This window comes from Mytilus trossulus, chromosome 12 (genome assembly GCF_036588685.1).
Source record: "Mytilus trossulus isolate FHL-02 chromosome 12, PNRI_Mtr1.1.1.hap1, whole genome shotgun sequence".
NCBI classification, from domain to species: domain Eukaryota; kingdom Metazoa; phylum Mollusca; class Bivalvia; order Mytilida; family Mytilidae; genus Mytilus; species Mytilus trossulus.
This window is the reverse complement of record NC_086384.1, coordinates 4,708,523-4,780,611: the sequence shown is the minus strand read 5'-3', so window position 1 is coordinate 4,780,611 and position 72,089 is coordinate 4,708,523. Positions and strand designations below refer to the sequence as shown.

The following is a 72,089-nucleotide window of genomic DNA, read 5'->3' as shown; positions in this document are numbered from 1 at the left end:
GTTTTATTATTATAACGGATATATTGACACTCGATTAATTCGTGTTTATGTTTGTTGGCGTTTTAATTGACTAGTTTCCATGTTCATGTTTATAGTTTGTTTACTCTTGTACATGTTGTTGATGTATTTCCCTTGAATTTAGTTCGTAACCCGGATGTGTTTTCTCTCAATTGATTCATGATATATGAACACCGGTATACTTCTGTTGCCTTTATTTATATACTGACAAAAGAAAAACAGGATTGAAATAATTTTTGTCAATCTTAAAATAAAAATATTAATTCAGATAGATAAAAAGAAAGACAATTGATTTTTTTTACAAGTGTGTAGAATAACCATCATAACTATATCTATGGATAAAGCTATGTATATCTGTTCTAGATATCCACCAGGAAATGTTTATATTCAAGTTTTATAAGTAAATACACTTGAAGGCTTTTAATTTGTAATAATTGATGCATCAGTGTTTTACTCGCTAGGTTTTATACTTGAATGAAAATATTAAAATTATTATATCTATATATATATATAAATTTCTTTAATCTAATATAAATAACCAAATGGAATACTGCCAATCCCATTCTAATAAAAAAAAAAATTTAACCAAATTTAGAATAAGCGATTATGGTCTTTTTTATGAAACTGGACGAAAAACATGTACAAAAATACCACGAAACGAAAGAAAATGTAAAATATGCAATTTCTTAGATGATGAAGTCGATTTTTTGTTTAACTGTAAAATTGATACAAATAAAAAAGATTTTTTTTAAAATATTATATACAAAAATATGTCAATTTTAAACTCGTGATTATATTAAATCCATCAACACCAAATGATGTAAAAACAGTTTTTTATTTCATTAAAGAGTCATTATAACTGAGGAAAGAAGACCAAACACTGTTTTTAACATGTAAATTATTATTTTCGAGTATTCATTATGTTTGTTTTGTCTATGTATTTGCCATGGCCAAAATTGTTTTTAATTGTTTTGCAAAAACAAAATTCAATAAATAATACTTTTACAGGCTAAACATTATATAAAGATACGAAGCAAATAAGGCATAAATGTTAGACTTTCGGAGCTCTAATGCGAGTTGGACCAGATTTTTTATTTTGATGCATGTGGTTTTTAAATTTATAATGCTGCTAATAATTTATAACCTTTTACTTATACACTACACGATTTGTTTAATTTATCGTGGTAAATATATCATTATTTTTTTCCTGAAGTCTTTTTTTATTTAAGATGTATTGGTATGTTTGGGTTGGTCACCCAGTTGTATCAATATAATACAAATCATAGAAGTAGCAGTTTAGCTAGGCATAAAACTTGGGTGAACACACCGTGTTCTTTTTTTTAGGAAAATGAAAGGTCCATGTCAGGAATTTGTCATTGATTGTTTTTGTCAGGTTTGATGTACTCCTCCGTTTTGTAAAGTATCTTTGAAATCGCAATTTTGTCTATACATTTTACAGAATACTAAAAAAACTTTAGTTATTAAATTATCATTGTTTTGATACAAGTTAGAGTTTTAAATTTTACATTGTTTGAGGAATTATTACACATGCAAAAATATATAGGTAAACAAAAGTGACAGTTAAATTGCCTCATTATTCATATATGTATCTTAGTTGTCACATCAACAATCGAATCCTCCTTAATGATGCAATTTGTTCGTTTAAGGTGGTACCCAACACTTTCACTAAAATTAATTTGGCTCGTTTAATTTTCATAAAATTTTGTCAAAGCATTTACTTTGACCCTTTGACAAAAATATAAGAATTTCAAAAATATTGAACCAAGCGTTTTATCAGAAAAATTACACTGGTTATATAGCAGTTTGACAAACACCAATTTTGATCACAGAGAAGCTTAATACTCCCTTTACAACACAATGTAATTAAAACGTTTTGCTGACTTTACAGAGTTATCTCCCTGTAGTGTTAGGTACCACCTTAAGTGGTATTTATGAAAGTTTTAGTTTATGCTTTATACAGATATTAAAAATATAAATGAATATTGTGTATAAAGTAAAAATCATACAAAAATGAAGATGCATTAAAAAAGTAACAAAATACTGTATTTATAATACAAATTTAGTTTTTAAAAACATAATTTAAGGAATTACAGGAAAAGCAAATAACTTAAACTAATTGAATGGATCGATAGATAAAAGATATAGCTGTTCTAAATAATTCTATAGGGAAATATATCAACATCTGCTTAGGGTAAAACTGCAATGATTTAGTCTATGCTATTCTAAGAACTGATGTCCAAAATTGTACTACTGTAAAACAGTCCAAATCAGTTCTAGGTTTGAACAGCTTATTTTAGAATCTGCCTATGATGTTAAGGGGGAATTCCTCTACGAACTGTTATATTGTAGTTCATCTAACAGTAACTGAATTTATGATTAGTTAGAATAAATTGCTGTGGAGATCCATAATCCGTGGCATTGGTCTGGTTTTTGATTCAAATGTTTCTTATGAATAATAAAACAAAATCGATTCAAATCCAACACAATTCAATTGGGTTTTTTTTCATAAAGATAAATTTAGAAAAGCCTAACTAACATCTTAAGTATTTAATCAAAGTACTTAACTTTGATAACAGGCTCAACGGGCCTTGAAAAATTTTAATATTTTCAAATCTGTAAGTACTATAAGTAGATACACTTAGTGGGCGTCTAGCATTTGAGTATTGTTGATACTTTTATCGCCAAATATTAAAGAAGAAAAATTCAAAAATCTCCAACTTCATTTCTGATTTATGAAACTGGTATTATTAGAAACGTAACAAAGTTTGAAGGAATTTATGCATCAAATATGAAGGCGTATGATCCCCTGGGTAAGATATAAACTGGAAATAGAAGCAGATAAATGTTGTATGAAGATGTAGATGTAGTAGTAGTAGTAGAAGTAGTAGTAGTAGTAGAAGTAGTAGTAGTAGATGTAATAGTAGTAGTAGTAGTAGATGTATTATTATTATTAGTAGTAGTAGTAGTAGTAGTAGTAGTAGTAGTAGTAGTTGTAGTAGTAGTAGAAGTAGTAGAAGTAGTAGTAGTAGATGTAGAAGTAGTAGTATAAGTAGTAGTAGTAGTAAATGTAGTAGTAGTAGTAGATGTAGTAGTAGTAGTAGCAGATGTAGTAGTAGATTTAGTAGTAGTAGTAGATTTAGTAGTAGAAGAAGAAGTAGTAGTGGTAGTAGTAGTAGTAGTAGTAGATTTAGTAGTAGTAGTAGTAGTAGTAGTAAATGTAGTAGTAGTAGTAGTAGTAGTAGTAGTAGTAGTAGTAGTAGTAATAGTATAGTAGTAGTAGTAGTAGTAGTAGTAGTAGTAGATGTAGTAGTAGTAGTAGTAGTAGTAGTAGTAGTAGTAGTAGTAGTAGTAGTAGTAGTAGTAGTAGAAGTAGTAGTAGTAGAAGTAGTAGTATAGTAGTAGTAGTAATAGTAGAAGAAGATGTAGTAGTTTTAGTAGTAGTAGTAGTAGTAGTAGTAGTAGTAGATTTAGTAGTAGTAGTAAATGTAGTAGTAGTAGTAGTAGTAGTAGTAGTAGAAGTCGTAGTCGTTGTCGTTGTAGAAGTAGTAGTAGTAGTAGTAGTAGTAGTAGTAGTAGTAGTAGTAGATGTAGTAGTAGTAGTAGTAGTAGTAGTAGAAGAATTAGTAGTAGAAGAATTAGTAGTAGTAGTATTATAAAGCAAAATATTGTCTCGTAAGACAATAGTAATGACTTGGTATCAAAACATTTTGTCCACATCTATGAAGCAATGTCCAGTGAAGGACTAATTTCCATAGTGTGTATGTTGATACTATATTCATAGATGGATAATGCCTTGAAATTATTTCTCATGCATTCATATTATGAATAATTCTATCATTTAAGTGTTTTATTTGATTGATTATAACAAACAAACCTATATAAAAAACGATTGCAGGATTTTTTTTTGTTTTATACATAATTTTCATGAAAAACATTTTAAAAACTCTAGAAGTAGATGTAGTAGTAGAAGTAGTAGTAGTAGTAGTAGTAGTAGTAGTAGTAGTAGTAGTAGTAGTAGAAGTAGTAGTATAGTAGTAGTATAGAAGTAGTAGTAGTAGTAGTAGTAGTAGTAGTAGTAGAAGTAGATGTAGTAGTAGTAGTAGTAGTAGTAGTAGTAGTAGTAGTAGTAGTAGTAGTAGTAGTAGTAGTAGTAGTAGTTGTAGTAGTAGAAGTAGTAGTATAGTAGTAGTAGTAGTAGTAGTAGCAGATGTAGTAGTAGATTTAGTAGTAGTAGTAGAAGAAGAAGAAGTAGTAGTAGTAGTAGTAGTAGTAGTAGTAGATTTAGTAGTAGTAGTAGTAGTACATGTAGTAGTAGTAGTAGTAGTAGATGTAGTAGATTTAGTAGTAGTAGTAGATTTAGTAGTAGTAGTAGTAGTAAATGTAGTAGTAGTAGTAGTAGTAGATGTAGTAGATTTAGTAGTAGTAGTAGATTTAGTAGTAGTAGTAGTAGTAGTAGTAGATTTAGTAGTAGTAGTAGTAGTAGAAGTTTTAGTAGTAGTAGTTTTAGTAGTAGTAGTAGTAGTAGATTTAGTAGTAGTAGTAGTAGTAGTAGTAGTAGTAGATTTAGTAGTAGTAGTAGTAGTAGTAGTAAATGTAGTAGTAGTAGTAGTAGTAGTAGTAGTAGTAGAAGTCGTAGTCGTTGTCGTTGTAGAAGTAGTAGTAGTAGTAGTAGTAGTAGAAGAATTAGTAGTAGTAGTATTATAAAGCAAAATATTGTCTCGTAAGACAATAGTAATGACTTGGTATCATAACATTTTGTCCACATCTATGAAGCAATGTCCAGTGAAGGACTAATTTCCATAGTGTGTATGTTGATACTATATTCATAGATGGATAATGCCTTGAAATTATTTCTCATGCATTCATATTATGAATAATTCTATCATTTAAGTGTTTTATTTGATTGATTATAACAAACAAACCTACATAAATAACGATTGCAGGATTTTTTTGGTTTTATACATAATTTTCATGAAAAACATTTTAAAAACTCTAGAAACGCTCATAATTTTATTGCAGATGATTTCGAAAGGAAGATATAATTAGATTAAGACATATTTTCATAAACTGTATTTCATAGTAGAACATTGACAGCTGCAGACAAGATTTCATGAACTAGGAATAGACTTATCAAAGATACCAGGACTTAAAAGTCTACAAAAGGCTCATCAGTGACGCTCGAATCGAAATATGTTTAAATGGTCAAATTGAGTACGAAGTTGAAGAGCATTGAGAACCAAAAATTCCTAAAAAGTTTTGCCAAATACAGCTAAGGTAATCTATTCCTGAGGTAGAAAAGCCTTAGTTTGTCACAAATTCTTGTTTACAATTAATTTATGATAATGAAAATATCAATGATAACTCAAGTTAACACAGAAGTGCTGACTACTGGGCTTGTGACACCCTCGGGGTAAATAAATCTCCACCAGCAGTGGCATCGACCCATTGGTTGCAATGAAATTGTTTAATAATGACATATTGTCCGATAGACAATATTTTTGGGGGAGGGAATTATTTCATGTTACAGTTACTACATGGTGATAAAAAAAAATACACTAGTGATGATATGAATTACATTTTATTTTAAAACAGCACACACTGAAAAATAAAAATAAAATATCCTCAAAATTAAAAATGTATTTTGACCTTATAACAATGTACACATACAATTTTTTCAAATTATTTATATTAAAAAAGAGGGACGAAAGATACCAAAGGGACAGTCAAACTCATTAATCTAAAACAAACTGACAACGCCATGGCTAAAAATAAAAGTTAGAAGATGACCTGCTACTTTTCCATTTTTTTCTTTTCAACAGTGTGTAAGATGAAATGTTAAAAAAAAGCTTTAATTAAGGTAGCACAATACAAAGATTTTATAACTCCAACTCCCAAGTTTTAAAATGCTGTAACTTTCTTAATAATGCTTGAAAATTGATAAAAGTGGTAGTTTTGGATAGCTAACAGATTACTCTTTCAAATTAATGCACTGTTAGTATTATGCAACAATTATGTAACCAATTATAATGTTAACTGTGTCTAAAATATTTTTCACCAAATTTCCACTTTCAAATGAAATTAGCTTCTGCATAGGTATCCCTAGAGGGTTGATTTTATTATATGTTGTTCCTATGGCCATTATCTACAAAAGGGTGTCTCAGATTTCAGATAGAATGTATAGAACAAATTTTACACCTAATTAAACATTATCTTCTTTTATGTGGTTAGGATCTTAACACTTATTAGAGATTTATGAGAGAATGGAACACCACAGAGACAATCTGAGACACCCTTTTGAAGCCCATGATGTGTTAATTAAGATTTCGTTAAAATTTTCTGTATAGTTAAAGAGATGAAAGAGCTAAATTCATTCGAGTGAACTTACCAAGATTTTGCCACTAATTACATAATAATTGATTACATAATGATTGCATAATAAAAATATTGCATTCATTTGAAAGATTAATCTTTTATCTGTCTATATAAACCTCTTTTGTTATTTTCTATGCATTTATAAGAAAGTTACAGCATTTCAAAGGTAAGTGATTGGAAGTAAACAAATCTTTGTATTAAGCTACCTTAAGCTTTTTCACTTCAAATTTAGTAAATTGATGAAAATCTGAATACTAAAATTTACTGAGAAACTCCCACTTATGGTTTACCCCTCCATTTTCTGTATATGTTTACCTGTCCCAAGTCAGGAGCCTATAATTCAGTGGCTGTCGTTTGTTTATGTGTTGCATATTCGATTTTCGTTCAATTGTTTGTACACACATTAGGCCGTTAGTTTTCTTGTTTGAATTGTTTCACATTTGTCATTTCTGAACTTTTTATAGCTGACAATGTGGAATACGCTTTGTGCACTGTTGAAGGTCGTACGGTGATTTATAGTTGTTAATTTCTTTTTCATTTGGTCTCTTATGTTGAGTTGTCTCATTGACAATCATACATCATCTTTTTTTTTTATATTTAACATGAAAATTTTGTTACCGATTCAACCGAAAACTGAAGTACCCCCCCCCCCTTTTTTTAATTGTTGAATTGATCCAGTATCCCGGAAGGAACAGTTCTTGATGTGTAACAATATGTTGTGTTGAATTGCCGAGAGCCTCAACATAATGAGTATCACAAAGTGTTTCAGTGTTAGATCATTGTTTACCATATCTGCTACGAAATCCAATTTCAAATGTTTGCTGAGCAGACATCCAAGGACGCAAATAATAACGGCACGTTAATTTCAGAGCCGTACGTCGTGGAGGAATGTCGATCCGAGGTGGCTTTTTTTCTATTTCAAACCCCCAAAACGCCCCAAAAGATCTTAAAATGAACAAATGATAAACTACGCTGGTCATTACCCCTTTGTGGTATAAACAAATATTCATGGATTGTATGTGAAAGAAAAAAACACCAAATGTTTACTCTATTCATATGGTAGATGATATAGATAAGCTAAAAACTGCATTTAACCTCATGTTCTACTTTTAGCCATGGCGGCCGTCTTGGTTGATGGACATGGTCATCAGATAGTTTTTGATTAATGATACCCTATGGATGATTTGACAAAAGTTTGGTTGCACTTCACCCAGAAGTTTCAAATAATTTATAAACACTCTTTAAGGTGTCCATGGACAATTTTTGTCAGATAATTGTTTGTAGATTATAATTTGCTGAACAATTTTGCTATTTACAGTTTATCGCCATCTATTATATTATTCAAGATAATAATCACAAACTGGAACTTTCCTTAAAATGTAGAGGCAGCAACCCACCTCAAATTTAAATAGATTTTTTTCTTCACGTTAACTTTTTTTGGGGGAATGTATACAAAACATCATGTTAATCCTCTTGTCACATCTCATCAAGTTAAAGTATGGTAATGGTTGGTTAGTGAATGGAAACAACACTGTAAATGTTTACATTTGTAAATGGTATTTCAATTTTTCTCATATATTGATACCAAGGCAAACATATTGTTTACAAAACCAGTATAATTTCAATATAAAACATGTTGAGTTAGACTGTTTTTGTTTTACATATTCAGAATGTCTCGTAGTGTTCTGTTTACATATTGTGTAACAAGACACAACAATGACAAAGAAATTAATAACTATATGGCATCGTACGGCCTTCAACCATGAGCAAAGCCCATACCGCATAGTCAGCTATAAAAGGCCCCGAAATAACAATGGAAAACAATTCAAACGAGAAAACTAACGGCCTAATTTATGAACCAAGAAATAACGAAAAACAAATATATAAAACAAAACCAAACGACAACCACTGGATTGCAGGCTTCTGGTTTGAGACAGGTACATACATACAGAACGTGGCGGGGTTAAATATTTTAGTTTGGTCTCGAATTGCAATAAATAACCATGATATACAAACGATCATGTTAGTAACATTGTATGGTTATTTATGGCAATTCGACTAGCACTTAGAACTTATTGATGTCTAAAAATACATTAAAAATGTTTCAATGATATTTAGTTGATAATTATTTCCGAGAAATGAGTAGCTATCGTGTACTTCAGAAACAAGGTTAAAGGAGGACCACGCCCCCATAGTGGGGAAATACTAAATACAGATGACCCTTCTCAATTTCTACTCGATAGAAGTGCCTAAATTTTTTCATAACATCTGCATTTTATACCAAAGATTATGAAATGGAAGTCTAAAAATCGACGCGAAGATTTTTAGAATCATCTTATGATTAAAGCTGATTAATAGACGTAACGGAGAAAAAGGCAAAAATGGCGCTTTCTTCAATTTCGAAAAAAAGATATCGAATTTTACAATTTATTGACACATAGGATTGTGCTCCTTACGCAGAAACTGCTCCAACAAAGTTATGAGGAGGACACATTAAAATTGACACTCCGTAAATTTTATGGACACCATCACGAATTGGTGGATCCATACGATGTGTCTTTGACCAAACTAGCTAAGGACATTTTTACCACATGGTAGATTGTGGTTTGTCATTATGTCGTCTAATCTTTTTATTACCAAACGTGACGTATTCCCGACTGTGACTGTTTTGCTGAGTGTGAATTCGCATTACTGGAAGACGTGGTACGGTACTTGTCTATCTCAAATTCATGAATTTAGTTTAAATGTTTAATGATATATTTGTAATTCTCATCGGATTTTGTCAAATGTGTTGATGTCTTTTTTATAATATTTATTTGTTATGGAAAGAAAAATTAATCACCGCCTTCATTTATTCGCTTTCATATTATTCAACGTAGTCTGTACGATAATTTACGTTTGATTCATAACAAACTGGACATATATATATTATAGTTAATTGCTATTAATAAGTATTGCAATATGCATTGTGTTTAAATGTTATATCAGTATTTAGTTCTATTATAATCTTAAATCAATCCTAATTCTATCTTACTTTTGAGATATAGTTTTTCATATGTGACGTCATTTTTAAGCTGTTTCAGAAATTTCATAAATTCAAATGTGACGTATTTTTTGTGCCTTTTCGCAATTCGTATGTGACGTCATTTTTATATTTATTGCGTTGAGGCCTGGACTGAGTCGGGTGTGTCTATTCTGTGTTAGTCTTTGCATTATGTATCGGTTTTTGTTTTCTGTAATTAGTTAATACTTTAGTTTTATTATGTATATCTTTTATATTCGTTTGATACAATTTACTGTTTGCAATAGCATTAATTGTTCCAATTAATAAGGATGTTCTTATCCCATTAAAAACATAGCCGTATTTGACACAAACTTTTTCAACTTTTGGTCTTCAGTGCTGTACTTTTTTTCACTTTCGATCTTTTATATCTGCGCGTCACTGGTGAGTATTGTGTGGACAAGGCGCGTTTTTTGGCGTATTAAATTTTAAACCTGATGCTTTTTGTTATCTATTAATCATGTGTTTCTTTGTCTAATACGCTCTCCTATTTATTTGTATTGTAGTCCTGTAATATTATGTTGTCATTTCAATGTTATAGTTAACATTGCCATTAAAGTGCGAGGTTTGGCATGCCACAAAACCAGGTTCAACCTACCATTTTTTCCTTTTTATAAAAATGCCTGTACCAAGTCAGGAAGATGGCCATTGTTTTATTATTGTTCGTTTCACTGTGTTACATTTTAACGTTGCGTCGTTTGTTTTCTCTTTTTTTTTAGTGTAAATTCACAATGCGATAAGACGTGTCACGGTACTTGTCTATCCCAAATTCCCAAAAAGGCACATCCGGTTGTCCTACTGCATGTACTGGTCTGTGTTAACATTTGATAAATAACGTCACGCCTTACTTGGAAAACTACCGTTTTTGATTAAGACCCCATTGAGGAAAAATATTTATTGAGAAGCTTCCATAAATAAAACATGGACTTCATGTAAATTAAGTCGAAATCACTACTGTCATAGATGAGGAATTTTAGTAGGGGTGTGATTAAGGGGGGCTTGGTGTGTGATAAAGGGTCCGCCTCAAGGTTGAGCGATACGGATTAAACAACAGGCTGTTATATAAATATTTAAAACTACTGTAGTTACCACTAAATATATGATTAACTTTGATACCGAATTATCTTTTAGAAACTATCATACTCAGCATAAAATGAATGCATGATTTAAAGCAATATATATGTATTTATATATATAAACGAGTCTAAATTGAAAACTACGTTCAAACCTATGATTGCGTTGGATAAAAACCGCAATTTTTATACGTGTGCATGTTCAACAAATTTCGTTGTAGAAGGGTCTAAAAACAGCACAAACAACATTTTCCAAAAGACCAAAAAAGTGGAAAAGTATATTTAAACAAAACGCATTTGACTAACAGGTCGAACAACTGATGTTCTTTAACCCTGCTGACTGCCATTGGCGATTGCCAAATAAAATTGATCACAAGATGTAACAAAATGGATCTTAAAATAAATTTAATACTAAACAGAAAAACTTTTTAATATATATATATACATCTTATAGCCTTGTTTTGTTTTCACAGGAACTTAATTGCTCTGTAATCCAGGGAACGGTGTTTCACCTGATTATTCAGGTTTTATAAAGAAAAATATATTTATAATTATAACGTAACTATTCAGTGATTTTTAAAATCTTCTGTTTAACATTCGTGTGCTTCTTTCTGTTTCTGAGTTAGCGTCTTAATATAAGTGGAAGTCTTAATTTCATGTTATTTGCCAAGTTTGTCTACTATACAGAGAATATTTATTTTATTTTTTTTGTCTTAAACATGTCTGCATTCCAAATCATAACATTATACGCCATTAAAAAAGACATATTTATAAATGTACATGAAGGCCGTACGGTAACCTATAGTTGTTAATGTCTGTGTCATTTTGGTCTTTTGTGGATAGTTGTCTAATTGGCAATCATACCCCATCTTCTTTTTTATGTATAGTGTATAAATTATGTCTGAAAAATCTGTTTTCATTACTCAACTAACTACATTTTCCACGGTTGTGAAACATTTTGCAATGAGTGTGCAGAACTTCTTTTACCAAGTGAAACTATTTCCCAAATTACAATCCCAAAAGACCAGATGTCGCTCAGCTCATATATAAAAAGTTATTTTAAGATTGCGGTCTTTTCAGATCTCCTTTTTTTCAAATCAATTAATTAAAACTAACTAAGTACATTGAAATTAAATCACTCGCGTTAATTATATCAAGCAATAATCAAGTCTCTTTAGTTATGAAAATTAAAAATATAATGAGGACCAGCATGATATATAAAGACAACAGTAGTATACTGTTATGTAATAAACGTGCATATTGTATTATTCCATACCATGACGGCATGGTTTACACTTTCCTTAAGGGCGTATTCACATTATCATCAACAAAATTCCATATATAGACTATTTTTACCTGATTTAATCAAATATGTAACACAAAATATGCCTTCGTATGCTATTTTTTTTGTTAAATGAGGTTGAAATAATGCATATTTGCCCAAAATTTTGATTTGTGGCCATATATAACTTTTCGAAAGAAAGACACAACTTTTGTGTTGAAAAAGATAAACACAATTTGTTTTTCGTTAAATAATTTGTAATTTCTATATTTTAAAAGTATCCTAAAAATGTATACATTTTTTTATTCAAAAATAACTCGTATTTGTCAAATGTTCACATGGTTCATGAATATAGAAAAAAAACATATTTTTTTATGTATATTTATCAAATAAAGCAAAAATGCACTATTTACGTATACGTTTCTATGAAAATTGGCACACATACTGTTCTCGCGTAATCAAACCAAATGGCATTTTTTTTAAAAGAGGTCCATGAACTCGTATTCAGTAAAATAAGTTTGAATGATAAAAATCAGTCGAAAATTAAATCTTTTCCCGATAATTCATAGTTTGACGTCGCGAAAATAACAATTTACGTTAACAACGTGATTACCTCCCCTGTACTGTATCGTATGCCGTTAATACAAAAAGGAGATTTTGTAATAAATTATTTCGAATGCACGTAAAAAGTAAAAATCACAAAAATACTGAACTCAGTGGAAAATCAATTAGGAAAGTCCATAATCACATGGCAAAATCAAATAACAAAACGCATCAAAAAAGAATGGACAAGAACAAGACACGCTTTAGAATGGAACCCTTGAGGAAACCTGTTGATACCATCACTAGGCACGCTTTAGAATGGAACCCTCGAGAAACCTGTTAATACCATCACTAGACACACTTTAGAATGGAACCCTCTAGGAAACCTGTTGATACCATCACAAGACACGCTTTAGAATGGAACCCTCGAGGAAACCTGTTGATACCATCACTAGACACGATTTAGAATGGAACCCTCGAGAAACCTGTTGATACTAACACATGACACGCTTTAGCATGGAACCCTCGGGGAAACCTATTGATACCATCACTAGACACGCTTTAGAATGGAACCCTCGAGGAAACCTGTTGATACCATCACTAGACACGCTTTAGAATGGAACCCTCGAGAAACCTGTTGATACTAACACTAGACACGATTTAGAATGAAACCCTCGAGGAAACTGTTGATACCATCACTAGACACGCTTAAGAATGGAACCCTCGAGAAACCTGTTGAAACTAACACTAGACACGCTTTAGAATGGAACCCTCGAGGAAACCTGTTGATACCATCACTAGACACGCTTTAGAATGGAACTCTTGGGGAAACCTGTTGATACCATCACTAGGCACGCTTTAGAATGGAACCCTCGAGGAAACCTGTTGATACCATCACTAGACACGCTTTAGAATGGAACGCTTCAGGAAACCTGTGAATACCATCACTAGACACGCTTTAGAATGGAACCCTCGAGGAAACCTGTTGATACCATCTCTAGACACGCTTTAGAATGGAACCCTCGAGGGAACCTGTTGATACCATCACTAGACACGCTTTAGAATAAAACCATCGAGGAAACCTGTTGATACCATCACTAGACACGCTCTAGAATGGAACCCTCGAGGAAATCTGTTGATACCATCACTAGACATGCTTTAGAAAGGAACCCTCGAGGAAACCTGTTGATACCATCACTAGACACGCGTTAGAATTAAAAACCCTCGAGGAAACCTGTTGATATTATCACTAAAAACGCTTTAGAATGGAACCCTCGAGGAAACCTGTTGATATTATCACTAGACACGCTGAAGAATGGAACCCCCGAGGAAACCTGTTGATACCATCACTAGACACGCTTTAGAATGGAACCTTAGAGGACACCTGTTGATACCATCACTAGACACGCTTTAGAATGGAACCCTCGAGGAAACCTGTTGATACCATCACTAGACATGCTTTAGAATGGAACCTTCGAGGAAACCTGGTGATACCATAACTAGACACGCTTTAGAATGGAACCTTTAAGAAACCTGTCGATACTAACACTAGACACCTTTAGAATGGAACCCTCGAGGAAACCTGTTGATACCATCACTAGACACGCTTTAGAATGGAACCCTCGAGGAAACCTGCTAATACCATCACTAGACATGCTTTAGAATGAAACTCTCCAGGAAACCTGTTGATACCATCACTAGACACCCTTTAAAATGGAACCCTCGAGGAAATCTGTTGATACCATCACTAGACACGCTTTAGAATGGAACCCTCGAGGAAACCTGGTGATACCATCACTAGACACGCTTTAGAATGGAACCCTCGAGGAAACCTGTTGATACCATCACTAGACACTCTTTAAATTGGAACCCTCGAAGAAACCTGTTGATACCACCACTAGACACGCTTTAGAATGGAACCCTTGAGGAAACCTGTTGATACCATCACTAGGCACGCTTTAGAATGGAACCCTCGAGGAAACCTGTTGATACCATCACTAAAAACGCTTTCGAATGGAACCCTCGAGGAAACCTATGGATACCATCACTATACACGCTTTAGAATGGATCCCTCGCGGAAACCTGTTGATACCATCTCTAGACACGCTTTAGAATGGAACCCTCGAGGAAACCTGTTGATACCATCACTAGACACGCTTTAGAATAGAACCATCGAGGAAACCTGTTGATACCATCACTAGACACGCTCTAGAATGGAACCCTCGAGGAAATCTGTTGATACCATCACTAGACATGCTTTAGAAAGGAACCCTCGAGGAAACCTGTTGATACCATCACTAGACACGCTTTAGAATGGAACCCTCGAGGAAACCTGTTGATACCATCACTAGGCAAGCTTTAGAATGAAACCCTGGAGGAAACCTGTTGATACCATCACTAGACACGCTTCAGAATGGAACCCTCGAGAAAACCTGTTGATACCATCACTAGACACGCTTTAGAATGGAACACTCGAGGAAACCTGTTGATACCATCACTAGACACGTTTTAGAATGGAACCCTCGAGGAAACCTGTTGATACCATCACTAGACACGCTTTAGAATGGAACCCTCCAGGAAACCTGTTGATACCATCACTAGACACGCTTTAGAATGGAACCCTCGAGGTAAATCTGTTGATACCATCACTAGACACGCTTTAGAATGGAACCCTCGGGGAAACCTTCTTTCTTTTGTACACCAGATTGACAGTAACAAGGAACAATAAGCAAAAACAGACAATACAAAAACAAAACTGAAGAACAGTCCACAAAACTCAACCCAGCAAGCTAAAGACCGTATAACAATAATGCGAAATCAAATCAGGAAAATAAGAATCATTTCCTTCTCAAACTGTGGCATATATTTTGTTGCTGGTATGCTGTTCACTTTTATCTGTAGAAGTGGCAAATCATTTGCTTTTAAATCAGACATGTATAGAACATACAATGCATAATCATTTCTTATAAATCTGCTTTTCAAAAGCGAAAGTTATTTTTTTTATTATTAAACTCTAGTCTCGTTGAAATTATATTTGAGAATCATTGTAGAGAAACAACGAACCAGTGGGCTGTACTAGTCAAAATCTTATAAAAATTGGATATCACATCCTAAATTTGTTGTATATAAGGCTAATAAAGTAAGGTACAATCCATATAAAATCATTATTTTTTTGAATTGACTAATTACTAAATGTTATCAATTTACCACTAGTGAGATTTCTGCATATTGTAAATTTCGATGCTTTTGTCATTACTTTGTTTCTCATGTCACTATTTTTGTGTCTTATGTCATTAATTTGTTTCTGGGGTCATGTATTTGTTCCTCAAATCATTACTTTGTTTCTTATGTCATTACTTTGTTTCTTATGTCATTTGTTCTTGTACAAATATGTTGTTTCAAGTCTTTCCAAACTGTTTTAACAGGGTTCTTTCTTTTATAATAGGTGAAATCAATATCTTATATGAGGGATAAGGTCAAGGACTCAAAAACGTTTTAATCCCGCTGCATTCTGTATGCATATTTCCAAAGAAATGAACTTTTAAAACAGTGGTTGCCGTTGCTTGCTGTTTGCTATATTTGTATTTCATTCATTGATGTAGTGTAAAACATGGCTCTAGTTTCTTCGTTTAAATTGTTTCAAATTAGTCAAACCGGGGTCTTTTACAACCTACAATACGGTATAAGTTTTGCGCATTGTTGATGTTCAATCTTTGTCCTTTGGACTTAATAGATATAAGAAGATGTGGTATGAGTGCCCATGAGACAACTCTCCATCCAAGACACAATTTGTAAAAGTTAACCATTATGGGTCCAAGCACGGCCTTCAACATTGAGCCTTTGCATGCACCGAACACCAAGCTATAAAGGGCCCCAAAAACGAAAAGTGCAAAACCATTCAAACAGGAAAACCAACAATCTAATCTATAAAAAAAAAAAACGCGAAACACTTATGAACCACATCAACAAACGACAAACATTAAACATCTGGTTCTTGACTTACAACAGGTGCAAACAAATTCAGCGGGTTTAAACGTTTTAATTGGCGCCAACCTTTACCCAACCTGAAACAATAGTGTAACATCACACCATAGAAAGACACACTGAAATTATCAATTGAAATGGCTTATCTCAATCAAAAGACATATCAACAAAAACAAGTGAACATGCACTGAACAAATAAATTTGATATATAACACAATGTCAGTACAAAATTAATAAAACAAGGGGGTAAGATCTGAAACAATATCAGAAAAACAACCATAACCTTGAACAAAATATCGCCAAAAAGAAATAACGTACACAGGTAAATGAAAAAAAATTTGTAGTCAAAAGTAAAGGGATATTTGACTCATTGGTATTCATACCCCATCTTTTTATTATTATATATCTACATGAAGTATGTAAGAACGTTAACATCGTATAATCAATGAATCTAATTGCTTTATTGAGTAATAATACGCACTCGTTAGATCCTAACTGACATTTAAAAAAAACAAGTAATATTGGTCAGGAGTAGACGATTTATGCAATATGAGGTTTAGCTGGTTTTTTCCGTAACCAATCTTATTTGTTAACAGAATCGGGTGAATTCTTCTCATTTTTTTACTCGGAAACACACCAGACATGTATCATCTTTATTTCTATGACATTTACCTAGAATTCCGAACTTCTTTTCTTAATAAACACGTGTCCTAAAATTAAAGTCTGTGTATTTTTGGAGAAAAATTACAACATTTTTATTGTGTAAATATCTTTACTGATTACAACTGTAATATTCGGACGAAACATTATATTTGTTTATTTCAGGGTTATAATATTTTTTAGTGTACATTATAGCTGATTTCAGCATGAAACCATGAGTATAATAAGTCTATACGTTTGTTTTCATGTGAAAGCCTATGGGCAATTTCGTTCGTCAGATCCGTCAAAGCAATCTTCGAATCCATCACATTTTAATTTCTTATAGATACACTGCCTGTCAGTAGAACATTCAAACTCCCACCAGTCTGTGCAAGTGTTCCATGTCGGTTCTGAAATATAAAACAAAGATAATGGAAACTCACATATATGTGCAGAAAACCAATTTATTCAGATTTTTGTTATACCAATTTTACAGGACACGTGATGACAAGGCAGGTAGTCATAAAACACATCGAGTTTCAGTGGGTATGCAGAAAAATAAATCTAATTCAGCAATTTTTCAGTTTGCAGTTTTTATCGAGATAATAATATACCAAAGGCCACTGACAAAAACAAAAAAAAAGTACTGGGTGAAAGGGTCACTGAAAGGACAAAGTGCAGACACGATTTAAGTTCATATACACTTAATGTTGACATATCTATGATGGGAAACGTTTAAAATGCTTCGAATAGAAACCTTAACACAAACAACATTAAGCCAACAAAAAAGGAAACTAATCAAACATGTCCAACTTCTCTTCCCACAAACATGTCTGATTATTTACTTCGCTCAAACGTGTTCTTTTTTTTTCTCGCCCAAAAGTGTCCGACGTTTTTATCCGCCAAAAGTTGTCCACTTTAAGAAGCCAGAAATTTTCAATAATTTTAGCGATAATATATCCTCAGTAACTTCAGTTACCTCTTTGGCAAAATCAAAATATATCATGGGGTTCCAAACGAATGCAGATGTCGGGTTTCTGCTGGAGGCCAAACAAAATCAAAACTGCTTTCAAGGTCACTAATGTGTTTCTAAATAAAGGCAACAGTATTATACCGCTGTTCAAAACTCATAAATCCATGGACAAACAACAAAATCGGGTAACAAACTAAAACCGAGGGAAACGCATTTAATAACACAAGTAACTAATAGTGAAAAGATACTGAGTTAAAAGAAAAAAATCTATAGCAGAGACGGTTTGAGGTCTTACATTAAAATAGAAGAAACGGTAGAGGTCTTACATAAAAATAGAAGATATTTTTAATGTGCAAATTTATTTGATAAAATAACTAAACAAATAATCAATGATCAAGATGTGTGCTAAATAAAGGCAACAGTAGTATACCGCTGTTCAAAACTCATAAATCCATGGACAAAAAACAAAATCGGGGTAACAAACTAAAACTGAGGGAAACGCATTAAATATAAGAGGAGAGCAACGACACAACATTAAAATATAACACACACAGAAACCGACATTAGACAAAATCCTATGAGAATACCAAATATAACATCAAAACCAAATACATGAATTACGAATAGATAATTATGATGACACGTATTATAATATTGTGAATTCACTGAGCTTAGCTGTGAAAAACGGACGTAGATTATAACTAAGATAGGAAAAATGAATTCATGCAGTGTAAATATCTCTTTACGCGAGAAATAGATAACTGGCTTCAGCCATAAGAGAATTTTCCCACATTTTACAAACCAGAACAGACAGATTGGTCAGTTTGCTTGTCACTTACCTGTACAGATAGAGGCTAATTCATCAGAGCCATCTGTACACTTTCTAGTTCCATCACATTTCCATTGATTGTGAATACACTGTCCTGATCTACAACGGAACTGATTTGGACCGCATGTGTTATCTAGATCAATAGAAAAAAATAAGTTTAACAATCTTGGTCTTTCAAAATGATGCTGTTTTTGTTCATGCTGAAGTTTGAAGTAAAACGGTACAAATAACAAGAACCGCTAAAATATATCGAAAAAAGAAGCAATGTAAGAAGATGGTATGAAAAACTGAAATCGTTCAATGCTGTTAGAAAAAAATGAAATTTATATCATTTTTAATTATTTCAAAATTTGACTATCGCAGGAAAATATGTCTTAATAGGCGGCATCACAGAAGATAAAGTCTTTCAATTTAAGGAACACATCATCCTGTTTGACAAATCCTGACTGTCTCATGGACATGATTCATTTCTTCTATACAGACATCACACAATGAGAGCCGTAGTGTAGTGGTTAGTGCATCGGACTACTAACACAAAGGTTCCTGATTCGATTCCCGTCTGGGATGAAATTTCATTGACTGAATTTTCGGCTCTCCCTTGACACCATTTGCGAGTACGGTCTTGAGGAAACGATGCTTGTCCGTCGGAAGGGGACGATAAATGATTGATCCGTGTTAAGAGAGAGCCATATCTTGCACGTTAAAGACATCCTTGTAGATTTCGAAAAAGAGCAGGCTAATGCCGCTACAAGGCTGCACTCACACCCGCAAAGTGGAAAGGGATTAATATAAGTTGCAAAACTTGTTTGCCAATCCACTATAAATAAATATGTTTAAACTAAACTAAAATAAACACAATGATACATGCTTTTTAATTGATTAGTGAACAAAAAAAATCACCTGGGTTATTTTTCTCACAAAGTGAGTCATCTCATGTATATTCTGATCTAACGATATGCAAAACTTTTACTTCAATTAGGTTTTGAAATTCTGTTTGCTATGGATATGTAAAGACGTGTTCTCATGTAATGAGTAAATCGTCGATTTCAATGATACAAATTGTCAATTATTGTTTTCTAATTATCTAACATGGTTATAGAATTGGATAAAAAATTTGTTCTTACATCCTATATTTTGTTTTTTCTATACAAAACATTGCAAAAATATATCTGTTGTAACTTATTTCCACACATTTATTGATATGCAGAGAACTGTTACTCAGACTAATTATAATTAGTAAAATAGTGAGCTTTGAAGCACAAAAGTGTTCAAATATCAAAACATAAAAATAAAACTAAAAAGTGGGCACATAGAAAGAAATCATTATGTGTTAAAATACTTCAGGGAGATATCTCTGTAAAAGTTAGCTGAACGTGTGAATCATGTTCTATTGTTAAGGAATGGATAAGCTTCTCAACGATCAAAGTGAGTGTTTTCAAACTGCTGTATATCCAATGATTTTTTTTTATAAAGTGTGTTGTTCAAGTTTTGTTACATTTTTGTTTTTTGTCAAAGGGTCAGAGTAAATATTTTGTCAAATTTTTATGAAAATTAAACGAGCCAAATTAATTTTCGTAAGATGATTGGTAGAATCTTTAATGTATTTTTTTTTTCCTTTTTTAATAATAGAGAAATGTTATCAATGTATAATGGATGTGCAGTATATACCTGCTGTGATTGCATATATATATTAACAATCCAAAATAAATTATTTCTCTGTATGATAGCCCTTAATACTCAGTTCTTGAAGAAATTGTAAACGGAGCAATAAATCAAAAAGGACATCTGGTGCCGTTAATTTTGTACCGTTCTATTTATTATGCACAACATGTCTATAACGTTCATTATGATCTGAAGACGCCAAAACATCATCTTGTTTCCCCTGAATGATGTCATATGAGTTGAACTCCGAATTAGAGTGACGAGTTCATATCATACTTGTTATAGTTCTAGTTCAATGTTCTAGTTCTGCATGTAATGTTTTAATATTACTATATGTGTACGATATACAAATCCGTGCATGCGTCATCCACAACTACTATACTAAAATACAAAACGGAAAGAAAGTCCCTTAACAATTGGCAAAATCAAAAGCTCAAACACATTAAACAAATGGAAAACAACTGTCATATTACTGACTTGGTACAGGCATTTCCTTATGTAGAAATTGACCTTTATGGAATTTTGTGGGGGGAAAAGAAAATACACTAAGGGTCTCGTTTTATATCCTGTTTTTACTTCTTACGTTTGATTTTTAATTACTTTATGTACACTACTGTAAAAATATATGATTGTAAATCAAGCAATTCCAAACGGAAACATAAGTCAGAATTTTTAATCAGCCCCCTTTTATTTCAACAAGACTACTATAAAATATCAAAACAATTTTATTTTGTTTTATTTACTTGTTTTTGATACCGGGCCGAGACCTTAAGCAGTATTTCAAATAGAGAAAAGCTGTATGGTAACAGAATGTTAAGACACAGTAGCTGAATAATTTAATTATGTAAAGGAACTTCAACGAGACGCTATCTGGAAATCTTAGTTCGGAATCGGTTTTCATTTTTAAAACACTTCAGGTGCAGATATCTATACATTTTGACGAAGACGACAAGAAAAAGAAAGCTGAATCCTGAAATTGTACTTATGATGATGTTACTGACTGTAAATGGAAATACTTAGTGAAACCTGTTATAAATGTTGTTTTTCATTATGCTCTTCTGTGGCAGTTAGCAACCAACAAACGAAATCACAATTGTTAGCTTCCTGTACTAGATTTTGACCCTGTTCTCCAAATCATCCTCCGTTAACGTTCTTTATTCCCTTGTTCAAATTAGTGGTCCCCCTGTTTGTAGCTGCATTGTGCAGGATCGTTCATGTGCATATTATAGATGTTTTAATGTTAAATTGTGATTTAAGTTGGAAAAAAAAGGTACATCAAGCCACGAAGAATAAAAAGTAAAGAAACTTTGAAGTAAAAACTTTTTTTGCTTCTTTCTGTTACCTGATTTTACTAGGCCGCACAACTTCCAGAAAACTAATATCCTTCCATTTTCCTGGTTTGATATTCCAAAAAAGATGCCATACTTTTTTAAAATCTAAATATATGTTACAATTCAGCATAGAATTTTAACCAACAGAAAAAATTGAGTGCAGAAAAAAGTTCAAAGAAAAAATTTACGTATTCTATTTCCCTCCATCTTTTGACATGCACCGGAAACTGGAGTTGTAATACAAGACTGGTACCTTAAGGCAAACAAATATAGATTTTGGTAAGTTATAAATCTTTAAGAATGATAGAAGAGTGATGATGTTTCTTTTTCTTAAAGTTAACAAGAATGTGTCCATAGTACACGGATGCCCCACTCGCACTCTAATTTTCCCTGTTCAGTAGACCATGAAATTGGGGTCAAAACTTAGACTGCATCTTCATTAAAAACTACCTTGACCACAAACTTTAATCGTAAGTGCGACGAACGGACGCACGGACGAACGAACAAACGGAGGTACAAACCAGAAAACATAATGCCCCTTTACTATCGTAGGTAGGGCATAAAATTATATCGTTTATTTAGATTTTAAAATGTGAATGATTGTTGGTTCCTTAACATTCAGGTGCTAGTATGAGACGAAATTTAAAGAAATAGTTTATGGAACTTGTACGTTGAATGTTCTAACATTATTTTGTGTTAATGGATATGTCTTGAGGACTGAAATGGACTATTCTTTACTTAAGTATAACCCTATCACAAATACAAGTACTGCCTTTGTGAACAGGGAATGAAAAGTATGCACATTAGAGTTATATTTAGTAAGTGAGTTGATTTATTTTTCTTGTCAACAGGAGATCATCCCATTTAACAATGTCCCATTGCCTATCACAAAAACATTAAACGTCTGGTACTAACTCTAATGTTACAAAATGTATAAATTGTGTCGCTTTTCCGGACGTCCATTTTTATTAAGATTAACAAAATATTTTGAAGTGAAATGTTTGCATGATGGAAAATTCGTAGATTGGAGAACTTCTTGGCCAGACAACATACAAGAGCTTATTTAATTAACTTACTGTATTGACAGTTTCGTTCATCATAGCCATATTCACAGTCCTCAGATTCATCACAGAATTTGTGTGCAGATACACAACCAAGTGATCTGTCGTTAGGAGAACATCTTATCTGGCCAGAAGGACAGTCTAAGAATATATAAATGAATAACTATGCATCAAAATGAAAACTTTAGATTAGCGAAGGGTTGGCCCTTTCAAAAGAGTTAACCCCGCCACATTGTGTATGTGCCTGTCCCAAGTAAGCAGCCTGTAGCTCAGTGGTTGTCGTTTGTTGCTGTACATGTGTAACATGGTTTTTTTAAGTTCATTATTTGGTACATAAATAAGGCAATTAGTTTTCTCGTTTGAATTGATTTACATTGGTCAGGTCTTTACATTTGTCAGGTCGGGGCCTTTTTTAGCTGTTTGTGCGGTTTTGGCTTTGCTCGTTGTTGAAGGCCATATGATGACCTATAATTGTTACCTTTTGTGTCACTTGGTCTCTTGTGGAGAGTTGTTTCATTGGCAATCATGCCACATCTTCTTATTTTTAATATTTAGGACTATTTCTTCTTTTTTTAGTTGTTGTTGTATGCAATGAATCACGATAAACTAGAATGTATAATTTAAAGTGCATTTTGACATTGAAACATTCGGATCGCAATTCATGTATTCACAGCAGAGCACCAATGAAATATAAACGTGAACGACGAGTATTTAGCTTATTTGTATCGTTGTACTTGAAAATGCGTACGGAAGAATTAGTATCACACTTGAAATTGGCGAACATTTTGTCTTGTCGAAGTTTTTTCAAGTATTGACCTATGAAAAAGAATCATAACATTATCTAAACATATGTTTTACTTTTCGAATTGATTTTCCTCTATAATCAGTATTTTTGTGATTTTTTTTTAAGAAAGCAAACAATAAACCAAAAATATAAATAGGTCATGAATAATGACATTTTCAAAATGTTTCTGACATTTTGTTATTAGATATTATTACGTACTGGAGTATCTCCAGCACTGTCCTATCATATACCCTGCTACACCACTATTTTGTATGTATTGAAAGCATAGTTCTAGAGCACCTGATATTTGTCAGTACAACCAATCAAGAATTGCACACAAACATTAAATACAATGAGGACAAAAGAAAACAATTTTATTCAAATAGTATATATATACAAATCGTCTAAACATCAACCCAACAATGTTAGATCTGTTAATTTGCTTTCGCAAATTTTATGTTCGTCCCTCGCCGGGATTCCAAAAAATAAAGGCAACAGTAGTATACCGCTGTTCAAAACTCATAAATCCATGGACAAAAAACAAAATCGGGGTAACAAACCAAAACCGAGCAATACGCATTAAATATAAGAGGAGAACAATGACACAACACCGAAACGCAACACACACAGAAACAGACCAATCATCAGACAAAACACCACGAGAATAACAAATGTAACATGAAAACCAAATACATGAATTTTGGATAGACAAGTACCGTGCCACGTCTTATCTCAATATCTCAAAAATAAGAGAAAACACAAACGACTCAACGTTAAAATGCAACACAAAGAGAAACGAACAATATTATAACAATGACCATCTTTCTGACTTGGTACAGGACACTTTTAAAGGGGAATAAAAGTGGTGGGTTGAACCTGGTTTTAAGGCATGCCAAACCTCGCACTTTAATGGCAAAGTTAAATATAACATTGAAATGACAACATAATATTACAGGACTACAATACAAATAAATAGGAGAACATATTAGACACAGAAAAACATGATTAATAGATAACAAAAAGCATCAGGTTTTCAATTAAATACGCCAAAAAAGCGCATTGTCCACACAAGACTCACCAGTGACGCCCAGATATAAAAGATCGAAAGTGAAAAAAGTACAAAGTTGTACAGCACTGAAGATCAAAAGTTGAAAAGGTTTCGCAAAATACGGCATTGTTTTTATGCCTGGGATAAGAACATTCTTATTATATAGAACAATTCATGCTATGGCAAACAGTAAATTTTATCAAATGAATATGAAAGAGATATACACAAATAAACTAAAGTATTAACTAATTACAGAAAACTAAACCTGAATACATAACGCCTTGATATAAAAGATCGAACGTGAAAAGGTACAAAGTTGTACAACACTGAAGATCAAAAGTTGAAAAGGTTTTGACAAATACGGCATTGTTTTTATGCACGGGATAAGAACATCCTTATTATATAGAATACTTAATGCTATTGCAAACAGTAAATTTTAACAAATGAATATGAAAGAGATATACATAATGAAACTGAAATATTAACTAATTACAGAAAACTAAACCCAAGTTTATCACAAAATAGACACACATCCGAATCAGTCCTGGCGTCAACGTAATTTAAAAAATTGTGACGTCACATACGATGGCGAAAAGGCAGAAACGTTATGCCACATTTGAATTTATGAAATTTAGAAACAGCATGACGTCACATATGAAAAACTATCATTCAAAAATGAGATAGAATTAGGATTGATTTAGAACTAAATACTGATAATTCATTAAAACAAAATGCATATTGCAATACTTATTAATAGCAATTAACTGTAATATATATATATGTCCAGTTTGTTATGAATCCAACTTCAAACGTAAATGATCGTACAAACTTTAATATAATAAATAAAGAGGAGGTGATTAATTTTTTTATACGTCATACCTAAATATATAATAAGAAGACGTCAACACATTTGACAAAATCTGATGAGAATTACAAATATAACATTAAACATGTAAACTAAATACATGAATTTGGGATAAACAAGTACAGAAACACGTCTTATATTAATGCGAATTCACATTCAGCAAAACGGTCACAATCGGGAATAAGTCACGTTTGGTAATTAAAAGATTAGACGACATAATTACAAACCAAAAACTACCATGTGGTAAAAATGTCCTTAGCTAGTTTGGTTAAAGAGACATCATATGGATCAACCAATTCGTGATGGTGTCCATAAAATTTACGGAGTGTCAATTTTAATCTGTCCTCCTCATAACTTTGTTGGAGCAGTTTCTGCGTAAGGAGCACACTCCTGTATAGGAAGTCCGTATAGTGTGAACATGCACGTGAATAACGTATCAATTGTGATATGTAAACACCATACGAAGGGGCAGAGGGTATGTTACTGCTGAGAAATGGGAAATTGATAATTGGGAAGTTGAAATCGTCCCGTTTATCATAGATTTTGTGTGAAGTCGTCCATCTACGTCAATATTGAGGAAAAGATCAAGGTATGAAGCAGTCCTTCTAGTATCAGTAGTATCCTTAATTTCAAGTTCACTGGGATATATGAGATGTAAGTATTGGCTGAAGTATGGGTTGTTCAACGATAAAACATCATCAATATATCGAAAAGTAAAATTAAAGAATTTCGCAAGGTGCTTTTTCTTTTTGTCTTTTAGAAGGTTCTGAATAAATTCTGCTTCATACGAATACAAAAACAAATCAGCCAGCAGGGGTGCACAATTAGTACCCATTGGAATACCGACTGTCTGTTGAAATATAAATCCTCCAAACTCAACAAATATATTGTCGATCAAAAAGTCCAGCATTTTAATAATATCATCTTCAGTATATTTTCTGGAAGATTCAGTGTGATTCTTCACAAAATATGAAGTATTGTATCCCAAAACAAGAAATTTGTATCTACGATTCCCATTTTTATAGAAAAAGCTCTGTTTTATGAGTTGGTGAAGTCGATCTTTTAACTGAGCATGGGGAATAGTAGTATATAGCGTGGAAAAATCAAAAGTTTTTATGTTGCTGCAAAATTGCAAAGATTGTGATCGAAGGTTAAGCAGTAGATCTTTCGAATTTTTGAGAATCCACATCTGGTTAACACCACTGGTAGAATATATCTCCTCACAATATTTTTGAAGCCCATCTTTAACTGTAGAAAGAATAGTAGTCAATACTTTAGAAAGATGTTTAGTCGAACATTTTGAAGACCCAGCTATGTATCGTTCTTTATATGGAGTTTTGTGTAATTTAGGTATCCAGTATAACGAGGGCAAGTTTTCTTCGTTTTCTTTGATGTTGATACCAAAAGAAAGAAGAACAGATTTATGATTTTGTAAAATTTCATCCTTGGTAAATGATGTTAAAGAATATGTAGGATTACCAGTAGTTTGATCAATTCCAAGCTCTGTAGTGAGACATTGCAAATAATGTTTTTTACATATGAAGACAATATTATTTGAGGCTTTGTCTGCCGGAACAACGACATATTTGTCATGCAAAGAGGATAAAGCATCCACAACCTCCGGATTCTTGAAAGGGTTAGAAACTCTTGTACTCATATTACATCTTAGTTTTTGTATGCGCCTCTGAATGCATGACCGAATAGCTTTGATCCATTCAGACAAAGTGTCCAGTTCGGGTTCGTCTGGTTCGCGCTTTATCCATTTTCTTGCATAGTCCTCAACTGCATCCATCAGTAACTTGAAATTCTTTTTCCAGTTGATGGGCTGGGGGATTCTATACTTTGGTCCCTTGGCTAGCAACTCTCTTAGTTGTTTATTGGTAACAATACCAAGGTCACCAGTAATAATATGACCAGCTGGACTATAATTGTATTGAGAAGATGCACATGAGCAATCCGGAGGCTTGGATTTTGTATCTTTGAGGTTAAAATCCTCTAAAACTCTCTTGTGGTTGAAAATCTTTGATGCAATAGACTTGGTGTAAATATAAGAACCCATGCTACTGTGATATCGTGATACCAAATCGCCTGCACTGCAGCTGTCTCGCTAGACCACACGACTACTTGGGCTCTACAAAAATAAAGCTTTCAGTGGCCGTGTGTTACCTTTCCTCGTCATTTTTAATCTAATGGCGTACTACAGCATATTATAAATAAGGTATGGAGATGTTATTGTTACAGATCAGCTCAATTATCTATAGTAAAGGATCCTACAAATTAATGTAAGATACAGTCACAGAAAATAATTATATTTATAAGTACGTCTGAGTTAGTGACAACTCTACAACATATGAATCCATTGGATCGCCATCAATGATGGTGATACATGGCTGTGTACATAATGTATATACAACTCGTCTAAACATCAACCCAACAATGTTAGATCAGTAAATTTGCTTTCGCAAATATTTATATAATATATATAAAAGTGCGTCTGAGCCAGTGACAACTATAGATAATTTTGCTGATCTGTAAAAATAACATCTTCATGCCTTCATATATCATGTACTGTAGTACGACGCTAGTTTAAAACTGACCTGGAAAGGTAACTCTTGGCCACTGAAAGCTTCATATATAGCGGAACGGCTACAGTGCAGGCGATTTGGTGTCATGATATCTCAGTTGCATGGGTTAGAATCCCGGCGAGGGAAGAACAAAACATTTACGTAAAAAGAAATATCACAAAAATACTGAACTTACAGGAAAATCAATTCGGAAAGTCCATAATCACATGGCAAAATTAAATAGCAAAACGCATCAAAATCGAATGGACAAGAACTGTCAAATTCCTGACTTGATCTTCATGCAGATCTAACATTGTTGGGTTGATATTTAAACAAATTAGATATATAAATACGAAAAAATTGCCTTCGGGTTTAAATAATCCGTTCATCCTATTTCGACTCTTTAAAATCCTAAATTTCAAATTCCAAACATCACTGAACAGACATTCATTGTCGAAATTCAGATATGGTGTACCAATTTTTGCACCTTATATTTGCGTTTATCATCTTTTCCCCAAATTTATTGTTTTTCTGTGTGGTATTTAATAAATAATTAAGATCTGTGTTGTTACATCTGGCGATCTGTTTATTTGCCAATCGCAATGGCCGTCAGCAGTGTTAAAGAACATCCGTTGTTGGACCTGCCAGTCAAATGCGTTTTGTAAAAAATATACTCTTTCACTTTTACCTTTGATAACTATTAACACCACTGGGTCGATGCCACTGCTGGTGGACGTTTCGTCCCCGAGGGTATCACCAGCCCAGTAGTCAACACTTCGGTGTTGACATGAATATCAATAATGTGGTCATTTTAATAAATTTCCCGTTTACAAAACATTGATTTTTTTGAAAAACTAAGGATTTTCTTATTACCAGGCATAGATTACCTTAGCCGTATTTGGCACAACCTTTTGGAATTTTGGATCCTCAATACTCTTTAACTTTGTACTTGTTTGGCTTTATAAATATTTTGATATGAGCGTCACTGATGAGTCTAATATAGACGAAACGCGAGTTTGGCATACTCAATTATAATCCTAGTACCTGTGATAACTAGTTATACCACTGGGTCGATGCCACTGCTGGTGAATGTTTCGTCCCCGAGGGTATCACCAGCCCAGTATTCAACACTTCGGTGTTGACATGAATATCAATAATGTGGTCATTTTAATAAATTTCCCGTTTACAAAAAAATGATTTTTTTTTAAAAAACTAAGGATTTTCTTATTACCAGGCATATATTACCTTAGCCGTATTTGGCACAACCTTTTGGATTTTTTAATCCTCAATGCTCTTCAACTTTGTACTTATTTGGCTTTATAAATTTTTTGATATGATCGTCACTGATAAGTCTTATAAAGACGAAACGCGCGTTTGCATACTAAATTATAATCCTGGTACTTTTGATAACTATTTACCCTTCTGGGTCGATGCCACTGCTGGTGGACGTTTCGTCCCCGAGGGTATCACCAGCCCAGTATTCAACACTTCGGTGTTGACATGAATATCAATAATGTGGTCATTTTAATAAATTTCCCGTTTACAAAACATTGATTTTTTTGAAAAAACTAAGGATTTTCTTATTACCAGGCATAGGTTACCTTAGCCGTATTTGGCACAACCTTTTGGAATTTTGAATCCTCAATGCTCTTCAACATTGTACTTGTTTGGATTTATAAATATTTTGATATGAGCGTCACTGATAAGTCTTATATAGATGAAACGCGGGTCTGGCGTACTTAATTATAATCCTGGTACCTTTGATAACTATTTGATCTTTTGGAAAATGTTGTTTGTGCTGTATTTGGACCACTCTACAACAATATTTGCTCCATGCACTCGTATAAAAATTGCGGTTTTTAACCAACGTAATAATAGGTTTTAACGTTGTTTTCAATTTCGATTTGTGTATATATCAGTATATATATGGACGTCTATAAAAACGACCAACCAGCAAATTTAATAGGTATTGGATCGTTTAAAATTTGCGATGCTACACAAAAAGTAAAAACTTACAAATGTCTTTTGTAATGTAACTGGCCTGGAATCCAGACCTTGAATACTCAAAATCTGATGTAAATGTAACCAACATGTTATTTCCTCTTGTCTCTGCTGTTGTTGGCCTATCATAATTTCCCAAACCTAAAATCAATACGTCTGATGTACGTGTTCCTTCATAAACCTATAATAAAGCGAAGCACATGAGTTAGAAAAAAGTAAAATCACAAAAATACTGAACTCCGAGGAAAATTCAAATCGGAAAGTCCCTAATCAAATGGCAAAATCAAAGCTCAAACACATCAAACGATAACAGCTGTCAATAGTCCAAGTACTAATGTTACACCCTTTTTGTTGTTTTTCAGTACTATAATGTTTTGTGAATTACCTTTTTAATTTAAGTTTCTTACCTAAATTGTATGCACTAAACCCTTTATAAGAATCTCATATATATAGCTATACATTGTTCAATTGGTCGTTAGTCTGCAAGTTTTAGAATATATGTGTACCTATGCTGTATGAATTGTGTAATGTCTTACGAATAGACTAGCTAGAGACATCAATCATTATACAATTCATATGGTCGTATAACCGTGTACGATTCATCACCTGAATTTAAAACAATAGTTGGTTAAGCATTTTATCGTATATTTGTAGGAAGGGTGCAAACTGTATCAAATACCAGCAATCGTTAATCATCTTAACAGTGCTCACGCCTAATGAATTTTAGCATCTCACTTTAATTGCTTTTCCAACAACTTTTTGAAATTTTGGATTCTCAATGCTCTTCAACTTTGAATTTGTTTGGTTTATAACTATTTTGATATGAGCGTCACTGATGAGTCTTATGTCTTATGTATTAACGTTGATCTTTTTCAGTTTTAGCATTAAATGAAATATATTAGTGATAAGGACATGGATCACGTTTTATAATATTTGACTATCAACACTTTAAGGCATTATTATATAAAAATAAGTCAAATAAAGGTCACTTGTCTAAACTCTGCCGATTCCGTTCCTCAATCAAACGGAGGGTAGCGATTTCACCCGAGGATTGCGGATTGAAATAAATGTATGACGAAAAGGAATAACTGTCAAACATATTTTTTTTAAACTTTAAACTTAATCCATGTTTACAGTATAAACATATAGATTAATGCAAGAAGTTGTATAAAAACAGAGATGATGTATTGGAAAAAATATTTCCCATAACTATAGCAATGAACCGATATTTTGATTAATTTTATCTGGTTTACAGTACATGACAAAAAATGTATTTGTAGTGTTTGCTAAAGAACGTACGCATTTAGTCTACTGAAAGAAAGAAAAAATAAGCAACGGAAAATATCCACCAAAAATACATACAAATAAAAACTCCAAATAGCTACTTATGCTGAGTTTAGTTATTGTCAGTTTTATTTTGTATCCGGCTGGAACACTGATGAGATAACGACACAGTTGCCTACTTCGGAAGGGATTCCAAAATCTTGGAGTCTCAAAACTTCCCGTGAGACTCGTGAAATGTCCTCCACAAGTGTCTGAAAGTAGTAAGAATGAAGATTATTTTTCATCAAACTGAAATATTTCATTTTAATCGTAATATGAGACTAGCATTACCTGTAAATGGGGACGGAAAAACCGTAGCGTTTCAAATTTTGGTCCTGTTGTTAGGGATTTTAGTTGTGAAGTTATTTAAGTTATGACGTCATATGCAATGTAAACAAAGAAACGCTTTCATCAGGTAACGTTTTTTCATATCAAGGAATTATTAAAAATGAAATTGATATTGCGTCCTTCCTATTTTATACTAGACTGATAAATATATATTTTACTCAAAGTTTCATACAAACGAGACCGGAAAAAGGAAGAACATTGTAGATGCCTGCGCAGATGCGGGATTTCAAAACATGACATCAAACAAAATGAACGATTTTGAGTTCATTAGTACAATGAAAATTTCGGGAAAATTTTCCCGATTTTTTTCTTTTTTTTTCTTTTTTTTTCTTGATTTTTTTACTGTTCTTGAGGACTTCGTCCCCATATAACTTCAATAGCGAATGACACCAATTTTGTGTATAATCTTCAAAAATAGATGTAGATGTATAGGTCGTGTACATTTCATTAAAAAAAAGTATGTCAAATTTAGAACAATGTTTAAACAGAGAAATGAACATTCACAATGGGGATTTCAATTTTTAATGCGAAACAAAAAAGATGCAAGACTTCTAAAAGATTTTGATTGATATGATTCAAACGCGCGTCAGCATGAACCTGCCAAAATCACGAATACACGGTATATACATTTAAGGAAACTGCAAACGTTTTTATTTCGAGGTGTTATGCATATATAACGAAAGTTTACCTGTTTCACATCTTAATCCCGTGTAACGCTGACTGCATGCGCATGTGTAACGCTGACTGCACGCGCATGTGTATTCCTCTGTAAGGTCATTGCAAACACCTCCATGTTGACAAGGATGTGAACTACACTCACTTGTGCCTGAAATAACAAGTGAATACAGGTTTCTTGGTTTTAAAGATTTTGATTAATATTACATTTTATTCAAACACAAATACCTCTAAGAAAAAGTAAAAGGGGTGCCCTTTGGTTCAAATTCTATATTAATTAGCATTAAACATAATGGAAGACATTAATTTAATGAGTTTGCTTTTGTCTTAAAACTGTTTGAAATTACAAAAACGAAAACTGCAAAAAAGCCCCATTAAAATATTTTGTCATTCATATTCAGATATAAGAAATAGTCTTACCCAAATTGAGTTGCCATAAACAAAACTATGTATGTTGGTTATGAATTGTAAATATTCTTTTTTTGCTAAAGGCTGCGATGCATGCTTGAATATGTCAATTTTTTCACGTGTAAATGGTCATAAAAACAATAACAAAAATTTGTGGTATGATTGTTAATGAGATAAATTTTCACCAGAGACCAAACGACATAACTATTATAAGTCACCGTATGGTCTCAGCAATGAGCAAAATTAAAAGGCCCCCCACATGATATATATCAAGTTCGACAGATTCATGACAAAGTGAACTCAAAATGATTTATCTGCGATTAAATGCCCAGATTACAAATGTATTTCATCCTATTCATTATAAATATACTAGTAAACATTATCTATTTAAAAATGATTTAAAAAGGCGGAGGAAGACACGCCAAAGGGATAATCAAACTAATAAGTCGAAGAGAGACCGAAATAACCATGACATTAAGGGAGCTACCATTTAATTTTTATGGGGGGCTAGGATGAAATTTGAAAAAAAAGGCAGGACAGGATTTTGAGTAAAAAAATAGGGCAGGATGAGTAACTTGGCAAAAAAAAAAGGCAGGACAACAATTGTTGTAAAAAAGTCAGGATAAGTTAAGAAAAAAAAGGCAGGATCGAATAGACTGAAAAATAAAAAAGCAGGACAGAGATTACAACTAAAAAAAAGGCAGGACAAAATTTTTCATCCTAGCCCCCCCCCCCCCCCCCCTTAAAAATCAAATGGTAGCTCCCTAACGAAAACACGACAGAAAGACAAACAACAGTCTACGAAACATAGAAAGCTGAGCAAAACTATGGAAGCGCATATGGTACACACCCTTGTAAAGTTATTTTGTTGCTAATAAGTCGGAATTATAAGTTATTTTGTATGTTATAAGCTGGAATCTAATAATCATGTGGTGTCAAGTTGTCGGAATGATGAAGAAATAATTGCATTACAATGTTGACTTTTTAATATAAATGTAATGAAATAGTAATAAGAGGTCGTTACAAGGGGTGTACCATATGCGCTTCCATACATATCATTTGTCATCTTTGCAATTATTCCATCTCAGTCAACTAAAATCATGGTGACGTCCGTAAAACTTTTAAATGAATGACTTCAACTTTATCACAAGGAAACCTTGGTTCAAAAGCTTCCTTGTAAACAGAAACCCTCTATCAAGGAAATGATGATAGTGTTATGATAATGTGATTATTATATTTATTTATCTTGGGCTAATTTGTTATGTGTGGCCTTATACAAGAGGGACGAAAGATACCAAAGGGACAGTCAAACTCATAAATCTAAATCAAACTGACAACGACATGGCTAAAAATGACAAAGACAAACGGACAAATAATAGTGCACATGACACAACATAGAAAATCAAAGAATAAACAACACGAACCCCACCCAAAACTAGGGGTGATCTCAAGTGCTCCGGAAGGGTAAGCAGATGCTGCTCCACATGTGACACCCGTCATGTTGCTTATGTGATACCAAATCCGGTAAATAGTCAAATTCTGTAGGTCACATTCATGAAAGAGAAGGGGATTGAAGTTATAACATGTATAATATGTTTACATAATACTTATAGTTGTTTACAACTGTGCAGTTTAGAAATCACTGGAACGATCATAGATGTTAATGGAATTATTAGAACTTTCTATATGACTTACATAATAATTCTGGAATGATTATAATCTACGATGTGTAATCTTAACTTCTACATTGTTCTAGAAGTGTCCATGATTACTTTATATTCATTTACCGAAATTAAAGATAGACATTAACATCCTTGTATTATCAGAAGTTCTCTCAGTTGGATTGACATTTTTATTTACGACAATAACAAACTTATTTGTGACTAATTGGACGTAATATTTGTTTGGTTGCCGCAACAGTGAAGAAAAGAATTCCGGATAAAGCAAAGACAAAAGATCAGACATATATTTTGCCAGTTAAGTTGACATCTCTATTTGTGTAATTCTTCTTGCAAACTTGTGTATAATAAATCTTGTTAAACTTTCTAACTGATTTGTGTTTTTGTTGGCTACAATTCAAAGGTGTTTTTGTCCGTAACTGAAATCGGGGGCTCGTCTGGGAGAACGTTAAATATCAGATTAAGTTTTGTTCAGTATTTTTATTGAATTATAATAAGCCAACATAATTCAATAAAATGGCATTTGATGCTGGTAATTTTTTGAAAACGCCAGATCTGAAAAGGTTCGATAAACTAATGAAAGAAAAATTAGTGTTGCTTGCTAAACATCTACAAATAGTTTTAGAGAATCTATTTGAAAACAAGTTATAAGAAAATTTGATAGGAGACAATTAAGTTGACTCAGAAATTTTTTGTGAAGAGGCTCTTGAACTAAAGTTCGAAAATTTGATTATAAACATACTTTATTCATAAATATATATATATGAAAAGGATTGAGCAACAAACACAGCCAATAAAAGCTCTCTGCATCTTACACGTACAAGGTATACATCAAATATTAACATCTGTATTTAAAATAATACAATATAGTGGAAAATGCATGCTACTTTATATTTACAGTGTTAACTTCTAAATGTTAAGTATTTTTAAGTATGTAGAATATTAATCATCATTCATTTAAGTACCTTGAGACATGTGAATATCTTATATAAGTCATTAGAAATATATGTATAAGGTTTAAAAGAGACACTAAGCTTACTGAGTGGAATAAATGAAATATTGTTGGAGGGGAAAAGGAAAGTAATGAAAGAAAAAAAATTAAAAATAAATAAACACTATAAAAAAACAAAAATTAAGAAAATTTCAAACAAAACGGTCACTGATATATTATGAACAGGTTTTGAAATAGCAATATATACATCAACTGACAATAATCTGTTTCCAAAAAGTAATAAGACAATATTTATGTCAACATTATCAACAATTGAGTAAATAGAATCAAGTAAAATCTGTCTAACATCATTGTTGATTCTATCAAATCTAAACAGCTTGAAAAGGTATTTGAACTTAAATCATAACAATTAGAAAAGGGAGATTAATTTAAATAAAAACAATTGGAAAAAAGATAATTAAAACAAAAAAAAAGAAAGACAGGCATAACTTAAAATGAGGGAAAGGTTAGAGGTAAGAGAGGAAGAAAATAAAAATTGAAATGGTCAAAGAAGAAAGCAACACTTTTATTTTGATGCAGTTGCTCAAAATGTTAAATGGCCAAATCCTTATTGGACTACAATGCTGCAAAATGTTTTTGAGGGTACGGCCGCTGAAATTTACTCAGCACTCTCATCAGAAAGTAGTTCTGATTATGTCACGGTACAACAGAAAGTTTTGTAAGCCTATGAGCTAGTCATGGTAGTGTCAAAAGCTTATAGACAGAAATTTAGGTCTTATTAAAAGTTTGATTTAGAAACCTAAGCTGAATTTGCTAGGGAAAAAGAAGATTTATTTGATCAATGGCTTACGTCAAAGAAAATAGATAACAATTTTGATAAAACAAGACAACTAATGTTATTGGAAGAGTTCAAGCAGTGTGTTTATTTAGACTTAAAAACAGATTTAGATGACAAAACTGTTGAGTTATTGCAAGACGCAGCTGTTGTTTCCGATAATTATACCCTTTTACATAAAAAAAGTTTCAAAGGTCAAAATTTTAATACTTCAAACGAAATTACAAAAATGAAAGTACTGAGCGTATTGATAGTAAGCCTTTTGCACAGAAGAGTCGGTCTAATTATTATATGTTTAGTGCAAAACTTTGATACTTTTCAGAAGAGTCACTGACTCGTGCTTATTGTAAGAAAAATAGTCACCTGATGGCTGATTGTTTTAGACTCCAGAAAAATAATGCAAGAGATCATAAGCCAAAGTCCAATGCTTGTACGACAGCCTTGTTACCAATTAGTTGGAATGTCCTGCAAGTCTTGCTAGTAAAGGTTTTTTTGTGATTATATGCTAGTAAAGCTTTTTTTGTGATTATATAGAGGATTATAAGCCCTTTATGTATGATGGGTTTGTTTCTATTGTTCATAATATTACTCCTCAGGCTATTAAGATTTTGCGGGACACTGGAGCGTTTCAGTCTTTATTATTAGAATGTGTGTTGCCTTTGTCCGAGGAGACTTCTGTTGGTGCCTCCGTTTTGTTGCAATGTGTAGAGATATGTTGTATAGATTTTCCCCTCCAACGAATTTATCTGAAGTCAGATTTGTTTACTTGACCAGTTGTTGAGGGTGTTAGTCCTAACAAAGAAATGATCTAGCTAGTGTTTGCTGGACCTATTGTTACCAGTGAACCGGTGGTGGATGTTAACTCACAGGAAGATGAAGCTGAAATGTATCCAGCTTGAGTTGTTACGAGGGCGATGGCTCGAAAACAACAAAATGAAGATTTGCAAGAAGACCAGTTTGATTACATGGACCTTTCTGACACTTTCCTTGTAGACAATGAAGATCTCGGTAGCTCAGAGTGAGACCACCTAGTACAATTATAAAGGCCATGGCCAGACGTAAACAGCCATTCATTAGACCGACGGAAATTTGTTGAAGAACAAAATAAAGATTCTGAGGTTTTTCAGTTCCGCAAGAGGGCTCAACAACAAGAGGAAGAAGACGAAGTGGCTAAATGCTTTTTTCATCATAACGGCATTTCCATGAGGAAGTTTAGGTCCCCTGATACTATTCCAGATTAGGAATGGAGAGTGGTATACCAAGAGGTGGCGCCTAAAGTCTAATGACAAGACATTATTGGTCTTGCCCATGAAACCGCCATGGTTGGACACTTCGGTATAAGGAAGGCTTACCAATTCCAACCTTTGAAGAACCTTTCAGCAGAGTACTAACTGACTGCGTTGGACATTTACCACATACCAAGACTGAAAATGCGTATTTATTGATGATCATGTGTACATCCACGCGCTTTCCTGAGACTATTCCGTTTACATCCCAATAGAATTTAAAAAAGAAGCATTCAATTTTTAAATTAATATTTACTTACCCTCTACCAGTACTGCTTTGCTAATACAAAATATATAAGTAATCAAGAAAACATTCAAAAACATTTTGAATAATGGATGGCGCCTTCTTATATCTTTTTTCTATATATATATACACTTTTGATAAAGAAATTTGCAACCACCTGTTATGATCAACCCACACACGAAATGCCCAATATTTTATGTAATTAAGTTATTAAACTTTAATTAGTCACTTTCGAAGGAGAACAGGATGTACGAAGGAAAGGACAATTTTGATTGAGTTCAATGTTTAAAAACAAAACTTGATTGGATTTTCCATAATTATTAAAGTAGTCACATAATTATAATGAATTAGGCCAAGTTGGAAGCTTACTGGATACCGTATCCTTACAAAACAACGTTATATTGCGGGTTCTACTAAATGCTCCATAAAGCCTCTTTCCAAATTATTATGATATATTTTACCAGTAAGGAAATCCGAGCTATCGAGTTACTGTGAAACTACCCACTCAATGGATGGTGTGGATCAGATTTGGATACAAGAAAATTCAAACGATTTGTTTGAGTTCTTATAATAAAAGTCCCTCTCATCGTGCAATAGTATAAAAAAATACATTTGAATTCGCTACTAAATACACTAGTTTTCCTCGTTCTAACTTAAATATAAAAATAAGAAGATGTGGTATGATTGCCAATGAGACAACTCTCTACCAGAGAAAAAATGACATAGAAGTTAACAACTATAGGTCACTGTTCGATCTTGAACCATGAGCAAAGCCCTTGGCGAATTGTAAGTTTTAAAAGGCCCCGAAATGCCCTCCAACAAATATCAAACAATTCAAACGATAAAAAAAAATCAAAAACAAACGGCGGTCTGATAAATGTATAAAACAATAAACTAAAAACAAATGACATACAGAAACAAAGGACAACCACTGAATAACACGCTTCTGACTTAGAACATGCACATATAGCTATATATAGAAACAAAAGACAACCACTGAATTACACGCTCCTGACTTAGAACAGGCACTTATAGAAACAAAGGACAACCACTGAATTACACGATCCTGACTTAGAACAGGCACTTATAGAATGTGACGGGCTCAACCACTGAATTATACACTCCTGACTTAGAACATGTAGAACAGGCCCTTATAGAATGTGTCGGGCTCAACCAATGAATTACACGATCCTGACTTAGAACAGGCACTTATAGAATGTGTCGGGTTCAAACACTGAATTACACGATCCTGACTTAGAACAGGCACTTCTAGAATGTGTCGGGCTCAACCACTGAATTACACGCTCCTGACTAAGAACAGGCATTTATAGAATGTGTCGGGCTAAACCACTGAATTACACGATCCTGGCTTAGAACAGGCACTTTTAGAATGTGGCGGGCTCAACCATTGAATTACACGATCCTGACTTAGAACAGGCACATATAGAAACAAAGGACAACCACTGAATTACACGCTCCTGACTTAAAACAGGCACATACAGAAACAAACGACAACCACTGAATTACACGCTCCTGACTTAAAACAGGCACATACAGAAACAAAGGACAACCACTAAATTACACGCTCCTGACTTAGAACAGGCACATACAGAAACAAACGACAACCACTGAATTACACGCTCCTGACTTAAAACAGGCACATACAGAAACAAAGGACAACCACTGAAATTACACGCTCCTGCCTTAGAACAGGCACATACAGAAACAGACGACAACCACTGAATTACACGCTCCTGACTTAGAACAGGCACATACAGAAACCAAGGAAAACCACTGAATTACATGCTCCTTACTTAGAACAGGCACTTATGGAATGCGTCCGGCTCAACCAGTGAATTACACGATCCTGACTTAGAACAGACACTTATAGAATGTGGCAGGATCAACCACTGAATTACACGCTCCTGACTTAGAACAGGCACTCATAGAATGTGTCGGGCTCAACCACTTAATTACACGCTTCTGACTTAGAACAGGCACTTACAGAAACAAAGGACAACCACTGAATTACACGCTCCTGACTTAGAACAGGCACATACAGAAACAAACGACAACCACTGAATTACACGCTCCTGACTTGGAACAGGCACATACAGAAACAAAGGATAACCACTGAAATACACGCTCCTGACTTAGAACAGGCACATATAGAAACAAAGGACAACCACTGAATTACACGCTCCTGACTAAGAACAGGCACTTATAGAATGTGTCGGGCTCAACCACTGAATTACACGCTCCTGACTTAGAACAGGCACTTATAGGAACAAACGACAAACCACTGAATTACACGCTCCTGACTTAGAACCGGCACTTACAGAAACAAAGGACAACCACTTAATTACACGCTCCTGACTTAGAACAGGCACATATAGACACAAAGAACAACCACTGAATTGCATGCTCCTGACTTAAAACAGGCACATACAGAAACAAACGACAACCACTGAATTACACGCTTCTGACTTAGAACAGGCACTTATAGAATGTGGCGGGCTCAACCATGTTTACTGGCACCAAACCCTCCCCCTAACATCGTTTGATATGTTTGAGCTTTTCATGTTGCCATTTGCTTAGGGACTTCCCGTTTAGAATTTTCCTCGAAGTTTTTTGTTTTGTTTGTTATTTTACTTTTAAAAAGCGTGTACATATTTCTTAACTCGTTTGCTATAACTTGCGTTTTGGATGCAAATAAGCGAAATTTGTGTATAAATTCAAACTAAACCAAGGAATTGAATATTGTCTCAAGCCTTTAAAATGTTTTTGTAAAAATACTAATATTTGATTGACAAAGGAGAAGTTCGATAACGCAACCTTTTTCTAGTTTACATTCTTATAATGATTTAATTGCCATCATCACAATGTATCATAGTTAAAACAATGACTAAATAGGAAATAGGTGGTTTTTTTTGTTTTGTTTTTTTCTTTTCTACCTAATATCGCGTTTTAGACGTAAAATTAGAATATATTTCCATTTTGCACTGAATTGAATGAAAACAGGCATTTCATCTAGGACATAATCATGTATGACAGTATACAAGATAAAATGTTTCCCCTCCCTTCCCCCTAAAAAAAAGTTACGGTTACGTTTTCATAATCTAACCAAAACACTATGAAGAAAAAATGACGTAGATTTCTTACATGGATTTTCTTAAAAATTGTAACATCAAGTATTAATATTAACATATATAATGGATGATTAAATTAGGTCATGACAATAATAATGGGAATAACCTACTAGACATTCAATGTCAACGTACGTTTAAAATAGAGATTTTTTTTAATTATGAGAACTACAAAATTAGATGTCATTTTTGACATTTAATAAAAATTGGAGTACTTGTCCCCATTCAAAATATACTTGTCGTGTTTTAATGGCAGAATGATCCAAAGTGGGTTTTATTAGCGAATTTAAGTACAAAACACAGTAGTTCGATCTAAATTGGAAAGTTCAGATTAGCGATCATCGTTGAGTTAAATGAAATATACAATTGCACTAAATTCAATGTTTCAGAATCTAATGCATTTTGAAAAAAAAACGTACAACACATACCTGTCAACCTGTGACGATGAAAATGCAGGTCATGACCTGCATTTAAGAATCAAATCTCAGGTCATAACGCGTACGAACTTTTTCGAGCTGAATTTCAGTATTAATGGTACATTTTCTTATTATGTAATATAATTGTATATGGAAAATACCAAAGCATCAATGCATGTTCACTTGGTTAAGTCATTTTATTCTAATTAATTATTATTTCATTGCACTTTTAAAGATTTTAATAAGTTTGTGTAATACAGTTTTATGTTGTTTACTTTTCGTAATTATCAGATACAAGAATTTTTTTTCAATTGTAATTTAAAATGTTTGAGACTATTGGCTCACACAGCAATTCTGAACAAAGTAGGAAATTAGACTAAGATAAAATATAGTAATACAGTTAAAGGCAGTATAAATGTAAAAACTAATTTTCAACTTTTTTTTTTAAAATTGTATAAAAGTATTAAAATAATGAAAAGTTATTTTTCAAAATGTATTTGAATTCTATTTTTTTTATCATTTTATCTTTTTCACCCATAAAACGTAAATATAAGGAATAATTTTGAATGGTGACAAATTAGGGGAAGTAACTCTAACTCTATTTGTAAACAAATGTAGAGCAGTTTATTTACGACCTAAAGCTAAGGTAATTGGTGTTAATTAACAGTGTGTTTGACACCAAAGCTGTCAAGTAAAGCCATGCACTTAATGGGTCACTTAAATTGACAGTTTACATAGCTAGATGAACTTCCTGTTCATGGAAGAATTACGAATTTGCCGGTATTTCAAAAGAATATTACTTATGAAATCAATCGCAAGGCTAAGAAATACGGGTGAAATCGGGTCATTTTCGGAATTCCCGGGTGATTTCAATGACCCGGCGGGTGTCCCGGGTGATCCCTCAGAATTGTGAAAATCTCGGGTCACACCCGCAGAAAACGGGTCAGTTGACTGGTATGACAACAACACATAATGACTGGTAACAACAATGGAAATTTTTACAAGGAGGTAGGGCTAACTTCTCCTGGATTTTTTTTAACACCAGTGCCATTTTCTAACGCAGTCCTTCAATCTTTTAATACTAAAGTTCTACGTATCATACTGGAGTAGAAAATACTACACATAAAATTGAGAATGGAAATGGGGAATGTGTCAAAGAGACAACAACCCGACCAAATAAAAAAACAACAGCAGAAGGACACCAACAGGTCTTCAATGTAGCGAGAAATTTACGCACCCGGAGGCGTCCCTCAGCTGGCCCCCAAACAAATATATACTAGCTCAGTGATAATAAACGCCATACTTATTTCCAAATTGTACACAAGTTCGGAAACTAAAATTAAAATAATACAAGACTAACAAAGGCCAGAGGCTCCTGACTTGGGACAGGCGCAAACATGCGGCGGGGTTAAACATGTTTGTGAGATCTCAACCCTCCCCCTATACCTCTAACCAATGTAGAAAATTAAACGCATAACAATACGCACATTAAAATTCAGTTCAAGAGAAGTCCGAGTCTGATGTCTGATGCATGTTTAACACATGTATTTATTCACACCTTTGTAATATTTATGACACACATGTTTTACATTCGTGTCTCAATTGTCATATGTGTGAACAATTTGTGGCAGCCTCACATCCGTTTCTGTACTCAGTTAATTTATTTTATTTTCTGAAATTTACTTGTGATAATATATATACGTCACAAAAAATACGTCACTTTTTGTGACGTTGATTCATTCATGTGGACCGCAGTTTATATTTCGTTTGTGGTGTCCTGGTGTGCTGTCGTAAATTCATATAAGGCATTCGTTAACTGTTACTCTTATTTATTTATGTATTTATCTGTGTTAAGTGCTCTTGTGTTTGTTTGTACTGTATTTCTGGCACGTAGTGTTGTCATTTTAGTGGTATTTTTTACATTGCCATATAAGCGGGAGGTCAGTTGGCTAGTCATAAAAACAGTTCAACATACATGTAAACAAGCCAATGGTCATATTAGTTTGGACGCCATGATCATGATGATTGTTATGAATTTCTATGTTACGTTATACTTTAGCAGAGTGAGAAATAATTGAATTACATATCTCAGTCTCACCTTAGTATCCAGATCACTAAGTTAATTCAGATTCAGCTGAGGGTATGATTGGGTTAGTTTAGTACTTTTATACTAACGTTATTATAATAGTCCCAGGGTTGGTCAATAAATACAGGGACTTTCTATACTGTATTGTTGTTAATACGTGTAATTGTCATGCCTTTGACCCTCTTATGGGATTAATGTGTGCTTTAATTAAGAACTATATTAACTATTAGTATAGAAAGTCCTTGATCAATATAATCATTAGCTATTATCGTTATCAGTTAATTAAGTAAAAATTCTGCCTATGACTTATCAATTTTTTATTCTTTTTAGCAATAAACTTACATAGTTACAAACAATAGGAAATCATCCGGAAAACTGCGTGTCCGTGTCCGTGTCCAGTTTTAAATAAATGGATTATCTCCCCCTTTGTTGTAACTTTTTGTGTTTTGTTATTTTGACAAAATGATCCCAAACCATGCGAAAGTAATACGGCATATTGCACAAGCTACTCACTAATTGTGGTTGTAAGAATGTTCTTTTTTTCACGGATTGCCAGGTCTAAATCTTTCCCAAATATCACTGCACGAAAGTATTATTCATCCATCGTAAGACGTTTCATAGCAGATGCACTCACTGGTTATGAGGAGACTGTATTCATACCGTTACGTTGTACAAGTTGGCATTTAGGTGATAAATTTTCGAAAGCACGCATTACTACAGTCCAGTATCTAAAAGACGAATTTGGAAGGAGACGAGAGCCATCGTCTGTTAATAAAAACGATATAAAAAGAGGAAAAGTGAAGACCCATTTAATACCATTCAGTTCTATGTTTCACAATGGGTTTCATGCACTTGAATGTTTCAATAACGGAACCTCAATTACAATTGAAGACAACATGCAAGTTGAGAAAGCTAATTATAACAGATATTTACTTCAGTATGACTTAGACGCTTTTGTGACTGGGTTTCTTTGTGAGAAAGGTATATTTTACATATGTACATGTAAATAAAGATAATAGATTGCTATATTGTACATGCACACTGAAACACATTTAATTTTAGCGATATTAAAACCTACACAAAAAAAGAAACAAGATGTTTTTTTCATGGAGCCAGTTTGGCATTGGTCCATACCTGCTAGTCCATATAATAATTAACAGTTATCCTGCATTTAGCCATCTATTGTACAAGTAACAGGTATACAAATATTTTTTTACAAAAAAAGTCTCCTGCTACCCGCTGCAATATCTAGCACGGGGTAATGAGGATTTTTCTTTTTGTGAACCAGTTCATTTTGGGTGTCCTCATCGCGGTCCGCATTTAAACTGTCTTTTTCTTTGAAACATATTAGAGATATGATTTACATTCAACAAGAAAAGTTTCGAGTATTGGGTGTAAAGTTCAGGATAAAAACAATATATATATGGACCATAATTTGCTATTGGGCTCCGTTTCCTATAACTTTAGAAAAGTGATAAAATGTGAATTACTGTAAGAAAAGTTGCAACTACATCTAAAGATGCCATTATTTTTATCAACATACAAGTGTATGCTACTCTTCCCTAGAAAAAATTTTAAAATATACGAATTTCAAAGATTCTACAACCGTATTTTTGTGTCGTTTCTCCCGTTATCTATTGCTTCCAAAGAGCATAACGCTGACTGATTTATAGATAATCGTCACTGGCAAATTCGTAACTTTTGCTTTCAAATAACAAAAAACATCGACCAATAAGAGTAGTGAGAAGAAAATGCCGAGAACTATAAGTATTTATGTAGCAGATGTAAGAACAATGGCGTGATTTTTGAGTCCGATTTCGTAACGCAATTTTTAGATGATGTAATCTGCTTTGTTGTAATAGAATTCTTAAAAACAATATGCAAATATGAACTCTCGCAAGATGTTCAAACAGGTAAATCCGAGATGATTTAAATTCTTGTTTTGATCTTCGTAATAATTAAGTAAGAAAATTACGTTGTCGTTATGCGTTACATTTCACACGAAACAGAAGTCCAGTTATTTATTAAAATTGTTTTTGTCCTTAAGTTCTAACCATTTCCGGTCATACGTGAAACATGTGACTAACATGTGATAAAGCCATTACGGCCGGATGTACGAAATACTAGGTCTAAACATTGTTTTTGTTTCCAACGGGATGTTAGCAAACATAATCTGTAGACTTGTTTCGTCTTGTTTAAAAGAGGAAAATACAATTGTCAAAGAGATTGCGCCGGTGGTCTGTTATTTTTCCTATGTGCATAATGTTACATACGATCCTGTGTGAAAATAAATGCCCAATGACTTGACAAAATCGATTTCATATTTGACAGACGTTAGAACACACTTCGTTTCCCGATAATGACGTGAAGAGTCCTTGGAAAAATCAATCGAAATTACGTCTCTTATCATTGTACCAATGCTCGTTGGATTGATTTAACTTCAGCAGTAAATATTACTGGATATTTTAGGTGAATAAATATAATTTAATAACAAATACACGTTAATATACTGTTACACTTAGAATGTACAAAGTTGGAATCCTGTCACAGTTTTTAATTAATATTTTTTATTCATGTTCTTCAAACATTTATCAGAAACGCAATAAACTTGTCAAAGGAGAAGTACACTTTTACCATGCATGACTTGAAAGGAAGTACTTTATTGATTTTAGCCCACTAAAGTAGGTTAAAATGTGGAAACCATGTAGATGGTGTACAGGTCACAAGTATCACATTGTGCCTATTTTAAAGATTTTAATTCCAAGTTAAAAGTTTTTTTCTTTACTGGATTTAAAGAATGTTACATTGCCAATGATTTGGAATACATTGTATATAACTGGAATATCAAAACCAAATATAAATACATTATTTTTGCTTAAACATCAAGATACAACGATTATGGTATCCTGTATCAATGGAGAAAATATGGAAAATTCTGAATAAATTGTACTAATTGTTTTCAAAACAAGCACATATTTAGGAGTTTTATAATACTGTTACATTTAAGATGGATTTTAAGAAAAAGTATACTGTTCAGATTATTTTAAGCAGATTTTGCAATAAAATAAAACTAAAAAAATGCTTTCGGTTTCTTATAGTTTCCTGTCAGGTTTAAAAAAAAACTTTAATATAACATTGAAAATAGATTTTAAATATTAACATGAAGCAAATAACACTAGTAATGGTGTTTATTTATGCCTTATGAATTATATTGTGCAAAATAAAGAAAATAAAGATTGGTTTCCTGTTTGGTTTCATGTCACGTAAACGGTGAATCAAAATGTATTAATTTTTTCTCGAAAAACTCAATTGTTCCATTCATACTATTCTAACACCAACACAACCCACAAAATAAAAGTTAAAATTTTAGAACTTATAAAAAAGGATACAAAAAGAAACCAAAGGCCGAATAGCAAATTATGGTCCATATGTACAATGTCGGAAAGTATAAAATTTATTTTTACTCACATCCATTTTGTTTTTATTCATGTTACTGTTGGACTTGCCATGGCCAAAAATGTCAAATCCCTGGACACTCTTTAAAAAATTCTGCTTGAAAATCCTGCACATTTCTTCAAATATTAAGAAATTGACAATTATTAGTTTCTTTTTTTCAGACCATCATGAGGAGTGTTTAAAGAAGATCCTCACCATAGATAATGAGACAGAAATAAGTGTTATCATGGCCAATCATCTCTTTTCTAGACTTACAGCACCAAGGGTTGGGACAACATACAACGTAACAAATGATACAAAGGGAAAACCTGTACATGTATACTGTAATTGCTCCAAGAAGTGTGGAGAGGAAATTTTGTACGGCAATACTGGATTTGGTAAGATACTGTACAGTATTTAAACATTAACTATCCTTGTGATTATAAGCTCTTCCTATCCAGAAAGCAAAGCCAGCTCAGTTGTCTCATAGTGCTCCTCTGGAGTCTGAGAACCTTTTGTAAGGGGACCTGCTTTATCCAGAAAGCAAAGCCAGCTCAGTTGTCTTTAAGTGCTCCTCTGGAGTCTGTGAACCTTTTGTGAGGGGGACCTGCTGACTGACATAATAAGAGGGGGCTCCAGTCACACTTCAGTGATTCCCTATAATATAATCAACCAAATCCCCCTCCCCCGGATCCACCTATGGTTTAATTCTAGTCCTGGTCGAACTTCCTTTAGAATTGGTTTTTGTTGCTTCTCCATTGAGGGGTGGTAGCAAAGATTGTATTTGTTCTGTAACATGCCTTCCTATGGACTGTTTATTTTTTTTGGAGTAGCACATTAAAAATCACTTAGTATCATCCATCTTTATTTTAGAGTACAAACAAGGAACAATGTATATCACATAGCATAAACATTTCCAGTCCTTAATATGCATTTAATTTGCCACTGGACATTAATCAGCCACCCAGCATCATCCACAGAACCATGTGACCTACATGTATTATTCAGTCACCCCTGCAAGTTGTCAGGAATCATTAATACATTGTGCCATTGTGGATTTTTTGGAGAAAAAAATTTACAGTTTTGGAGAAAAAAAATAATTTGTTTTTGATCCTGAGAAAAAATAAATTGTTTCACCCTGTTTGCCGCTATATGTAATGCTAAAATTGAAAGAAAAAAAATTGTTTTCAACTTACATTACTTATCGTGAAAAAAATAGATTGTTTTCGCAGGCGAAAGTCCAGAAAAAAACACCCATAACAACTGTTTGAAATAATGAAGAATAACTTTTGATTTACAGGTAGTGAGTTGCTATGGTATGGCAAACCTGACATTATGGTGTTCCCAATAGGAGGAGTAAACTGTAGCATTATAATACCACCAAAACCAAAGGATGAGTCAGCAGACTATGAATATCCAAGCGGGCCAAATATGTCTAAACATAAACACAATATGGATTTTAATCCTGATGATTTAACTTTAAGAGAAAAGTATAACAAATCTCAAATCATTGCCACTGCTATTACTTCCTCTATGTATCAGAAGAAATGTCAACAAGAAAAGGGGGGTTTGTTTACAAATGTGTCATTATTACCACTGATTGCAGCCAATGGAACTTCATTTGATATATATCTTTATGATTCTGAACGAGATATTCTTTTAAGAAACAGTGGCCTACCAATACCTTTGTGGGATGGACCTTTCAACAAACCACCGTTGTATAGACTAAATATGTCATCTGTTCTTAAACTTTGGATGACAATTAATCATGCATCAATTCAGCCTTCATTATCATTGGAAGATAACCAGTTGTTATCAGGAACATGTGACTTTAAAGGGAGACTACCTAAAGATGTTTTAAAAAATATAGAGTCTACTTTAGAAATGAAGGATAAGTTCCAACCAATGGAAGAGCAGGAATTTGAATTTGACTTCATGAATTTAAATGTTAGCCCACCAAAAAAGTCATTGCCAGTTGAGTGCTTATGAATGTAATACAAATCAATTTTTTATACAAAAAGACAAGATTATAATTGAACAATCTTTATTTGACTAAATGAACTTTAAGACAATTAAAAGACAGACACCAACATCTGTGCTAAGTCAGAGTTATGAAGACTACTTTTTGAATGTATACAAAAAACTTGATGATTATTTTATTTGATATTTATTGGACTCTTGAGATTTATATATATACCCTGACCACTTCAATGCAATAAGTCTAAATTTGTATAAAAATTATCTATATGTAAAATTATTGCAATTTGAATGTTCCTCTGTTTGATAAATATTTGAAACAAAGATAAGTTAATAAATTAAAAAAATATGTTTGGTTAAATTTGCTTAAATCTTATAATAGGTCTAATACTTAAATAAAAATATAAGCTAAAATTAAATAAAATCCTTTCAAAGTGTAACCATGTACATGATGTAGTTGGGATGTATATCCTTACATTTCATATTTCCCTATTTGTTCAACAAGTATAGAAGACACATTTAAGATGTAAACATTGTCTTCATTAATAATTTATTAAATTTTCACTTTGATCAATGAATAGGTTAAAGAGAGATCAACCGATTATCATTGTAATCTCAACTCCATTGCTTTACATTTAAGATATAAACATTGTCCTCATCAATAATTAATTAAACTTTCACTTTCATCAATGATTGACGTCAATACAAGATCAGGTATCTCATTAAAATAATTTGTTATTAAAATTTTCAATTTTGGATAATTACAATTTCGGACATGAAATTAGATATCTGATTTTCATGGGATGATTTATTTTTAACTGCAAGCATTCTTAGCTCTGATTGATTTGTTGTTTCTGTCATATTGTCAATAACATCTATGAGACAGGATCATTGACCATGTAACATTGTTTTATATGTATTCATTTATTCTCAGTGCTTGTAAGTAAGAAATTTAATTATTTGTGTTTCTTTTGACTAAATTGTTTGATAAAGATGCAATCAAGACTTATGTCTTGTTTATTGTGATGTTTTATATTTATGTGATAGTCGGTTTATACAAGTTTTATTAAGCTTACATTTATTGTTAATTGTATGCATGTGCCGACTCAAAATAAATGATCTTGCATTACTTACTTTATTACTTACTTTTATACACGCATTGCATATCACATAGCATTTTGATGGCAATTTTAAATATGAATATTACAGTAAAAATCAAACCAATACTGTCACTGTGTCAATAATTAAGGATGTGGTATGGTTGCCAATGAAACAACGCTCCACAAGAGAATAAATGACACAGAAACAACTAACTTGATGTCACTGTACGGCCTTCAATAATGAGCAAAGTTCAAACCGCATAGTCAGCTTTAAAAGGCCTCCAATGACAATGTAAAACAGTTTGTCAGGAAGCCGAAAAACAACTGATTTACTTGATAAAAAATAACATTGTATTCATGTAATAGTTCTTCAAAAACTGGTCATTATTGTGATATATGGACTGCCCACAGGACAGTGGTATTGACTAAGATAGTGATAATGACTGAGCCGAAGGCGAGGTCATTATCGCTGTCGCAGTCATTACCACTGTCCTACGGGCATTGCATGTATCACGATTATGGCCAGTTTTTCAAGAACTATTATGTTTATTTCATTGAGAAACCATGTTTTGGAAAATTCTCATAAATTCAAAACTCGAGTAGTTGTACGATTTCTATGGCAAAGATTGAAGATCAGTCGTAGCAAAACTGCCATTCTTTTAAGTGCAACTTTTCAGTATATAAATACTTAATCAAGTTCTCTTTAATTTTATAATTAACGAAAAAATATATTATACAATTCAATAACTTAAATATAATATTAAAAACAGGAACATGTTTTATAAAAGATACATTTAGCTAAACAGAGAAACCACGCCCCAATGGTCATAAACAGATAAACCACGACCCAACGGTCATTATCAGACGGAAAACACGCCCCAACGGTCATTATCAGATGGAAACCACGCCCCACCGGTCATTATCATGTAAAATTTGTTAACGACCGGTTTTCTGGTCCGTTTTGTTCTGTTAATGACCGATAGAATTTATTACTGAAGATTAATGAATGTCATGTGACCCCTTTTAATCCAATAAGAGAATCTTATTTTCAACCGATATGAAATAAATAAACTCATCATAGATACCAGGACTATATTTAGTATATACGCCAGACGTGCGTTTCGTCTACAAAAGACTCATCATTGACGCTCGAATCCAAAAAAGTTAAAAAGGCCAAATAAATTAAACGATATTTATGCCCGATTTATAATCATTATGTTTTTGGGTCTGTGAACCGTTCGTCTGTCTGTACTGCTTCAGGTTAAAGTTTTTAGTTTGATTAAGGTAGTTTTTAATGTAATTGAAGTCCAATCAACTTTAAACTTAGTACACATGTGTTTTATGATATGATCTTTCAAATATTAATGCCAAATTAGAGTAATAGGTTACAATAGTAGCTATATAAAATATTTGTATACAATTTCATTTTTCAAATGTAGAAAGGAACACTAGGAAACATTTGGCAAATATACAAAAAACTTATTGATGTCAATACTATAGACTTTTAAAAAGTAAAAATACTATAAAATACTGAACTCCCAGGAAAGGAAAAAATCCCACTGGAAAGTCCCTAATCAAATGGCGAAATCAAATTATAAAACACATATACCGACTGGACAACCTACTGTCATACAAGTGAGATGTTAAGCTAGCCATAAAACAAGGTTTAATCCACCAATTATCTACACAAGAAAATGCATGTATTAAGTCAGAAATATGACAGTTATTATCTCTTCGTTTGATGACAGTGTTTATGCTTTTGATTTTGCATATTACTTTTCGTTTTAAATTTTCCTTGGATTGTTGGTCTTTTATTTTCTTTCTTATTTAGATTTATATGAACACCATGACATCGAACAGACCCAACGTTAATTATGGAAATGAAAGCATGTTCAAACAGGAGCATACATGTAATCAAAGTCAAATATATATTCCAGCTGCATGGATAAATATTACTCATGTGTTATTAGCTATAGAAACTTCAGTGGTTAATATATTTGTGATAGTTGTATTTACTCGTCCTATGAACAGGACACCATCTACCGTCTTGTTGTCATTGTTAGCTGCTTCAGATAGCGTTACATCTATCCTAGCAGCTTTGCCCACATTTGTTGGCTTTGTGTTTTACACTAAGGGTCTGGAAAGTAAAGGAGATCTGTTTGGTGGATCGGCTTGGTTAGAACATTACCCTGGCTGCATAGTTTGGATGTGTGTAACAAACATTTCCTCAGCATTTCATCTTATTTCTGTTACTATAACAGTTATGTTAAGCATTCAAAAAGTTATTGTTTTACGACATCCTCTATGGATTTTGCAGAGACTACTGAAAAAGAGGTCAAATATTTCAGTCGTTTGTTTATTTTCGTTTCTTCTTATAAGTGTTTTCATCTGGAAATCATTTATTGACACCAAGTCGTTCTATAACGGAGAAAATGACGTTTGCTGTTTCGATGATTATTTGGATGTAGATGATATCGATGTGTTAAATACGGGCATGAACATTTTCCTGCAAAGTTCAGTGTTCATTATAATGTTTTCTACATTTTATCTCTGTTGTAAACTTTGGAAAAGTACAACGAACGTTCAGAGAACTAGAAATATAGCAGCCATTGAAAAGGCTCACAGATCGGCATGCATTATTGTTATGATCTCAATTGTGTTCATACTCTCAGAGCTGTTAAATATCTTATCAACGATTAACTTCTCCAGATTGTTTCCATATGTTAAGTTTATAGAGATGCTATGTGACTCGTATTGTTTATTAAGTAGACAGATAGGATTCTCATTAAACTTTTTGGTGTATTTGATTATGAGTGAAAATTTAAGGATTACCCTTATAGCAGCTCTTACTGGGGCTTGTAATTTCCAACGAATGAAGAAAAGGAAAACAACTGTGCGGACTTTATATACTATCTCAAATGGCTGTTACACGATGTCCACTCGCATGTAACATTCTGTTTTTCGTCATTGTATACCCTTTCAGGTGCCTCTTTCATAAACGTTTTTAGAATGTTGAAGGGATATGCAATTTGATGACTCGTGGAAGAACTTTTGCCAGTTTGGATGCAATAGATAAAGCACCATGGATATTGTAGAATCGCATCAAAATTCTAGCGTCAAACAGTTGTCTGTAATAAAATAAAACGTTTATAAAGGGGCCGAAAGAAATCAGAGGGACATTCAAACGGGACAATACTGTGCAATTGAATATTTCTTGCTATTGCGCAAGACAGTGCAATTGAAAATTTCTTGCTATTGTGCAATTATATATTTCTTGCTATTGTGCAATACTGTGCAATTGAAGATTTCTTGCTATTGCACAATATGTGCAGTTGAAGATTTCTTGCTTTTGTGCAAAACTGTGCAATTGAAAATTTCTTGCTATTACACAATACTTAATATGATAATTTTGATCCTGATTTGGACCAACGTGAAAACTGTGCCCATAATCAAAAATCTAAGTACATGTTTAGATTCAGCATATCAAAGAACCCCAAGAATTCTATTTTTGATAAAAATCAAACTAAGTTTAATTTTGGACCCTTTGGACCTTATTAATGTAGACCAATTTGAAAACAGGACCAATAATTAAGAATCTGAATACACGGTTAGATTTGGCATATCAAAGAACCCCAATAATTCTTTTTTTTTTATGAAATAAAACAAAGTTTAATTTTGGAACCCTTTTGGACCCTTATTATTTGGGACCAAAACTCCCAAAACTTTTCTTTTGTGGTCATAAACCTTGTGTTAAAATTTCATAGATTTCTATTAACTTATACTAAAGTTTTTGTGCGAAAACCAAGAAAAATGCTTATTTGGGCTCTTTTTGACCCCTTATTCCTAAACTGATGGGACCAAAACACCCAAAATCTATCCCAACCTTCCTTTTATGGTCATACACCTTGTGTTTGAATTCCATAGGTTTCTATTTACTTTTACTAAAGTTAGAGTGCGAAAATCAAATCATCGGACGACGACGACGACGACGTGATACCAATATACGACCAAAAGATTTTCAAGTTATCATGTGTATATCATTTCGGTAACATTATCAATATTTATAACTCTAAATCAGTTAATTATTGTACTATTTAGTTGCAAACTTCGACGTTATTTTGTCTCGAACTGAGAGTTATCTCAAGGGCAATTATAATACACTTTTCATAAGAACTACAGTGAAATTATATACTTTAGATTTACACCTGTATCAAGGTTCGAATTATTTGTATACCTACACGGGAAAAAAATTAATTCCTGATACATAAATATTTTTTTCCCATCTGTATATGTAAGACAACATTGAGATTGACTTGTTTTGCACCAGTTAGATTTATGCTCAACGATTACCATTAGCTTTTTAGTTTAAAGACTTTGTTATTAAGATCTTCTTCTAAAATGATTTGATGTCGTTTACAATGATGGTTGAAATTGTTTACCAATATTTTATCCTCATTATTCGATTAAAAACCAACGAAATATTTATTTGTTTTTATTGTTAATAAGATACTTATTGTACGTGTACATCCTGTGATTATGTTATTGTTTATCATATTCTCGTATTCTTATCTTTCATTTTGGCTGATTTGCTATGTCTATAAACCTTTTGGTGTTATTTAGATACATATAGCGTGGATCATCCCATTCTTGAGCGCAAAGTTTTGTAGCAGGAAATGTATAAAAATTACCTATATATTGATATTCAGGTCATTACCTAAGTGCTGACTTATGGGTTGGTGATACCCTCGGGGAGGAACCGTCCACCAGCAGTGGCATTGACCCAATAGTGTAAATAGTTAACAAAGGTACCAGGATTACAATTTAGTACGCCAGACCCGCGTTTCTTCTACATGAGACTCATCAGTGACGCTCAGATCAAAATAGTTTTGTTTGTCGTTAATTTTTGCCATACATATATGACGTGGCTCTGTACTTATACATCCAGTCATTGTGATATTAAATATTGTACAATAGTTAATTTGTTTATTCTTGTCTTTGACTTTTACTTATATGCTTGGTCGTTATGCCATTTTGTGCTTCTTTGTCACAGATTGTTTTGTTTTTTTAGTGATTACGATTATAACACAATATTGACTGCTGTACCCCTATTTGTGACATGTTTACCTAATATGTTTGTTTGTTTTGTTCACGCACCGTTGTCAATATTATGGAATTTGATGCGACTTCCATACAAGTGAGAGGTTTAGCTAGCTTTCAAACCAGGATCAATCCACAAATTTCTACATTAGAAAATGTCTGTACCAAGTCAGGAATATGAAAGTTGTTGTCCATTCGTGTAATGCGCTTTATTTTTGATTTTGTTCTTGCTGACTTTCCGTTTTTTCCGGAGTTAAGTATTTTTGTAATTTTACTTTTTTGATGTTACAAATAATTACTCTTTCCAATTACGTGCTTATATTTATATCCTGATCAACGGAAAGGTTTTCCATCATCAACTTGTTTTTGTTTTGTTTCGGTTTATACAAGGACAAAATAAATTTTACGTTATAAAATTGACTTAATCGAAAATCGTACGAACCTAACACTAATAGTAAACAAAACAAAAATTTCCAATCAGAAAAAAGATACCATAATCACGTTTCATTTTTTTTTTTTTTTTTTTTTTGTAGTTAAGAAGTTTGACATGAAATCATGTCTCTATCTGCATGAAAATTTGTTATATTTATAATAAGATCCATTTTGTTACAACCTGTGATCAATTTTATTTGGCAATCGCCAATGGCAGTCAGCAGGGTTAAAGAACATCAGTTGTTCGACCTGTTAGTCAAATGCGTTTTGTTTAAATATACTTTTTCACTCTTTTGGTCTTTTGGAAAATGTTGTTTGTGCTGTTTTTAGACCCTTCTACAACGAAATTTGTTTGACATGCACACGTATAAAAATTGCGGTTTTTATCCAACGCAGTCATAGGTTTGAACGTAGTTTTCAATTTAGACTCGTAAATATATATATATATACAACTCGTCTAAACATCAACCCAACAATGTTAGATCTGTAAATTTGCTTTCGCAAATTTTTGGTTCTTCCCTCGCCGGGATTCGAACCCATGCTACTGTGATATCGTGACACCAAATCGCCTGCACTGCAGCCGTCCCGCTAGACCACACGACCACCTGGGCTCTCAAAGAAAGAGCTTTCGGTGGGCATGTGTTACCTTTCCACGTCAGTTTTAATATAGCGGCGTACTACAGTACATGATATATAAGGCATGAAGATGTTATTGTTACAGATCAGCTAAATTATCTATAGTAAAGGATCCTACAAATTAATGTAATTTACAGTCACAGAAAATAATTATATTCATAAGTACGTCTGAGTCAGTGACAACTCTACAACAGATGTATCCATCGGATCGCCATCAATGATGGTGATACATGGCTGTGTACATAATGTATATACAACTCGTCTAAACATCAACCCAACAATGTTAGATCTGTAAATTTGCTTTCGCAAATTTTTGGTTATATATATATAATTATTTGAACTGCAAAATTATGTTTGGTGGATATCGAACAGATGTCCATACTAAATTGAACTATTGGTATATGTAACTAATCGGTAAATAAAGCATATATTTAAACAGAAAACCATATTTAAATCATTTACCGGTAACAATTTAACCATTCAGTTGTACTTTTTAGTCTCTCCTTAATTTTCAAACCATATCAACCAAAACACATAATTTTTGAACATTTAATAGAGAAACAGGTCTATAATTTTTCATTTCGTTTAGTTTACTTCTTCTGCAAACATGAGTGACGTTTACTCGTTGCCAATTCTCTTGCAAAGAGATTACATAAGGGATATTTTACAATAAATAGTTATCAAAGATATCTGGATTATAAAGGATGCTTCTTTCAATTATTTTGGATTGATGTCGATATTTGGATTTGTGATGTTGAATTAAAGCAACAATAGTACAGCGATGTTCAGTACTCATTAATCATTTTTAAAATCGATTAAGCGCAAATAAATCTGGGTAACAAACCAAAACTGACGGAAACACATCAACTATTAGAGAAAAAAACTAACAAAAGAATCACAGAATTGCTACAAAAACAAACGCCACTATACATAGAAACGGACTGTTTGGTAACAACTGCAATATATCTATCTTGGTTGAGGACTTTAAAAAAAAGGTGGGTTGAACCTATTTTTATGGCTAGCCAAACATCCAAATATATGACAATGTTAAAACGCACTTGTTTTACTGTCTTCCACCAATCGTTAGGATAATTGTCTTTATTAATTTTTTTTATCAAATTGTCATAAAAATGTTCTTTAGATTTTTTTATTATGCTAATAAGCTCAATGCGAATTTTCTCGAGGTGAAAAGGATTGTTCACATAATGATCATATCCGATATCATCTGTGAATTGGTTATTGATACAAGCGCACTCAGGTACACAATTCAAACTGGGTCCTGGCTGAAAAGTGTGGCGAATAAAGATAATATTTGTTATAAAACAAAATCGCTAAAAAAAAATTTTTATAAGTTTTAATAGTTTAGCGTCCATTTGCAAACATTTCATGTATATCTAGGGATATAAAAGATTTGATTAATTTAATTTAAAAAGTTTAATAAATATTCCGAATTCCGAGGTATATTAAAAAATAGGCGAAGTCCATAAAAACTTTCAGTTTTGCAATTCATGCTGTTTGGGATCTTCAGTTTGTGAGCATCTAGAACGGGAAATGTCACAAAAACGATAAGTACAATTATTATATTTCAAGATGTTTCGAAAGATTATTTTTTTTCAATATACGAATTCACCTTTCCTTGAAAAAGTAACGTGATAGTATGTATTTCGAGAAGAATTTCCAACTCTCAAGATCATTAGAGAGGTCGATCCCGGTTTATTGGGGGGGGGGGGGGGGGGGTCAATGTTGCTGAGTCTTGAGCTTTCTAAGTTTTTGTTTGGGTACTTTTGCTATACATTGTATGTAAAGCGGTTTTAGTTTATTTTAGACCTTTGAGTTTGCATTATCATGTGGTGTCTTCACCTTTTTTTACTTCCCATTGCTTCCCTCTGTGTCGTTACATTTCAACTTGCAAACTGACATGAAACATGCAGTATCCATTATTTAATTTAGTAAATGTGAATATTGTTTCGTTTCAATTGCATTACAACTTTATGATACCGTCCGGATGCAACTGAAAATCGATAATCTTACATGAATAAGGCATACGTCAAAAGGAGAGCACTAGCACAACACAGACAACAAAGACATATAAATACACGTATTTTTGTTTTGCTGACAGTGTGAGCATATCCATACCGTTAAGACATTTGAAATACTGGTAAACACAAATATGGTGTACATTGACCTGAATTTTATTCAATTATTCTTATATTTAGATTGTCAACTATTTGAACACTGTATCTCTTTGTTATGTAAACCCTCAATCTTATAACCAGTCGTGATGTGGAACAAACTTCAGATGGTCTGGTTCCTAAAAATAGAAAACATTTATATGAGGTACCAATAGATTACATAGATATTAGGTACAAATAGATAACAAATGATTTGGTACGAATAAAAACATATGTATAAGGTACGAATAAATAGCATATGTATATTAAGGGGCGAATAAATAGCATATGTATATTAAGGTACGAATAAATAGCATATGTATATTAAGGTACGAATAAATACCGGTAGCATATGTATTGCGTAATTCTCGTGTTTTTTGGGTTTTTTTTCTAGTCAATGCATTGTCAGTTTGTCTTCGACTTGTGTGTTGCATTGTCCCGTTAAATATCTTCTGCTTGTCGTTCAAAATAAAACACATCATTTAATGTGGGAGTACAACGTATAGCACAGTATAATGCTTGGTATGCTTTGAGATTAATTCTGTACTTAATATTCAGTTTTTTCTGGTTACTATGAAAAGCTGCCACGATGCTATTCAAAACTTTGCGTATATTTATATTTTATAGCTTACCTCATTTAAATGGCTTTCATTGCTAGGACAAGGAGAAGGAATATTAAAGACTGCAGGGTTGGTGACTCCTTTTTTCAGTCCCAAATAGCCAGTATTACTGATTGCACTGGATGAAAACCCTGATATTGCTTGAAGAACACACTGTCCAGCACCAACATTTACTACAACCGCCGTTTTGTAGTCCAAAGCATCAGACCAGGAATATAACTTGACTGGAAGCTTGTTAGGGGTAGCTCCATAGTGGGATGATGCTGTGAACCCTGCCTTGGCTATAAAATATACAATAAGATAAAATGTAATACTAAGTATGTATGTAACACTCCCAAACGTGTCCTTCCCCCCAAACGTGTCCGATTCTCCCAAACGTGTCCGATTCTCCCTAAACGTGTCCGAAATGTACAATACACCCCAAACCTGTCGGACTTCATAACCCCCAAACGTGTTCAATAATTGTTATTCGCCAAAACGTGTCCAATATATAACGCCAAAACGTCATACGTATTTTAGCGCTAATACATGTATCTCCTAAAAAAAATCGCTGATAACGTGTACGGCAATTCTATGATGGGGGACACACGTGATGAAGTTGTCATTTATCAGATTAAGTTAGTTCGATGTAGGTATTTCTTGATTATAATATTTTCAAAATTAATCTGTTAATATTAAGTAACTTTGACTGCAGTTGTTTATTGTCCAATTGCAAGTATTTCATGTTCATTTTATAGAGCGAACATACATATAGTTCTGGAGTTGAATTAATCGTTAACTTTGTTAATTATTTTGTACTTATAAACTCCGATAATGCCTTTTATATTTATCCGAATATTGCATGGCGGGCTTTTAACAGCGGTTTTTTTCCTCACTTTTGTCAATAGTTTGTGTGTTTATCAAAAGCTCATCAAATCATAGACGAGTTATCCTGTATTTAAATAAATTTTAGGTTTCCACCATCACTAACAACAAACGAATAGAAACATAACGTCCAGTGCCAAATATTTCATGCATAAGTTTTATAGATTCTTTTTTTTTATGAATATGACTGTTATGTGATCGACGCCGGTTTTAATTGCAAATTTATTTTGTAGTGTATAAATAAACTTAAGACTGTTGATTACGTTTTGTCCAGTTGCAAGTACTTTATGCATATTTAGAGCACACAATAGTTTTGCAAGTTTTAATGTTTTTACAGTTGTACTGTACAAATTAACTTTAAACTGAACTTTAAACTGATGATCGCGTATTGTCCAGTTGCAAGTATGTCATGCATATCTATAGAGAACATACAAGTTTAAATGTTTTTTGCAGTTCTATTTAGAGAGAACATAGGCTACCTGTTTTTATTTTATTTTTACATTTGACCAAACATGTTTTAATGTTTTTACTGTTCTATTGTTAAGATAAACTTTAGACTGCTGGTTACGTATTGTCCAGAACAGTTGCAAGTATTTCATGCAAATAAAAGAAAACATACAAGTGTTAATTTTTTTTTCAGTTCTACTGAATAAATTAACTTTAGACTGTTGTCAGTATTTCATGCATAATTAGAGAGAACATCAAAGTTTTAACGCGCAGAGAAAGGGAAACTTTGACCTGTTAACTGTACAGTTTAACTCAACATTTTTGCTTACAATACAATACGTACGGTATAGCCGAAATAACGCCCCCACTTTAACCCAGTTTAATTCTTCCGGTTTGAAAAAGTACTAAGGTGTCTTATGTATATTTTTAATGTAATTGTAAAATTAGTATACGTTAACGAAATAGCAATAACCAAATAACGCTTGACATGGACATGTTTTGGGGATTGGACACGTTTGTGGGTTAGTTGAGAAATGAACATTGGTGGGCGTTTTTACAAATGACACGCTTTGGCGCAGTTTTCAACATATTTTGGGGAATCGGACACGTTTGGTGGAAGGACATGTTTCTGAGTGTTACATATATATTATATATTTTGAAAACTTTTCTGAAATTCCAATAATTTATACAGATTGTTCAGTGCACAGGTAAAAACCGAAATCAGATGAAAACTCTAAACGGAATAAACTTAAGTTAACGGCAAACTCAAAAGTTTAAACAAATCAAACGAATATATAACGACTGTCATATTCTCGACTTGTAAAAGGCATTTTTTTGTTGGAAAAATTGTGGATTTTTTTTTTAAAACTGGTTTTATAGCGAGCTGAACCTCTAACTTGTATGACTGGCGAATCAAATTCAATTATATATATTAACGATGTGTTAAAAAAAAAAACCAGACGTAATAGTTGAAAGTGTCGAATAATTTTAGTTCTAATTGGTAAATGTACTTACGATTCAAACACCCTGTCATACTCCCAGTAATAGCTGATGTGAAACATCGATTATTAACCACTAAGTACTTCTTGCCCTGTTTCAAAGAAATAAAATGTTTGTCGCTAGTTGATGTGGTTCATAATTTTTCGATTTTTATATATTAGACCGTTAGTTTTCCTGTCTGAATGGGTTTACACTAGTCATTTTGATGGCTTTATAGCTTGAAACTTAAAGCAACGTCTATGACTTGATGAAATAAAACGCCTTTAAAACAAGCTTATTTACATTAGTGTCCGTATGAATTTGTTGATAACATAAAGAAATTATGATTCAGTTTTTAGCTTTATAGTCAAAAAAGTATCTATGGAATTTGTAAAAAGTTGTTAAAAAATCGAACTATATAATAAAATATAAAATCTGCGTCTGACATTGACCTGAGTTTACTTATAAGGTGTTTGTTTTATTATTTTTCGCTTACTGTTTTCTTGTTTTGCTTACCTTGGTATAATCAAACAATGTTTTAACTACATACTGTTTACCATTAGCGAACACTTTACCAGATGAATAAATTTTCTGCTTAGTTTTGCTAACTGCAATAGCATAGACTCCCTGTCAAAAATACAAAAACATAGCGAAATAAATATTTTGTGATCATTTAACAGGTCAAAAGGATACTTTCAATATGTTTGCGTGATAACGTATTTTAAAAATCACTCACACAAGTTTATCTTGCACATTTTCAACTATTCTCAATTTTCTGAGTATAATGTTTTCTTGATTATTGCCAGTTTTTTTTTGCTCGGTGCGATCCTGTACATGTTGAAAAGTTCCAAACCATGGCAGCGTTGATACAATGTATTCTTATTTTAAATAAAATGAATGCAGACTCTCAGACATTTTATAGAATGGTCTTAAATTTGTTCACGCATCGTTGTAAATATAATGGAATTTGATGCAGCTGTCATCCAATTTATAAAACCAGGTTCAATCCACCATTTTCCACATACGAAAATGCATGTACCAAGTTAGGAATATGACAGTTGTTGTCCCTACGTTTGATGCGTATTATCATTTGATTTTGCCATTCCGTTTTGAATTTTCCGCGATGTTCAGTATTTTTGTGATATTTCTTTACACTTGATGAAAAATATGGTAAAATACATACCGATACAGCCGGAGAATTGTCCGCTTTATAACTGGTCGCACTATATCCCTCGAATTCTGACGGCCAACAGCAGCCAAAAACTGATACTATCAAAGCAGCGAAGGATATGAGGACAAGATACTTCTCCATGGTCAATGATATACTACGAAGTAATTAACATCCCATCTTATAGTGACAAGTCCGGAAAGTGTTATACAAATAACGGAAAAGTTTGCAAAACCCAAACAACGTAATATGTCTACTCGGAAATGTAACATTTGTTTACATGTATGAAGGTTTTTGACAAGGTCGATTTAAAAAAATATATCATCGGCAATATTTAAGTACATATTTTGCTTTCAAAGTAGATGCGTTTTGTTGAAGAAACTAAACCCATAAATCGTGTTTTAATTGCAATCCACTAAAGATAAACGAAGGTCAAATCATATGGTAACTGCAGTAAATATACGCGATTTTATGTTGTTTTGCTACTGGTTCAGCTTCAACTCCATCCGTTAGTGAGTAAATTTTGAAACATTTCTTACCTAATAGCAAAAAAACTATAACAGTTTCCAGGGGAGGGTCCAGGTAAGGATTTTTATATGTGTTTTTTTTTATATGCAAGTTCAAAGAATCAAAACCTGAGGATTTTGTTAGAGAGTAGTTTTGTTAAAACCATTTCTGTATTCTTCCTAAGATGCAACACCGGATCACACCATCATCGTCCATGTCTGACATTCACACCGTGTGCTGTGAAAGCAATACACGTTCTTGATTTGTTTTTACCTTGATTACATTGTACTTTTTTTTTTAAGAAACACGTTGCTTGTTCAATTGATGGTGCAATTGTTACTCACTTTTTCGTTATATTATTTCTGTGTACTTTACTTCACTTATTCCAATGTTAAGTTTTCATCACTGGATGTTGTTGAATAAATTTCAGCATATCAAACATTTAACATGACAATAACACTTTGTCAATCGTATGTGATATTTTGGACTTACTTTCCTCGGGAACGTGCACCGCCATATTAGTACAGAAACACGTGAAAACCTATATGATCAAAGGAACATGACAATGATAGTCAAATCCATCTAATGTAAACTTAAAGACTTTCATAATAATATCAGCTAGCGTCATATTTATTTTTTCTTTATCTTGACATACTAGTTGTTGTACGGCATTCCAAAAGTAGCTCAACATACCAAATCCTACAGCCGAACCAAGAGCAGGCGCAATGCCTGTTTGAATGGTGTTACACTGACTATCCATTTTTGGACCCTTTATAGTTTTCTGATCGGTGTGAGTCAAATCTCCGTGTTGAAGATCACACTTTGCCCTATGTTTGTTTACCTTTACATATTATGACTTAAATTGAGAGTTGTTTCATTGGCACTCATAATACATCTTCTTATATCTATTAATTACATGGGAATAATAACATTGAACTCTGTGATAGAAGAGTTTAAATCTTGTTTCAGATCACTTCCTAAAACATAACATTAAAACGTTTAATCCCGCTGCAAATGTTTGCACCTGTCCTAAGTTAGGAATCTGCTATACAGTAGTTTTCGTTTTTTACGTAATTTATACGTTTTTCTCGTTTTTTATATAGATTAGACCGTTGGTTTTCCCGTTTGAATGGTTTTACACTAATAATTGTGGGGACCTTTATAGCTAGTTGTTCGGTGTGAGCCAAGGCTCCGTGTTGAAGGCCGTACTTTGACATATAATGGGTTACTTTTATAAATTGTTATTGATTGGATGGAGAGTTGTCGCATTGGCACTCATACCACATCTTCCTATATCTATAGTCATGGATTTTGTACTGTGATAATAACCTTAAAAAGATTAACAAAAACACGATTGGTTTAGTCTTAAATAAAATGAACTAAAAAAAAGAAATGCACAAATTATTCATTTTATTTGAAATTTTAGTTTGATACACTGCATTGCCTATAAATGTATTCCTTATAAATATAAAATTAAAGAAAATGAAGTTACATTTTAAAAAAAAGTTGACAAACACTGCATGCATAAATCTAAGCTGCTTTCAAACCTTTAAATGGATTCTTTGCAAATTGGTATGTAATTCATCAAAGTACTTGAATCAAATCCAGGTTACAGAAATTGACTAATGAAACTGATCTTTGTAAAAGATGGACGAAAGATACCAGAGGGAAAGTCAAACTCATAAATCTAAAACAAACTGACAACGCCATGGCTAAAAATAAAAAAGACAAACAGACAAACAAAAGTACACATGACACAACATAGAAAACTAAAGAACAAACAACACGAACCCAACGAAAAACTAGGGGTGATCTCAGGTGCTCCGGAAGGGTAAGCAGATCCTGTTCCACATGTGGTACCCGTCCTGTTGCTTATGTGATAACAAATCCGGTAAATAGTCTAATTCGGTAGGTCACATTCATGAAAGGGAAGGGGATTGTAGTTACGACGTAAGGAACATATCCGATGTCATTTGTGAAACGGTTATTCCATAACGGTCAACCAACTCGTGATGGCGTCCGTAAAATTTACGAAGGGATGATTTCAATTGGAACTCTTGATTTAATAGCTTCCTTGTGAGCAGCAACCCTCTATCAAGAAAATCATGTAAAAGATGAACAACAACCATGCCCTAGTAAAGTGTAGCTTTTGTTGAAAACAGAAATAAGATAAATGTGTTCATTCTGTCATTGGACATTTAAAAAAAAAATAACAAAAATACATAACTCCGAGGAAAATTCAAAACGGAAGGTCCCTAATCGAATGGCCAATTCAAAAGCTCGAACACGTCAACCAAATGGACAACAACTATCATATTGTTAATATGGAACAAGCATTTTCTCATGTAGAAATTGTTGATAAAACCTGGTTTTATAGCTAGCTAAATCTCTCACTTGTATGACAGTCGTATACAATTCTATCATACTGACAACTATGTGTAAACAAAAGAAACAGACATAATAGGTTATATATACATCGGTTAATTTCCCTGTAATAGGTTATAAGTAATGATGGTTCCTCGATTCCACCTAGTTATTTTGAGCGTGTCATAAGATTATATTGGTGAACTTTACTTGTCAAATTTATATATATTATGTCATATTGCATTATTTTTTTTATATTCATATTTATTGAAACAAATTCTATATTCTAAAATATTACCATAATGAATTATTATTTGATTTATCAAACTACCAGTTAACCAAATTAAATAAATTAAAACATTACAAAAATTGTGTTCATCAAATCAACACACAATCATATGAAAATAAACTCATCATAGATACCAAGACTAAATTTAGTAAATACGCCAGACGCGCGTTTCGTCAACAAAAGACTCATCAGTGACGCTCGAATCCAAAAACGTAAAAAAGGCCAAATAAAGTACGAAGTTGAAGAGCATTGAGAACCAAAATTCCTAAACATTTTGCCAAATACAGCTAAGGTGATCTATGCCTGAGGTAAAAAAGCCTTAGTATTTCTAAAAATTCAAAAATTTGTACTCAGTAAATTTCTAAATCTAACCATACCAATGACAATTCAAAGTTAACATCCTTTTTTTTAAACGTAAGAATTATGCTATAAGATCAAGTATAATCATTAAGTATGCAATTACCCCTTCATAGCAAGAGGTATTTACCCCTTTATAGCAAGAGGTTTGAAAAAGCACATATGTGTTTAAATAATTGTTTACTTTAAAATGTTATCTACTGTTCATAAATTCAATACAAAGATCCGTAATTATTTGTTGTCTCTACTAAAAGATAGATGATAACCTCTACGGCGGCGGTGGCGGCGTTAGCTAACTTCCTAAAAGCTTTATATTTAAGAAGGTAGAAGACCTGGATGCTTCATGCTTTGTATATATATGCCTCATGTTACGAACTTTCTGTCAGTCACATGTCCAATGTCCTTGACGACATTTTCATGGTTCAGTGACTACTTGAAAAAAGTTAAGATTTTTTGTAATGTAAATTCCCTCTTATTATAAGTAATAGGATAAATATATTAGGTATGTGCGTACCTTGCCCGTCAGTAAGTTTTCACTTGACCTCGACCTCATTTCATGAATCAGTGAACAAGGTTAAGTTTTGGTGGTCAAGTCCATATCTAAGATACTCTTTAGAAGCGATAGGTCTAGTATATTCGGTGTATGGAAGGACAGGTGTCATCTGACCTTGACCTCATTTTCATGGTTCAGTGGTTATAGTTATGTTTTTGTGTTTTGGTAAATTTTTCTTATACTATATGGAATAGGTCGACTATATTTAGTGTATGGAATGATTGTAAGGTGTACATGTCCAACTGACAGGTGTCATCTGGCCTTGACCTCGTTTTCATGGTTTAGTGGTTATAGTTATGTTTTTGTGTTTTGATCAGTTTTTCTTATACAATATGGAATAGGTCGACTATATTTGAAGTATGAAATGATTAAAAGGTATACATGTCTAGCTGACAGGTGTCATCTGACCTTGACCTCATTTTCATGGGTCAGTGGTCAAATGTTAATTTTTTGAGTATTGGTCTATTTTTTCTAATACTATATGCAATAGGTCAACTATATTTTGTGTATGGCAATATTTTATGATCTATATGTCAGTCGCGCAGGTTTTATTTGACCTTGAACTCATTTTCACGGTTCATTGCTTAGTGTTAAGTGTTTGTGTTTTGGTCTGTTTTTCTTAATTTATAAGCAATAGGTCACCTATATTTGTTGTATGGAAAAATTGTTAGCTGTATATGTCTGCCTGACATGGTTCACTGATCAATGTTTCGTTTACTTTGTTAAGGTTGAGTTTATGTGACAGTTGTAATAAAGCTTTATATTTTGGACTATCAACATAATATCAATGATTCTTAAAGAAGGCGAGACATTTCAGCGTGTGCACACTTGTTACTTTATAGATTAGAACGTTAGTTTCCCCGTTGGAATGGTTTTACACTACATTTTGAGGGCACTTTATAGCTTTCTGTTTGGTGTGAGCCAAGTCTCTGTGTGGAAGACCATACTTTGACCTATAATGCTTAACTTTTACAACTTGTGACTTGGATAGATAGTTGTCTCATTGGCGATCTTACCACATCTTCCTATATCTGTTATCTTACTTCATGTATTCTTTACATTTCCGTTGCCTTCTTAAAATAAAAGCTTTAGGAATGGCAAATTGTGTAGCATTTTCTATACCAAGATTAAGCCCATAATAGTTAACATCAACCACCGCATCACATCACTCGAGGTGTTCCGCTTTAGGGACACACCCCTTTCTCATGACAGTAAGAATTGTATGTACTCCATCTTCTTTGTAGTCTCGACTCGATGCACCAGAGTTATCGTTCTAATTACAGCCAACAAATACTATATACATATGGAGCGTCTGGATAATCGAGACTATCTTCTTTAAAGTTATGCGTGTCAACACCGATAACATCGTTCCCTATACCTAAGCATTTTGACAACATCGCTTTGGCGCTAGCTACAATATTAAAACATGATTATTAGCAAATTGGAAAAATAAATAATTGTAAAGGTTTTAAAGGGCATGCTAACACAGCCTTTGGTGTACTATATTTATATATTTAGGGAATCTGCATAAACCTTATTAATCAATTGATGAAGTAATATAATAATATACAAGCATATAAGGAGAGAGAGAGAGAGAGAGAGAGAGAGAGAGAGAGAGATTTTCATCATTGATAAAAACGTATGAAAAAAACACCTTGGTCATGAACTATCTTAAAACGTTTTACAGTCGTGGTGAAGTCAGTGTTACAACTTCCGCGGTCTCTGCCGGCATATGTAGTACTCATGTACTGAGAGGACAACGGACGTTGTATGATTCAACTAAACATGTCGTTAATTAAGTTTGTAATTTCATAATGATAACGCAAAAACAAAAAACAAAGGACAAGGTCAAGGACACAATATGGAAGTATCAATGTCATCTGTAGGAACACATGATCAACACGTTAACGACTGTTTTTAGTTTTAATTGATCTTAATAGAATGCTTATCGTTAGTACAAATAGGATCTTATGTTAACTTTAGAACACCTTCTCCAAAATCAGGGAGTAGAATCTAATACAACCATAAAAAAAACAGACATATTTTGTTAGAACTAAGACGTCTGAAACATTTATCCTTTACTAGCAATGTTATGCTTATATATGTACATGAAGGAGCTTAGAAACCTGCCTTGAAGCCAAATTAAATTGCTTTATAAATATAAATTCGTGTACAAAGACATTGCATTGTCTTGTGTACATCTACCCCTACATAAACATACTTTGGTAAGAGAGTATCCACATGAATTCAATGGGTGGGGTATGTTTTTGGTCTAAATCGGAAAAAAATCGAGAACTATTTTTATTTTTCTACGCTACCATATTTTTTTTTAATTTATAGGGAAAATCTGGATTCAGAATAAGTACCGATTATCAGGTTATCTGCATGTTGATATCGTAAAATATTATAGCTGCGAGTCATAATATGAAGCTTTTTGTCGAGTGAGCGTAGCGAACGAGATCAAAAAGCCTTCATATTATGCCAATCAGCTAATATTTTACAATATTAATATGCAGATAATCTGATAATCGATTTATCGGGCTATATTTGTGTGTTTGAGAAGTGTTTTCCTTGTTTCATCAGCACACAAAAGATGACTTGATAAGTTCGGGTCAAAGTTATTAACGTCGGTTCAAACATTATGACGTCGCTGATATGTCCGGGTCAAAGTTATTAAGGCCGGGTCAACGTATTTGACGTCACAAACACATGATACGGAATAATATTAAGAGCTGAACAGAGTGCTATAGACAGTGGGACGACCGCTAATTGTTTTTATCTGCTCGACCACAAAATATTGTTGTTTTATCAAATTGAGGATAAAAATATATGTTAAGGAAAAAACATAACCCCACCTTTTTTTTAAAGTTAAATTGTCCTTATTCGGTAAATAACACACATTTTGTATCTCCCATTCAAAGGTTTAAGTACCAGTTTTATTTCATTTTTGTTAAAGTGATAAATATTCAGATACTGAAAATATTGACACTTATGGTAGCATAATACAAAGATTTTTTTTACTTCCAATCACTAACCTTTGAAATGCTGTAACTTTCTTATGAATGCATAGAAAATAATAAAAGAGGAATATATAGATAGATAAAAGATAAATCTTTTAAAGGAATGCAATATTTTTATTATGCAATCATTATATAATCAATTATCGGTCGTATGACATTTGCGCCGATTTTTTTAAATTTTCATTTTTTCATTTGCGCCGATTTCATTTTTTCATTTGCGCCGATTTTATATTTGTTCCTAATTGGATTTACAGGTAAGTTAATACGCACATGTACTATTCTGTAAAGGTATATTGGTAAAATCTGATTATAAACTTAGGTTTAGAATATTGATGCATATTGTTCTGGAACTTTGCTGTAACACGATGGACATATTGCACACTGAAACGAGTCGAGGAGTCAATTCTATAATCATGGAGGGCCATACACATGAGTACATAAGCCAGACTAAGAAATGATGACTTCGTTATTGACAATTACGACAAATATAGAAGAGACGAAATCACAAGAAAGGAATATATTAGAAGTGTTGCCTATACTACATGTAAGTACATACTCGACAAGAACAAATTTTTGATTTTAATGTACTCCGTTTTTATGGATATAAATGCTATTAAAAGATTTTCAATTCGTCATATTAGTATAAACAGATGGCTTTTTATAAGTTAGGTTTTTACTTCTTTGTTTTTTGAATATAGTGTACAACTGGCTCACAGAAAAGGTCTATAATGATAAATGAAAAATAACATGACTTGGATGGAGAGTTGTCTCATTTGCACTCATACCACATCTTCTTATATATTTTCACCTGTAATTTACCTGTAAAAAATCGGCGCAAATGAAAACAAAAATCGGCGTAAATGAAATGCAGATCGGCGCAAATGCAAAACGCCGTAATTATCACGTAATAAGTGGTAAAATCTTAGTAAGTTCACTTAAAAGAATTTAGCTCTATCATCTCTTTAACTTTACAGAAAATTTCAACGAAATCTTAATCAACACATCATGGGCTTTAAAAGGGTGTCTCAGATTGTCTTCATGGTATTTCATTCTCTTACAAATCTCTAAATAGTGTAAACATCCTAACCACATAAAGATAATGTTTAATTAGGTGAAAATTTGTTCTATACATTCTATTTGAAATCTGAGACACTCTTTTGTAATTAATGGCCATAGGAATAACATATAATAAAATCAACCCTCTAGGGATACCTATGCAGAAGCTAATTTTATTTGAAAGTGGAAATTTGGTGAAACACATTATAGACACAGTTAACTTTATAATTGGTTGCATAATTGTTGCATAATACTAACATTGCATTAATTTGAAAGAGTAATCTGTAAGCTATCCAAACTACCACTTTTATAAATTTTCAAGCATTATTAAGAAAGTTTTTTGACTATTTTATTTATTGTGTCCATTTATTTAACGCATCAATGTAAATACATGTATAACGGAATTTGATGAGACTGTCATTTAAGTGAGAGGGTTAGCGATATAGAACCAGGTTTAATCCACCATTTTTTACATTTGAAAAGGCCTGTACCAAGTCAGGAAAATGACAGTTCTTGTCCATTCGTTTTTGATGCGTTTCTGCGGATACTGAGCGCGAAGGTAGTGCAGGATTTATTTGTGTCTTGTTTAGTTGACCCTTAACAATGAAAAACCGTACCGCATAGCAAGCGATAAAAAGCCGTGGTAAAAAATAAAAAATGCAAAATTTTCAATTTGGATCAGATATGATAATACAGAAGTATAACGTGAACCATTTGATTCGGAAAGGTGGTAACATTATTGAATACATTGTTTCCGCTTTAATGGGTTACCAACGAATATATTTAAAACATATCAAGTTTGTAGATTCTTGTTAGGTAAGTTGATGCAATTTTGTATAATGAATGTTTTAGAACGCATGATACTGAAAAAACTTAAGATTTAATCATTGTTAACACAAATTTATTACATGGAAAACAAAGTGTTTCATATGGTTAAGGCTTCTAGAATGTGGCAAATCAGATGTCTATGATATGTGCTTTCAATTTCGCATAACGAAGCATCAATCCTTGACCCCATTATTATGGTTCAGTGGCTGTCTGATTTTTTTTTTTTTTTTTTTTTTTATCATTTGAATTTCTCACTTTTATGAGTAAAAGTGTAACTTTATTCAAACATAGTTTGCCTTGTATCGTCTGCATGTCTGTGAGATACGGCTAACCTAACTACCGAATCAGCGATCTGACTTTGATCCCATTTTATTGGTCATTGTACATGTTGTAATGGTCAATGTAATTTTTTGTGTTTTTTTCTGGGTTTTTTTCCAAGTACTATTAACGAGCGGCCCATATTTGGATGTATGGATTAAAGATTGTAAAGAACAGTATTAACACATGCCTGTCTGGCAGGTATCATCTGACCATGGCCTCATTTTCATGGCTCCGACTTCAGTGTCTAGTTATTGTGTTTTTCAAATACAAATTGCAAAAAGGGAAGCTATATCTGGTGTATGGATTAATTGTTAAGTGTACATAAATGCCTGGTAAGTATCATCTTACTTTGACCTCATT

General features: G+C 32.9%; 3 protein-coding genes across 3 annotated transcripts; 1 reads left to right on the top strand and 2 right to left on the bottom strand.

Moving 5' to 3' along the window:
- Positions 1 to 17,197: 17,197 nt before the first annotated feature.
- On the bottom strand, positions 17,198 to 38,062 carry LOC134692890 (very low-density lipoprotein receptor-like). Its single transcript, XM_063553509.1, has 7 exons — positions 37,878 to 38,062; positions 32,471 to 32,608; positions 31,474 to 31,646; positions 30,127 to 30,292; positions 22,865 to 22,990; positions 18,806 to 18,928; positions 17,198 to 17,403 (listed from the first exon to the last, which is right to left on the bottom strand). The coding sequence occupies exons 1-7, from the start codon at positions 37,939 to 37,941 to the stop codon at positions 17,270 to 17,272; spliced, it is 924 nt and encodes a 307-aa protein (XP_063409579.1). The 5' UTR covers positions 37,942 to 38,062; the 3' UTR covers positions 17,198 to 17,269.
- A 5,871-nt stretch (positions 38,063 to 43,933) lies between these two features.
- Positions 43,934 to 49,251, top strand: LOC134692683 (uncharacterized). The gene is made up of 3 exons (XM_063553155.1): positions 43,934 to 44,490; positions 47,127 to 47,342; positions 48,245 to 49,251. Exons 1-3 carry the CDS (start codon positions 44,040 to 44,042, stop codon positions 48,931 to 48,933), a joined length of 1,356 nt encoding a protein of 451 aa, XP_063409225.1. The 5' UTR covers positions 43,934 to 44,039; the 3' UTR covers positions 48,934 to 49,251.
- Positions 49,252 to 58,357: 9,106 nt separating this feature from the next.
- Positions 58,358 to 62,615, bottom strand: LOC134693031 (uncharacterized). Its single transcript, XM_063553726.1, has 5 exons — positions 62,450 to 62,615; positions 61,783 to 61,893; positions 61,303 to 61,378; positions 58,990 to 59,258; positions 58,358 to 58,497 (listed from the first exon to the last, which is right to left on the bottom strand). Exons 1-5 carry the CDS (start codon positions 62,576 to 62,578, stop codon positions 58,453 to 58,455), a joined length of 630 nt encoding a protein of 209 aa, XP_063409796.1. The 5' UTR covers positions 62,579 to 62,615; the 3' UTR covers positions 58,358 to 58,452.
- Positions 62,616 to 72,089: the final 9,474 nt, after the last annotated feature.

Excerpts from the sequence above, each read along its gene's own strand:
- LOC134692683 (XM_063553155.1), top strand. The coding sequence starts at position 44,040 with ATGTTCTTTTTTTCACGGATTGCCAGGTCTAAATCTTTCCCAAATATC. Across the intron at positions 44,491-47,126 it reads TGGGTTTCTTTGTGAGAAAG|ACCATCATGAGGAGTGTTTA; the intron begins GTATATTTTACA and ends TCTTTTTTTCAG. Across the intron at positions 47,343-48,244 it reads GTACGGCAATACTGGATTTG|GTAGTGAGTTGCTATGGTAT; the intron begins GTAAGATACTGT and ends TTTGATTTACAG.
- LOC134692890 (XM_063553509.1), bottom strand. The coding sequence starts at position 37,941 with ATGTTTTTGAATGTTTTCTTGATTACTTATATATTTTGTATTAGCAAA. Across the intron at positions 32,609-37,877 it reads CAAAGCAGTACTGGTAGAGG|GCACAAGTGAGTGTAGTTCA; the intron begins GTAAGTAAATAT and ends TTGTTATTTCAG. Across the intron at positions 30,293-31,473 it reads GCTATTTGGAGTTTTTATTT|GTTTATGAAGGAACACGTAC; the intron begins GTATGTATTTTT and ends GCTTTATTATAG.
- LOC134693031 (XM_063553726.1), bottom strand. The coding sequence starts at position 62,578 with ATGGAGAAGTATCTTGTCCTCATATCCTTCGCTGCTTTGATAGTATCA. Across the intron at positions 61,894-62,449 it reads ACAATTCTCCGGCTGTATCG|GGAGTCTATGCTATTGCAGT; the intron begins GTATGTATTTTA and ends TATTTTTGACAG. Across the intron at positions 59,259-61,302 it reads TATGACAGGGTGTTTGAATC|CCAAGGCAGGGTTCACAGCA; the intron begins GTAAGTACATTT and ends TATATTTTATAG.